At 34.8% G+C, this 72,089-nt stretch overlaps 5 protein-coding genes and 1 non-coding gene across 8 annotated transcripts; 3 read left to right on the forward strand and 3 right to left on the reverse strand.

Moving 5' to 3' along the window:
* The first annotated feature begins 12,273 nt into the window (after positions 1-12,273).
* On the forward strand, positions 12,274-15,183 carry LOC140892373 (GDSL esterase/lipase At5g55050). The gene is made up of 5 exons (XM_073301231.1): positions 12,274-12,539; positions 13,375-13,499; positions 13,980-14,216; positions 14,312-14,567; positions 14,661-15,183. Exons 1-5 carry the CDS (start codon positions 12,290-12,292, stop codon positions 14,879-14,881), a joined length of 1,089 nt encoding a protein of 362 aa, XP_073157332.1. The 5' UTR covers positions 12,274-12,289; the 3' UTR covers positions 14,882-15,183.
* On the reverse strand, positions 13,874-13,946 carry TRNAF-GAA (transfer RNA phenylalanine (anticodon GAA)). The gene has a single exon. It is a non-coding gene; the product is annotated as a tRNA-Phe (tRNA).
* A 1,283-nt stretch (positions 15,184-16,466) lies between the features above and the next one.
* Positions 16,467-22,417, forward strand: LOC140887795 (uncharacterized). Its single transcript, XM_073295283.1, has 14 exons — positions 16,467-16,739; positions 16,908-16,972; positions 17,448-17,645; positions 18,068-18,165; positions 18,478-18,671; positions 18,790-18,965; positions 19,454-19,798; positions 19,879-19,943; positions 20,431-20,479; positions 20,569-20,725; positions 21,389-21,473; positions 21,554-21,623; positions 21,717-21,857; positions 21,935-22,417. The coding sequence occupies exons 1-14, from the start codon at positions 16,631-16,633 to the stop codon at positions 22,220-22,222; spliced, it is 2,040 nt and encodes a 679-aa protein (XP_073151384.1). The 5' UTR covers positions 16,467-16,630; the 3' UTR covers positions 22,223-22,417.
* A 5,606-nt stretch (positions 22,418-28,023) lies between these two features.
* LOC140890269 (mitogen-activated protein kinase kinase kinase 18) lies at positions 28,024-29,464 on the reverse strand. The gene has a single exon (XM_073298029.1). It carries the CDS (start codon positions 29,380-29,382, stop codon positions 28,024-28,026), a length of 1,359 nt encoding a protein of 452 aa, XP_073154130.1. The 5' UTR covers positions 29,383-29,464.
* Positions 29,465-33,449: 3,985 nt separating this feature from the next.
* LOC140886685 (uncharacterized) lies at positions 33,450-56,106 on the reverse strand. 2 transcript variants are annotated; one of them, XM_073293402.1, is made up of 23 exons: positions 55,847-56,106; positions 55,209-55,430; positions 55,093-55,120; positions 54,851-54,996; positions 48,957-49,116; positions 48,291-48,387; positions 47,207-47,376; positions 46,615-46,781; positions 45,569-45,757; positions 45,379-45,468; positions 44,680-44,760; positions 43,062-43,205; positions 42,826-42,908; positions 41,886-42,027; positions 41,703-41,786; positions 40,720-40,881; positions 40,528-40,615; positions 39,778-39,855; positions 39,483-39,549; positions 39,304-39,403; positions 34,678-34,794; positions 34,523-34,579; positions 33,450-33,850 (listed from the first exon to the last, which is right to left on the reverse strand). In XM_073293402.1, exons 1-23 carry the CDS (start codon positions 55,958-55,960, stop codon positions 33,716-33,718), a joined length of 2,721 nt encoding a protein of 906 aa, XP_073149503.1. In that variant the 5' UTR covers positions 55,961-56,106; the 3' UTR covers positions 33,450-33,715. The 2 variants fall into 2 exon arrangements, 1 of the variants encoding a protein (XP_073149503.1); XR_012151629.1 differs by lacking the exons at positions 33,450-33,850; positions 34,523-34,579; positions 39,483-39,549.
* An 11,275-nt stretch (positions 56,107-67,381) lies between these two features.
* Positions 67,382-71,740, forward strand: LOC140891335 (pentatricopeptide repeat-containing protein At2g22410, mitochondrial). Of its 2 annotated transcripts, none has more exons than XM_073299782.1 (2): positions 67,382-67,569; positions 69,523-71,740. In XM_073299782.1, exon 2 carries the CDS (start codon positions 69,637-69,639, stop codon positions 71,662-71,664), a length of 2,028 nt encoding a protein of 675 aa, XP_073155883.1. In that variant the 5' UTR covers positions 67,382-67,569; positions 69,523-69,636; the 3' UTR covers positions 71,665-71,740. The 2 variants fall into 2 exon arrangements, with proteins under 2 accessions (XP_073155883.1, XP_073155882.1); XM_073299781.1 differs by lacking the exon at positions 67,382-67,569 and adding an exon at positions 68,682-68,722.
* The last annotated feature ends 349 nt before the right edge of the window (positions 71,741-72,089 follow it).

Consider the following 72,089-nt stretch of genomic DNA (forward strand, 5'->3'; position numbering starts at 1 on the left):
GGATCCATTCTACCAGACCGAACCCGAGGTAAAATTTCGACATCATCAATTGGCGCCGTCTATGAGAATTTGAAAACAAAGGGTTAAGATGATGAGTATAAGAGAAGAAACAAATTTTGGATTCTCACATGGCTTGCACATCACAAACTTACGAAAATCATTGAAATTAATTGAACCGTCGGATCGGGTTCAAATTTTGCAAACATATTTATTAATATGTTTTCAAGGATATGAACGGTAAAGATCGTGATTGGTGATTTGTACTACCAGATCTGGACCTCCAAACATACGTTGCTCGCTCGCACAACTTCTATATATTTTCGCATGACTTGCGCATTAGAAACTTGCAAAAATCATAAGAATTAATTGAACCGTCGGATCGGGTTCAAATTTTGCAGACATATTTATTAATATGTTTGCAAGGATATGAACGGTGGAGATCGTGATTGATGAATTGTACAACCAGATCTGGAACGCCAAACATACGCTGCTCGCTTGCACAGCTTCTATATATTTTCGCATGGCTTGCGCATCAAAAACTTGCAAAAATTATAAGAATTAATTGAACCGTCGGATTGGGTTCAAATTTTGCAGAACTATATTTATTAATATGCTTAAAAGGATATGAACGGTGAAGATTGTGATTGGTGGTCTGTACAATCAGATCTAGACTGCCAAACGTACGCTGCTCGCTCGCACAACTTCTGTGTGTTCTTCGTAGGTCTTGCATATCAGAATCTTGAAAAAATCATAGGAATTAATTGAACCGTCGGATTGAGTTCAAATTTGGTATTGGTATTTAAGATAATGTTATCAAGTATCTGAATGGTGAGATCTTGATCTGAATTTTGGGGCTCTGTAAAAGGTGGTTCAGACCACCGAGCTGCAGTACAATCTGCTCGCATAATTTTTGAGTAGTGTTCTTGAAAAAATCATTCCGAAAAGTCTAACCGTTGAAATTATTTGAAATTTTTATCATGAGTTCAGAACATCTTGACGCACATTCTGGACGGTTGAGATCGATTTTCGCTGGCCACATCAAGTCGGTTCTTTGATCAAAGTATAGAAGATATTATCTTGCTATATATCCAAAGTCACGTCAGCGACAACGCGTGAACGAGGTCATTGGGCATGCAATCTCGCTGGAAGACCCAATTATATCATATCGGGCATGCAATCTATCAATAAGGCCCAATTTATAGTTCAACACTTTATAAAGCCCAGACAGGTCTGGCATTCAAAGCCCACGTCAATGGTATACAAAGCTCAGTCAGGTCTGGCACTCAAAGCCCACATCAGTGGTATTCAAAGCCCAGGCAGGTCTGGCACTCAAAGCCCACTTCAGTGGCCCACATCAGTGAAACTCAAAAGCCTAGGCAGGTCTGGAACTCAAGGACCATATCAGTGGAACTCAAAAGCCCAGACAGGTCTGGCACTCAAGGACCACATCAGTGGAACTCAAAAGCCCAGGCAGGTCTGACACTCAAGGACCACATCAGTGGAACTCAAAATCCCAGGCAGGTCTGGCACTCAAAGCCCACTTCAGTGGCCCACATCAGTAGAACTCAAAAGCCCAGGCAGGTCTGGCACTCAAGGACCACATCAGTGGAACTCAAAAGCCCAGGCAGGTCTGGCACTCAAGGACCACATCAGTGGAACTCAAAAGCCCAGGCAGGTCTGGCACTCAAGGACCACATCAGTGGAACTCAAAAGCCCAGACAGGTCTGGCACTCAAGGACCACATCAGTGGAACTCAAAAGCCCAGGCAAGTCTGGCACTCAAGGACCACATCAGTGGAACTCAAAAGCCTAGGCAGGTCTGGCAGACAAGGACCACATAAGTGGAACTCAAAAGCCCAGACAGGTCTGGCACACAAAGTCCACCTCAGTGGCCCACATCAGTGGAATTCAAAGCCCAGACAGGTCGGGAACTCAAAGTCCACCTCAGTGGCCCACGTCAGTGGTATTCAAAGCCCAGGCAGGTCTGGCACTCAGTTTCATCAGATTGTCGTCTATTGCTCTTTGTTTGAGCTCGGTTCTAATCAGACCTTCATCTAGACCGTTCGTCCAAAGGAAGCACATGTAGTTTGGGGTCAGGTCTACATTATTGGTCTAAATTCATTCTTCTTTTAGACCAGTTAGGGAGGTACTATTGTTACCTCGAGAAATTTTTTTAACCCGAGCCCGTTTATAATTGGTCTACCCGATATGGCCCAACATGTCAAGGTCCAGCCCAGTTTGGACTATGTTGGTTTTTGACCAAGGCTGGTCATTATGGGCCGATCTAGGCTGTTTCTAATGGGCCGCGAGCATTCTTTTCGAGTTCAAGTAGGACTCTGATATATATGAGATAAGCCTGGATCTTTTCAATATTCACGAGATAGAGATAAGCTTACAAAGGGACCAATGGATGAAGAGTCATAGTCCAGGACATTTTATAATTCGACTAGGTAACTTACTATTTTTCCCCTATAAATACAGGTATTGTTATGGTTGTGATTATTCATTATTCATTATTCACTACTCATTATTCATCACACATTCACTCTCACTTTTACATTCACGCACTCATATCTCTCAGTTTTCGCATTAATCATACCTTCTGCCTTCAAGACACTGACCTAGGCATCAGAGGGGTCACGTCGAAAACACCTTCGGCGCCCCTTGACCTAGCTGTTGCTTGCACAGATTTCATTGATACCCGACCCGACCTGTTTCATAGAAGATTTGGAGGATCCATTCTACCAGACCGAACCCCATGGTAAAATTTCGACATCATCAGTTATTATCAGGGGAAAATCAGAAATTTTATAGTCTTTTAATTATGTTTTTGTGCTATCGATTTTTGTCATTATGTTATCAAATTTCACTTTAAAATTTGCAATATTTACTTCTTTTCTTTTTTCACTCATTTTTAGGCAATTTTTCCCTATGTTTTAGACTACATGGTGTTGGATCGTTGATGTGTAAACCGTGAAGTGCCGCAAACACTTCTATGCGAAAAAAAAAACTAAAATCGCCAAATAAATTACTAAAATTTCCCCCAAAACAATGAATGATACATGACTTTAAAATTGAATTTTGATAAAATGGATGACTAAAATTGTAAAGAGCAGAATATAAAGAACCAAAAATCTATGTTCCCAGCAGATTACATATGAATTGATATCATACACAGAAAAAGGTCATTCTCATACTTTCAAATTAAGCCATTTAATGCTGTTTTCACACAAAGCCCGGTGACATTATAATGGGAAACTACAAAAAAAAATCAACTTGGACACATTTTTTTGACATGTGAACATAAAATGGTGAGCATTATCTTCTTCTTATTCAGTATGTTATTATGGTCTAAAATTGATGAACGTGGGCTGTCTTAGCAAGCTCCATATATGAATGCCGGGGCGTAACCAAAAACTTCCAATCTGGTGGGCAACAAAACTATTTCAAAATATATATATACACATACGCATATATATACAAACATAAAAAAGATTATAAAATAAGAATAACTAAAAATATAAGAAATTGGATTGTGGTTTCTAGTTTTATTGAAGTTCTTTTCTCAAAAAAAAAAAAAATATATATATATATATATAAAATAAGAATAACTAAAAATATATCAGAATCATAAATGTAAAAGGGCTTTGAAGATATTAAAAATAAGTGTGGGGATGCTAAAAAAGCTTTGAAGATGTACATTGAAATGAAGGACACATGTTATATTTACCGTATTTTTAGGGGAAAATCCCGGTTCAGTCCTAAATGTTTGGACATATTCCCGGTTCAGTCCTTAATGTTTGAATGTTCCCGGTTTAGTCCCAAATATTTTTCAAAAATTTTCGATTTAGTCCTAAATGTTTTTATATTCCCGATTTGGTCCCAAATGTTTTAAAAAGTTGCCGGTTCAGTCCTAAATGTTTTAGGACTGAATCGGAAACTTTTAGGAAAGATTTAGGACCAAACCGGTAATGTCCAAACATTTAGGACTGAACCGAAAATGTGTCTAAACATTTAGGACGGAACCGGAATTTTGCCCGGGAATGCTAAGAAAGCTTTGAAGATGTATAGTGAAATGAAGATGCCCGGGTATTTTGCCCGTATTTTTAATAACTAAAAATAAGTGTGGGAATGCTAGGGGAAAATCCCGGTTCAATCCTAAATGTTTGAACACATTCCCGGTTCAGTCCTAAATGTTTGAACGTTACCGGTTTGGTCCCAAATGTTTTTCAAAAATTCCCGGTTCAGTCCTAAATATTTTTATGTTTCCGGTTTGGTCCCAAATGTTTTAAAAAGTTTCCACTTCAGTCCTAAATATTTTACGTTCCAGATTTCGTCCTAAATATTTTTTAAAATTTTTCGGTTTGGTCCTTCCATCTACAAACAAATCATGATAAAAAAAACTTACAAACAAAAGAAAAAGTTAAATAAAATAGAAGGTAATAATAATAATAATAATAATAATAATAATAATAATAATAATAATAATAATAATAATAATAATAATAATAATAATAATAATAATAATAATAATAATTTCTTCCAAATGAAAATATAATATAAATTATGCAAAATAAAATTATAGAATAAAAAAATAATTGAACGGTGCAATCTTATAGTTAAAAACATTATCAATCACAAACAAATAAACAAATGTTTTAGCAAATAACTAGTATTACTTATTTCACAAAATATTTGAAATTTTCAAAAATTTTCAAGAGAAGAATACTTATGGTTAACAGTTGAGAAAATACAATAAATTATTTGACCACCGTTAAAGTAGTGATATGAAATTAAGTTTTATTTAATAGTAAATTTTTCTCAAATAATAATTATTTAAATTATAAAAAATATTTTTAAAAATATATATCTTTTTCCAACCTCCAATTTTTTTCTTAAATGTGCAAGCATAATGAATGAGAATATAACAAAATTAATAGAAATGTGAAATAACATCATTAAATTTTAATTCCTCAAGTTTCGTTTATTTTATTTAAGTTTTTATTTTGTAGCATCATGAATTTAATATTTTCATTTTGAACATTGTGTAAAATTGATTTAAATTTGGATAAAAACTCTAATAAATTTGTGTTTTATTTACAACTTGTTTAATGTTAAATATATAATAAATAATATAAAACTCAATCATAAATGATATAACACTACGCGGTGTTAGTTTTAACACACGAGTAGATGGAAGGATCAAACCAGGAAATTTTGAGAAATATTTGGCACAAAATCGGTAATGTAAAAATATTTAGGACTGAACCGGAAATTTTTAGAAAACATTTAGGACCAAACTGGGAACGTATAAACATTTAAGACTGAAATGGGAACTTTTAGAAAATATTTAGGACTAAACCGGAAACGTCCAAACATTTAGGACTGAACCGAAAATGTGTCCAAACATTTAGGATTGAACCGAGATTTTGCCCTGAAATGCTAAGAAAGCTTTGAAGATGTATAGTGAAATGAAGATGGAGGGAGATATTAATCCTGATGAGATATTAAAAATACATCTTCATTTCACTATACATCCTCAAATTTAGACATCTTCTTGATACAAGGCCTTACCAATTTGCTTATGCTCCTGGGGCAACTTCTTTCACCAATTTGATTGTTAAAACTAACGGTAAATATGATGTGTCATTCATATCCTAAAATCGGTCAAAATTTGTAAATGTTTAGTACTAAATTGGGAAATCCGAAATATTTAAGACCAAATCGGGAAAGGAGCTAAAAAAATCTGACAATTTTGAAGCATTTAGGTCTAAACTGAGAGCGTCGTAACATTTGAGATGAACAAGTAAATAAATCAAATATATGAGACTAAACTAGCAAGTCTTCCCTTATTTTTTCTTTTTTGACAGGAGGTCTTCCCCTATTTTTATCGTAGTATCCTTACAATTTTTTTAAAGTGATTTTCTGGATAGATTTATAATTGATTCCTTCTTATCTTCATGCATTTTTTAATGGGTGTGTTTGGTTACAAAAATCAACAAAAGAAAAACATTTTTTTATTAAAACATGATTTTCTTAAAAAATTAGACGTTTTGTTACAAAAATAGTTTCTAAAAAATATTTATTTAAATGCATATTTAAAAGCCATAAATTTTGGCTTATGTTTGTACTTCTATTTAATTTTTTTAAAAAAACATTTTCAGCATTTATTAAAATGTTAAAACCGTTTCATTTTTTTTAAATAAAATAAAATAACTATAAAAGTTGGCTTTGTTTAAGTGGTTTTTTTAAATCCAAACTAGGAATGGCAATGGGTCGGATATGGGTAGGATATCGTGCCTCCATCCCCATACTCATTTATTAAATCCATCCCCCATCCCCATACCCATACCCATACCCATACCCATACCCATACCCATCGGATATTTAATTTCATCTTCATCCCCATACCCGTCGGATGATCGGATATTCATACCCTACCCATATACCCATTTATTGTATATACTCCATAAAAATAATTTTTTTTAAATTTTAATTATTTGATAAAACTATACTTATTTACTAGATTTTTATATCAAAATTTTTAAGATAATAAAAAAATAAAACACCGAAGAAAATTTACAACCAAAGACTTATATAAAAAATAAAACTTCTAAAAAATAGCATTAGTTTTATATTAATAATTTTCATTATTTCATCCAACTAACATAATTCAACAAAAAAAAATTAAATTAGAATTTATTTAATATAAATTAATATGTGTATGTATATATATATATATATATATATATATATATATATAAATATATATATATATATAATCGGGTATCGGGTCGGGTATGAGTAGGATACCACTACATCCTCCTCCATCCCCATTTACGAGATCCCCATACCCATTTACCCATTTATTTAATCGGGTCCAAAAAATGCCTCCATACCCTCCTCCGTTCGGGTCGGATATCGGGTTTTACATCGAGTTCGGAGGAAATTGCCATCCCTAATCCAAACTCAACCACTATCTATTAGACATTTTTATGTTTCAAAAACATATATCCGATATATGGTATGCTTAACATATTACAAAATATCTCACCATGATTTTATATATATATATTATATATATATAATCCTTATTTCGTCCCGAGAATTTGTCAAAGCATATCTGGCTATCTGCTGGCCATTCCGTTAAATATGATAAATTTTGTCCATCCAATATGTTTGAGACATTTCCAAAAAAAGGCTGGCAGATTTTTAACAGGTTCACATAGCAAATCAGTTGCGTGGTTATTTGTCAAGTTAGGCGTCGATCTCACGTCAATGTGAGGCTCACGCGTATTTTGAAGTTATAACTATCAAAACAAGTTAAGTTTACCAAGTCGACATGTTTCATCATATAAAATAGTTGGGTCGGCAAAATTCGACCAACCACACAAAATAAGATGGTTGAGTTGGTATTAATGTGACTTGTAGAGCCGTCAATTTGGGTTAGGCTCGTTGGGTTGGCCCGGCCCGCCACACAATTTTAGTGGGTTGGGTTGAAATTTTTTAAATCCAACAAAAGGTGGGCCTAGATGGGCCAACCCGCCTAGGCCCGCGACCCGTTCGGTTTAGCCCGTCGCGGGCCTGGAGAATTAATAATTTATTTTTATTTTTATTGTGATATATGTATTTTTTAATAAAAGTTATGAATTTTTTCGTATTAATTACTTTATATAAAATTTACACACATGAAATAAATAATTTAAATTCTTATTAATATGTTTCTATTAATATTTATTTATGAAATGATATTTATAATTAATTATAATATTTTTTATTTATTTTTATTTGTCGTTAGCCAACCCGCGAGCCGGCCCGCCTAACCCGCAACCCACATTGGGTTGGGTTGGGTTGGGTTGGGTTGGGTTGAGTTGAGGATTTCCATCCCGCCATGATGGTGGGTTGGCTCGTCATCGACCCGCCAAAAGATGGGTTTTTGATGGGTCAGCCCGCCCCACCATGGGTTGGCCCGTTTAACAGCTCTAGACTGACTTGCCTAATCAACTAGTTTTAATAGTCCCAGTGTATTTTGGTCACATATGGATGGAACCCCCCGTGAGCTATGGTGGACTCGAACCCTACATATTTTTATTTTTTTAAAAAAAAAATAGTAGTTATGAATTTTTTTTCCATCCCCATGGTTTTTAAAATTCCGTCTCGTGTTAGAAAATAAAAAATGCAAAAACTCTCACAAACCACACTTTAATCTCAGTCTATTGTTTGGTTACTGTACTTTTGAGGTAAAATTCGACTACTAGTACTCTTTTTTTTTTTAACAGGGACTACTAGTACTCTTGCAATTGTTTCAATTGTCATTTGATAAAAATAATCTATTGGTTGAAATATATGACAACTATTGATGTTGCAATTATTATTTGGCTTGTACTGCTATTTTTTATTTAGAATTTAGAATAAAGAAAAATTGAATAATTCTGATATTTGAATAATTCTTTGTTGAAATTTTTTCATATTATTAGATGGCAAAAAATTCTATGAGACGGTCTCAAGGATCATATTTATGAGACGGATCTTTTATGTGGGTTATCCATTAAAAAGTATTACAATTTATGTCAAAAGTATTACTTATTATTATAAATATGGATAGAATTGACCCGTCTCACGGATGAGACCGTCTCACAATTATTAGATATCTAGTTAGATAACTTAAGGAATGATTAAGTTATTTTAAACCAAAATAGCAAACATCTATTATATTATAGAGACAAGAAAGATATTGGTTTCAACGGAAATAATGGATCGAACTGAATTAATTTTAAAAAATTGGTACATGTTTATCAAAATTTGAGTTTCAGTTTTAAAAATATCGGTTAGCTCGATTCAATTTCAGTTTGTATCTTACTCCAAATTAAAATACATATATCCCTTATGTCTCCCGTTTGAGTCTATATTAAGTACCCCGGCAAGAACTCTGCAGGTCATGAGGTCAATGATATTGTTGGTGAGGCTTGTTGAATATGACTACACACTATGGTCTCAACAGTTGGACTACCAGTGTTACGAACGCATTCTTTGCTTTTTTAAAAAAAATTATAGTCTTTACATCGTCAAAAGATTGCAATGGCTGATTATAAGTTGTCAAACAAAATAATTCGACTTTATTTGATCTGCTCAAAGAATAAATCCATGCGAACCTAAACTTAGCTCGAGTTTGATAATTTTCGAGAAGTTGATATTTGAATCACCTTAACTTGACTTGTTCGCGATCAAATGATTAACCATTCACTACAAAAAAAAAAAAAAAAAGGCGTTTGCTACGGTTCTAGCGTAACAAAAACTGTGAAAAAATTGAATTTGCCACGGTTTACAAAAAAAAGCGTGGCAATTCAACCGTGGCAAAAGTTGTCACGATTTCACCAAACCGTTGAAATATTTTAATGTTTTATATTAAAAGTTTACACGGTTTATCTTAGCCGTGGAAAAATTTTAATGTTTTATATTAAAAATGTTTATCTATACATATTATTAATCAATAATAAATATTTAATATTGGTAACGGCAGCAGCGTCATGAAGGCGGGCGGCGGCGACGAACGGTGGCGGCAGGTAGGGGTGGGCATGGGTCGGGTAGTTCGGGTTTCGGGTAGTTCGGGTCGGGTACCCGATTAGTCGGGTAGTATTTTATACTACCCGAAACTGAACCGATAACATCGGGTACCCGACTCTTCGGGTAACCGATTAAGTCGGGTTCGGGTCGGGTTCGGGTTCGGGTAACCTAGTTTTTTAAAAAAAACAAAAAAATTAATTTTTAAAAAATAAAAATAATCAAAATAAATACAAACTTTCTCTCATGAAAGAATAAGGACACAGTCGCTTCCCTCATTCACCAAATCATGCATATTTTGTACTAAAATAATGGGCCTCATAATAAAAGTCCAAACCAATATCCCAATTAATTTTTATATTTTTAAATAAAGTAATAAAAATCGGATAGTCGGGTACCCGATCGGGTAATTCGGGTAGCAGTTTGCTACCCGAAACCGAACCGACTTAATAATAGTCGGGTTCGGTTACTACCCGAACCCGATTAAAAAACCGAACAACCCGATTTTCGTATCCGATCGGGTTCGGGTCGGGTCGGGACCCGAACTACCCGATCCGATTGCCCACCCCTAGCGGCAGGGTTACAAAAACACCTTACGAACACAAAAAAAACCCATTTAATTGATAAATCACCAAACGCAAATTAATACATAAACAAATTTAAAAAATAAACCGACTCACCAGAAACAACGATAGCGGCGTCCTGACGGAAGGCTGCGGCAGCGGGCGTCGGCGGCGACAGCGGGTCGACGGAGTCCACGTGAAATTGGCAACGAAAAAATGAAAAAAACTACAAGAAAATGAAGCCTACAACACGTAGATTTCAAATATCATATTATTTTGAAGGATAAATCGATGGAAAGAGGCGGGGAGTGACGGCGTCGTGTAGGGTTTTGGCAGAAATGGAGGAAGGAAGAAGAAGAGGAAGAAGAAAAGGGGGATTGGGGAAAAAGATTATAAAATTTTTTGCCACGGTTTTCCTAAAACAGTGGCAATATTGCTAAGGTTTGACAAACCGTGACAAAATATAATTTAATTTATTATATTAAATAATTTAACGAATTATTTAATTTTCTCATGGTTAACTTTAACCGTGAAAATATTGCCACGGTTGTTCTATAACCATAGCAATATTGTCACGTACGGTTTGAGTTAAACCTTGGAAAATTTATTTAATTATTTATTTTTATTATTAAATTTGATGTAATTTTATTGTAGACACAAGATATGGTATTTTACGGAACATATGTAATAGATATATCATAAAATAAATTTACATATAATTAATTTACAGCTAAAATTTAATGAATTAATTTATTTTGCCACGGTTACAATTAACCGTGGCAATATTGCGACATTTTAACTAACACCATGGTAAACATTTTGCCACGGTTTATATAACCCGTGGCAATTTGCGATTGTTCTTAAAAACCGTCGCAATTTGCCACGTTTAAGTTAAAACACGGCAATAATTTTGCCACGGTTTTGGCCCGGTTAATGAACACAATTAAACCGTGAAAAATTCCCACGGTTGGAATAAACCGTGGCAACATTTGCCACGCTTTAAAATAAACCGTGGCAAATTGCCTTTTTTTGTAATGATTTATCTATATATGCTTAAAAAAATTTATATTTTATTTATTTATAATGTTCTCAACATTTTAAGTAAATATTATCCATTAAATGGGAACACCAAGAATTGAAGCAGCAGCTTTCAAAATGGCAGAGGGCTGGCGGTCCCTATTCTCCATTGCTAAGCCAAGCCATTGTAAAGAGTTCCCATTTACATTTCCGGTTTCATTTCTCTTCTATCACTATCTGATTTTAATTATATTTCCACAAATAAATTCATGTCACCAAATCTTTTATACTTCAATTTAATTTTCAATTGGTCGATCCATCTTCACTTCTAGCTAATATGTCGAATACAACAAATATAAAAAAATTATTTAATTTATCGAAAAGCATCCGAAATATTGAGTCACATCATATATATGTTTATTTGTAATTTACAGCTCTTTTTGGACAAATACTTTAAAAATGTTTTTAATGGTTTTCAAATTTTTTATTTTTTTGATAAAAGTGTTCTCAAATTAAATATAGTTTTTAAATAAAAATTTAAAGTTGTAAATTTTTGAATTTTTTTTTGAAAAAGATATGATACCGTGTATACAAATATTTTAAATATTTTTTAAAACTATTTTTTTAAAACAAATGTTGGTATACGCAGTATCATATCGATACCGTGTATACCAACTGTTTTTTATATTTTTTTTGGTATACCGAAATAACGAAATTTCGCAAATCCGATACCGAAAATTTCGGTATGCTATCATACCGTACTGAAATTTTCGGTATACCGAAATTTTTGATACATACGGTTTTTTTTTCGGTACGGTATAGACGGTATGACGACATTTTCGGTATTTTTCCCCAACCATATAGTATTTGTCCATAAAACATGTATATCAAACAATCTGAAAATACGCGCGAAATTAAGTAGTACACACGGATCAGTCCTCAACTTCAGCTTGTTCACATATGTATGTAAATCTTTTCTCCATCTGTAATACATATAGACAAGACATCGTTTTTTCTAAACCCCACATTTCCTTGTCCCATATACATCCATCAAATTCTTTAGTCAGACCAGCAAACCCTATATATAACACAAATGGATCCCATTATTTTCATTGCAACAACTCTACAGATCATAATTAAATAGCAAAAATGGCCGAAAAGTATGTTTCTTGCATCTTTCTACATCTCGGTGTGTTGCTTTACTTGATCAGTTGTTCCACAGCTGATCAAACTGTGCCGGCTTTGTATGTGTTTGGGGATTCATTAGTAGATGTTGGCAACAACAATTACTTGCCGCTTTCTATCGTCAAAGCCGATTTTCCCCATAACGGGATAGATTATCCGGGTAAGAAAACAACCGGCAGATTCTCCAATGGCAAAAATGCTGCAGATTTCATAGGTAACCATTTTTTCCCCCTCACCATGTTATGCAAATCATGCTTCAAAATTCAAATAGTTTAAAATCAAAGTTCGAGGTAAATTATTCTCTTCAGTAGCTGGCGAACCAATATATTTAATAGAGTTTTGTGAAATTAATACCAACGATATTGCATGCACATGTTTATCGCTTCTTCCATCACACACTCGGGAAGGTTAGATCCTACCCATGGGTATTACCCTATGGGTAGATATCAATCACTGGTTGGTTCAAATCATGTGGGTCCCATTAAATTATATGGGACCTACATAATTTGAACAAATAAAATACATAGACATGTCCCATGGAATAATTTCCATGGGGTAAGTTGAAATTTTCCATACACTCGCCACGTACGTACCAATATTTAGCCACATGTAGAGTTGAGATACTCCGAGAGAACCTTTTCTGATATTTGTATACGTAGTTGATATCTATATCAGCAAACATACATATTAATGATTTGTTCATCATTACAATAATTGATTAAAAAAAACAAAATTATTAGTTTAATACATCTATACCTATATATTAAATAAGAAGACATTATGGTCTCTTGGTATGGTATGTCAATAAAGTAAAAATTAAAACAAAAAAAAAAACTATTCCCTCCACTATTTCAATTTTTTTCCCTCCATTATGATTTATTTATTTTTCTTTTTAATTTAATTAATTATTTTCTTTTCACCCCAACTTTTGTATTTATTATATAATACAATCATTTTAATTGATAATTTTAATTAAAATATAATTTTATTATAAAAACAAATTATTTAACACTCGCTAGTCCTAATTAAATTTGAATTGCCTGTTACAGCCGATAAATTAGGGATACCATCTGCGCCACCTTATCTTTCCCAGCCTAACAGCATTTTTCCCAAGGGCGTGAACTTTGCCTCAGGCGGAGCTGGTATCTTTAACGCCACCGAGGGAGGCATCGTTGTAAGTCATCATTTTTCTTTTTTCTTTTTTTTTTCCAGAATAATTTTGTCACTCTCAAATGACTATCAATTTGTTTGTTTGTTTTTTTTTTTTTAAAAAAAATACAAAGATAAACATATATAATTGAATTTTTTTTAAAAAAGTACTAATGTGACATTTCATACCTTGGATCATGTGTAATGCGACAAAAATGTCTAAATTTTTGCAATTTTGTTTATTAAAAAACTACTAAAATTGAAATTCGATATTAAAAAAACAAACAAACAAATATACGTATATAAATGCAGTTTCCCTACCCTAATCCAATAGAAAAGCCTACATTATATTTCTTACCCTAGGCCCACTGATTTAAAGTCCAGAAAACAAAATGAAAATGCGGTGAACGTGGATCGAACACGTGACCTTCAGATCTTCAGTCTGACGCTCTCCCAACTGAGCTATCCCCGCTTGTTGATTCTAACGTGCTGTTATTTGTATTAGGAGCAAACAATATCATTGGCCAAGCAAGTGGCCCATTTCTCCACCGTGTGTGGAAGATTAGTGCAAGAACTAGGCTTGACTGCTGCCGAAGAACACTTGTCAAAATCACTATTCCCAATTGTAATAGGCAGCAACGACATTATCGGCCATTTCAAATCTGCCTCCCTCGATTCCAACAAGACCCCTCCACAACAGTACATAGCTCTCATGCTTTCCACCCTCCAACAACTTTTGAAGGTACGTACCCTTTTCTCTATAATTAAGTTATAGCCATTTCATGCCTAGCTTGTCACAAACTATAGTAATGCATCACATGTCCTATTCCTATTTAGGGACTACACGGCCTAGGCGGTCGCAAGTTCTTGTTCGTCGGGCTACCGCCTTTAGGATGCGCCCCGAAGCAGAGATCACTCGGGAACAACAAGACCGACGAGTGCAACGAGCAAGTGAATTTCTGGTCCAACGAGTACAACCGGGGCTTCACACAAATGTTGCAGCGGTTGAAGCTAGAGCTCAGTGATTTCCACTACTCCTACTTCGACACGTACTCCGTTTTCCTCGACTTCATTCGCAATCCAGCTGCTTATGGTACCTAGCTAGCTATCTTATGAAGTAATATTTGATGATACAAAACGATCTGAAAAGAAACACAATCATAGAGTTAATAACATTGGTTTACAGGATTCAAGGAGATAAAATCTGCTTGCTGTGGACTTGGAAAATTGAGGGCTCAGGTTCCTTGCACGCCTATTTCCCAATATTGTTCCAACAGAGGCGAATACCTTTTCTGGGACATATACCATCCCACGGAGGCGGCTGCTCGGAGCTTCGTCGACGCAGTTTTCAGTGGTTCCGGAGGATACGTATCCCCGATCACCGTACAGCAGCTGCTCGCTATATGAATTCGGATAAAGTTTGTGTAACATGAGTTCATGATAGATAGAAAGAAAAATATATATATTACAAGTTAACGTTTGGATTTGTTAGATATTATATGTAGAAGGATTTTTAGCAATCTTCGTGTTATATATAAATGAGCTACGTACACTTATACGTGGGGATCATATATTTGCCATTGTACTAGGATTTTTTTTTTTAAGCCGGCCGGGGATTGAGTTTGGCATCTCGAATTCGAGGCTCTAGTCTCTGGTACGTTATACGTACCAGATATAGTAGAAGAAAGATGTATTTTTGTGTAACCTTATTATTATAAATCATATTAAATAGTAAATTGGAAAAGATTTGTGTGGGCGTTTGGGCAAATTCGAAACCCGTTCTAAATCACTTTGAGACTCAACCCGATGATGCGTCCCGAGAACTCCATGGGTCCAATTTGAGTTAGACTTGCAAAAAATTATAGCTTTTTTAAAAACATTTGTGAATGTTGATTTCAATTTTATATTAATAATATTTAGAAAAAAATATTATAACAAATTAAAACCTGTTCATTTATATTCAATTTAAAAAAAAAACACAATTATATACTTCCATATTAAGTCCATCATAAAATCTTAAAATATTATGAAATAACATTTTTTCTCTCCATAACATTAATTAAAAGTGACTTCGAATTTTTATAACATTTTTAGTTTATGTTTGAAAAAAAAAAAAAGATGTGTGATGAGTTGAGTAGGCTAATAAGCTCGTCGGTCTTGTCCAAACTGCTCGTTTCTACTCTATTCCTTCAGTTTATTTTGAGATTCCGATGTTTGATTGAACATTTGGATGATTTTGTCATTTTTCGCATGATTGATGAAAATTTCTTTTCGGAAAAAAATAAAAAAAAATAAAAAATCCCAATTTGATTTTAGGTAATGGGTCTGTTTCATTCACTTCTGATATATTAACTGTAATTTTCCAATGAAATTTGTGCTTTTTAAAAGCTTATATTATATTTATAAGTTTTCAAATATTTTTTTTTATAAATCAACTTTAAAAAAAGTGATTTGAACATATTTATCCAAATATAAAATTTTTACAACGTTTACTTAAAAAAAAATACATTTAGGCACCGTTTGGTTTGATGTATGGTATAAAGTAATATATAAATGAGTAATATAATGTAATAAAAAATAAATAAAAAATGATAGTTAAAATAATATTGGATTTGATTGATAGATTATAGTTTATTTGATTTGATTGATTAAATTTTATATAAAAATGTTAAATGACTATTTTGTCTTTTTAGCCATAAATAAAATAAAAATTATATTATTTATAAGGGATAATATAGTAATTTAAATTCAATAATTTGATTGATTTAATATAAATAATTAATGATTTGATTGATGTAAAATAATAGTTAATATATGGATAAATAATATGATGAGAAGAACGTGATATGAGATGTGATAAAATACGGTGAAGAGAACGGTGTCTTACAAATCAACTTTTTTTTTTTTTGGAATTTTAAAAAATTACGTTTTAAATTAAAATATTTCTGTATCCAAATTGAGCTTCATTAAATTAAATTTATAAATCCCGAATTCCTTCACCCCCGAATCCGATTGATTTTGATTCACCCTCGAACAATGGTCCAAATCAGTCAGCACCTTCACTAGATCGTTGATTTTCTCGATTGCCTCCAATCGCTGCTCCGCATTGATTCCGCGAAAATGGCGTCGATTCCTGCTTGAGCACGAACACGCGCAATGGAGGGATCATTCGTGTCCAGAGCTAGGACAGCCATTCATTCCGCGGCCGCTAAAGCGGAGAAAGTCTTCACGGATATTAAGAAATCCGATTCCATCACCCATCGGGGTACGTACGCGCGCATACTATTGTCCGATACTTGTCAGTTTATGCACGCTAACTTCATTTACTAAAATTAGGATTCATTTATTACTGTTTATTATTATTATTATTATTATTATTATTATTATTATTATTGGAATTGGAATTTGAATTTATTTATTTCTGTCGGAGAAGATTTAGATGAGCGATCGCCGAGAGAATCAACGCCGGTGTTCCTACAGGACGCTGATGAATCGAAGGTGATTACTTTTCTCTTATCTGATTCGTTTTGAATCCTGTTTCGATTGTGGAGGATGTTTGACCGGGTCATGAAATTGTGTGAAGAGGCTCTTTTGACCTGAATTAAGCCTCGTCTAGATGATTGTAACAATGATGTGATGAAACTGGATTTTGAATTTGATTTTTTTAAATTTATATATCTGAATTTGAATTTCCTCGTCGGTTTCCTTTATTTGAGCTTATAACACGTGAAATTGTTGTTTTTTTTCAGATATTTTTAAGGTTTTTCTACCGTAGCATCTGTTATGAGAATGAATGTGTATTTATGTTTTTGTACTGATGTGGAAGTTTTCATTAATGTCAATGGTGGGGGAAGACCATATATTGTGAATCTGAATTTTCATGATATCGTGGTTGCTTTAACTGCTGTTACTATCATGATGCAGAATTTGTTGGTAAATCATTTAGATAAATTTCATTCTTTTTGGACTGCAGGATTTCCATGAGACAAAAACTCAAAGAGTAAAGCCCAGGCCTATAAAAACCAAGCAAGACTGGCATGAGAGATTGAGAAATATAAGAGGCAAAAAAGGACCCGAGGATTTTGAGAAGCCTGGTAATTCAACAATGGCATACGCAATTTTTGATGAAAATTTATACTTTATGGGTGAGAGAGAATTCTCTCCTTCCAATGTAAGTCGGACTTCTTATTTTTAGTCATTTTATTACCAGAGTTTTTAAAATTATTTACCGTTATCATGTTCTATTTGTCAAAAACTTGAATTTGTCCATACTACAAATGGGATTTGCAACTTTGTGGCTTACTTTGACGTCCGATGCAGTCATATTTAGTCCAGTTGTTGAAATGTAATATTTAAACAGCCTTAGTTCCCAGTATCACATCAATAATCTTATTCCTTTGGTTGATATGAAATTTGCCACATTATAATATGTTTTATGTTTTGTTGGTTCTTCAAGTATGAACTTGCAGTATCTGACTATGTTCGGTCATCGGTGTTCTCATTCCTATTCATGGTTGAAATGATGAATTTTCTTGCAGTATGAAGTATAGAGTTTCCCTTTTCATTTATCGAGGAAAGTTTGATGCCTTACAGGGTTCAGAAGCGGGAGTTCTACCAGAAGGTTCAAATAATGCAAACACAGATATCATACCATCGTCAGCCATTGTGAAACAGTTGGCTGTGGCAATTGAGTAAGAATTTTCCTGGTTAGAGTCTGGAACTTGTTTATTTTCATTTTGTCTACCCTTACTGGTTACATTTGGAACTGAAGTTGTGGTCAATGACTATCTATGCTGCCCTTGTGTAAGAAATCAAATAGCTCTATTTGGAGATTTGAGTAGGCTCCTACTTGTTCAATTAAAGATATAGCTGAAATGGCTTTTTTTGTTTATTTCTCCTTCACCATTCTTATATAAATACATTGATGTTTTGACATGTCTGTAATGAGCCTAAATCTGTAACTATTGAAAGCTGCCATAATACTGTCTTTTGCTGCATTTCAGGACTGGTATAAGCTACAACTCCATGAAAGATCTCCTTGCCTCATCCAGAGGCTCATCACCAATCAGAGAGAGAGCGAGTTTGAGTTTTTCAGCAATGAAGTCGCTTGTGCTGCGTGAAAAGGAAGATAAATGGACCAGTGAGTTTGGTGCTGATGAGAAAGTTGTCTCTGTTGTAAATGCATTGCTTAACACAGGTACATAATTTGATTGTCTGAAAGCCTGTCTAGATGTGAATGTTAAAAATGAATAATTTCAGCTCCATAACCTATGTTGATTTTCACTTTTGGTGCAATATCTGCAAGATACTCGCAGAAGGAAGCTTTTCAGGGAGGACTTTTTCTGGTTTGGAAGCGCAGACAGCTGCATCTTTACTTAAGGATATTCACGGTGCTCCTGTAGAAAGTTTTGTAGTTAAGCTCGCTGAAGCAATTGGCTGCTTAAAAACACTGCGAAAAATGGCTTCTTTTTGGTCCAGGGTGGTTGATGAGGTAAGTGTACTTAACAAAATGAAAGTTGAATCTGCATTATCGTGTACTGGCTTTGGACCATGCCACATGTATTTGCTTTGTTGGCAAGGATGAAGAAATATTTTGCTCCTCTTAAATATCTGAAGTTTCTACAATCCTGTTGTGTTCCTCACTAAAGTTGAAGTGAATAATGGTTTTGGTTGATAAACAAGCTCCAATAAGGTTTGTTTTGGGAAAACACGTGCAAAAATATTTTGGGCAATACAATTAGTTCTCAAATTGAGATTGTTTGAGTATGAAATGAATGTAGCATTCAAATAAAACCTATGACTTTTCCTTTCTTCTAACCCAACCAAAATAGTTTGAAACATAGATTGCCTACTTTGTGATGTGCACGAATTTGCTTGTTTACATCTCCACTTATTTTATTTTTCAAATCAGATGAATTTTTTCTGGCCTTCTTTGAAATTTTTATCTCATAATGTATTTACTACATTTTACTCCTACAGCTGAGAAGACTTTGGTATCAAGGACAGTATATTCCTGGAATTCCTCCAGACAATATCCCAGACCTGAATTCATGTCTTTTATATCAGCAGTTACAGGTCATTAACCGTTGCATTTCCAGAAAAAGACGCTATACTGCTGCCGTTGAATCATTAGAAAATGTCACAGCTCAAGCTAGTTCAATGACCAAGGAAACTTCAGCTTCTGAAGGCACACTCCCCCTAAATCCTTGTATTTATGCAAGAACTAAGTCCGGAGAACTTGTGCTTCGGTTAGGAGCTGATAAAGAATGTGACAATTTGACAATTCTCGAAACTGGGGAACCTATTTATTCACCTGTGATGCAGGTTGGTCAAACATATATCATAAGATAAAGAAATAACGTTTACATCATTTCTCATTTTTTGGTTTATTCACATACTTATAGGAACCTCCTTTGCTAACAGAAGACCTTATCAAGGAAACAGAGGAGTTTGTACTTCGAACTGGGAGGTTAGTAAAATCAAACTACCTTTGACCTGATATGGTTTGTTGGTTGTTGCGCTCGAGGCATGTAATCCTAATTCATTATCATCAAACTTCTAATTACTTCTTTTTTTCGACAAACTACCAATGATAGTATGTTTAAGTTTGCACTTTTGTTATAGAGCTTGTGCATGAGGAGTTGTGTTTTGCGCATTAGTTGGAGTTTCTTTGATTTTGTTTTGAGGGCTTACTGATTATCCGTGCAAATTTATTTTTTTGCCACAATGATTCTCCTTTTTTGTATGTTAGTTGACAAGACTGATAGTAAATAATGTGCATTTCATCACATGCTTCAGTTTCTATGATACTCCACCTAGGTGCAGGCATTCCAATTTAAAGAAAAGGTGTATGATATACCAATTTTCTAATGACAATGTTGAGGGGGAAGACATTTGTCTGTCTTATATTCTTAAGTGCATTTTCTGACTTGAGTTGCCTGCTTTTATTTGGTCAGTCTTGGAGCAGGATGCTCCCAACTTCTTTCAGACATGCAGGCCTTCAAGGTATGTTTCATCATGATGCATTTGGAAAATTGGACTATGGGAAAACTGTGACATTTTTCATTCCTAATTGGCACTGCTATTTTTGTCAGGCTGCAAATCCTGGTTGCATATTAGAAGATTTTGTTAGATGGCACTCTCCTCCTGATTGGATGGAAAATGATTCCAACAGTGATTTGATTGATACCCCTGACTGTGGTGATGTGTTGTCTGTCAAAGGGCAACTTAGTCAGCGAATGCAAAAAGAAGGTAATTATGTAACTATTCATCTACATCGGCTATTATCTTTTAGTATTTGAAGACAAATAAGTTCCCTATGTCAAAACATTTCTTATTTTCAACGAATTCTTGATGTTAAATGAGGATACCCTTGAGAATGGCATTGGCACTCAAGCATGTTATGGTAGATCAGCAGTCCCATCTTTTGTTGCATCTTGTAGGACAGAAGCTTAGTGTTTGAAATTTACTTTTACTATGGATGATTGATTTTGTTAAATTCATTCTTGCCTTGGTTTTACAAGCGAGCGACTGAATTAAGAATTATTTGGCAGCAGACAAGGCTAATTGCAATTCATCACCTTTTAATGCTTTGATGAAATGCCGTAGTTGAAAATCGTTGTTTTTGAGCAATAATCATAACACCTCAGGTTTCAAGTTACATTAGAGATTTCCTGATGGAGATATTACTTGATGTGCACTTGGGAAAAGGCTGTGAAATGTAAACCTTCGACGAGGCTTTCTGAGAGATATTGCTCACATCATTGCCTTTCTAAGAAACACCGCCTCCTACTTGAGAATGCTTTATATGCAATGCCATTGTTTTACAAATACATATCAAGAACAATGTTTCTCCTCGCTCGTTTATGTCTAAAAAACGCTATCGTCTAATCAAATTTATGACTTGATTTCTAGGCAATTTGTGGCGTGAACTGTGGGAAACATCCAAACCCGTGCCAGCAGTGAGACAATCTCCTCTTTATGACGAGGATTTAGCCGTGTAAGCTCCACAAAATATCAACAATATCATAATCTGATTTTTTTATGGAGAACTTGAGCAACGTTCCAACACTTTTATAGGGAAGGTATACTGAACTATCTGGATGATGTCTTACCTTGTGAGATTTTCAAGCAGCTCTTCATTGCTGTTGTAAGTTTTTCAAGATTTTAAATTGCATGCCTCACGGGCAGAGGTGCGCACTTCAAAGGAACAACTCTTGATATCCCTTTTCTGAATTTCCAGTTGGGTTCGGGGCTTGTAATTGCTGAGGCCACTCTCTCTACAAGTTCCAGCTTGTCGAATTTGTTCAATGAGTGCAAGAACTATCTGGTTGCAACTTGTCAAGGAAAATTATGGGTCGAGAAACTCGATGACGTATGCCAGGTAGGTTTTATGCAGTCAAGACCAGTGCTACTGTCAGATGCAAATATAAAGACAAATTCTTATCACATTCATTGCAGGTTTATGAAACAATGGAGACGATGCTACTAAATCAAGACGAAGTTATTAAGATCACCAATCTGCCTGAAGAAACCACTGCGGCAGGTGACCCGAGAAACCGTTTCAAGAAGCTTAGCTTAATATTCGGTGGCAAAGGCAAGAGCTCGTCAAAAACTCCATCCAAAAATAACGAAGAGAACACTTTGCTCCAGCCATTCTCTATATTTTCTAAGAAACCTCCAAAGCCCAATGCTTCTCCCTGCGATAAACCTGCAAGCTCTATCGACAGTCACGAGACAACCGTATAAGCATTAAATTGTGTATATTTTTCAAGAACAATCAAAAAATGTGCAAATTTCTTTTGACATCTTTTTTCAGCGTACTAGAAACAGAAAAGCTTGATTCATGAGTGGAGTAGTTGAAGCCTGTTGGTTTCCTGATTCATCACTATTGAAGTTTGAACCATTGGTGATTCTCAAAGTTAGCATAGTATCTTACATTTCCATCTAGTCGCGGTTAGTCTCCAAATCTCTTGTTTCAAATCTTGTTCCAATTTTCTACCACATTGATCGAATGCACCTATATGCTCAAATGTGTCGATTATTAGGATACTTGTAACGATGGATCTAGTTTAGGCTAGTCTTAAGTTGTAGCCTATTCCAATGTTTTTTTTATGTAATTTTTTTACTTAGCTTACTAAAGTTCACTCTTTCCACACCCAAAGCTCAGTCCACCTTAATTTTAGTGAACAACTTCATTGAACAGAACAATGTAATGATTTTTTTGGTTATATTATGTGTGTGTATATAATTTATTATATTTTTTTAGTAATAACATATAATTTATTACATTAAGGTCAAATCCTCCAAACTCTAATCTCTGGATCGTCTTTCCATTTGGGAAAATTGGATAATTAATTTATGCATGTATAATATTTGAAGATACATTTGAAATTAGCAACATTTACCCTGACAATCCAATGTTCCACGGATTTCTCTCTTTTAATATTCTCGATCGAGTTACATCCAAAGTTTGTTTCTACTAGCTGTAGATAGTTCTCTGCAACACTTCAAATATGCGGCCATTATTGAGTTATCTATAGAGCTGAATTCACATGATACAACATTTCGTTGGCTTTAAAAATGCGCAAGAGCCCCATCATTTGAATCTAAGATTTACGTGTAATTGCCTCGCATTATTCGATTAGTTTCGCAACGTCAACATCATTACTTACCACAACAATATAAATGATTCGATGTATGGCAAACTGTTGTGACCTAAACTCATACGTATTTCACTTTTGTACATTTCAATTTACGAACGAAAAAGCGTCGATTCTTACGATGGAATTGACAATTGAAAGTAGCCACATTAATGGATCGCATGTCACAATTAATTATGGTATGCTTATAAAAGTAGCTAGCTGCACTTCACCGGTATTCCTTCCAACTTAAAGTTTCTGAAATAAGTAGTGATGCAATATTTCCAGATCAAAAGTCCCAGCATAACCGGAAATGGTGAGGCTTTCATTAATTGAAAAATAGCAATGCCAGCTATGTATTTACGTCTTCTGTGGCTCAAAGCAAGAGAAACTATATCGTAAAGAAAAAATTGCATTCATTGTTGCGAGAAGATGAGAAGAAAAGACAGTGGGGATTACCAAATCTTCTCAACCGTAGCGTTGAAAGTTTGTTCTTGAGTGTCTCTATATAAACGTACACTTGATTTCGAGTTTCCTAGCTAATTCATCAAAAGTACTTGCATTGGTACTTAGTTTCATTCCCAGTAATATATATCATATATGGCTCGTACTTTTTTACTTCTCGTGCTTTTGGGTGTGCTTTCTTGCCCGGGTGATGCAAGGAAGCTCCAGGGCTCGTTTGATGATGACAAGAATTTCTTTCACGCCGGCCCTGGAACTGTGCCCGCGGTACCTAAAGCATATGGTGGCATTGGGGCAGGAGGCGGTGGAGGTGGAGGTGGAGGTGGTGGAGGACTCGGTGGTGGGTCGGGCTTTGGTGGAGGGGCAGGCGCAGGAGTTGGTGGTGGACTGGGGGGTGGAGGTGGAGGTGGTGGTGGGGGAGGAATAGGTGGAGGGTCTGGTTTTGGTGGAGGGGCTGGCTTCGGTGGTGGAGTGGGGAGTGGCGGTGGCTTTGGCGGAGGTGGTGGAGGTGGAGGTGGCGGAGGTGGTTTAGGTGGCGGCGCCGGGTATGGATTTGGCGGAGGAGCAGGTGGAGGTGGCGGATTACCTTGATGAATGCATGCATGGTCAGCTGGAGCCTATAACGACATTTGATACGAATTTTATTGATGTTTAAATAAATATTAAACTATGTAAGAAGAAGTTCTATTATTCTATATTCAATTACTTTCCATATATATCTCTATAATTAATATTGAACAAATGATCTAATGGGATATTCGTATAAATTTTGTTTATCATGACATTCGTGCATGAGTCCTACCAAGTTTTGTTAATTAGATTGTTTTGACTTTATGATGCATTCATCTCATTTAAGATTTTGTTTCCTATTATTATTTGTTGCACAATTTAACATGCAATTTAAATAACTGAATATATTAAATTAAATAAAAAATAACTGAATATATCAAACCTCATTTTCATATTTCATTATGTTTAATTTCTTAGATTTAGATAAAAATTTGCACCTATTAAAAAAGTATTATTGTTTATGTAAAAAATTATTATTTTGGGCCAGTAGTTGACGCACACCTTTAGAAATTAAATCATATATATATATATATATATATTGGGATATCATTTTCTTTTTGTTTCCTCAATAGTCAATTTTCATTTTGTTTCACAACTCGAATAATAATTGTAATTAATTTAATATTTTTCATCAATTCCCAAAAAATATTTTTCATTTATTAAAATTTAATAATTAATATGATTTAATTTGACTTCATGAGTGGTCCTAATAATGTTTAAATGATATAGCTAGCTTCCATGTTAGCAGACCTTTGAATTTGAAATTTATAAATTTTGATTATAGTTTTATTTTCTATAATGCAACAATAGATCAAATTTTAAATTCACATCTTATTTATTTACACGTTAATAATATAAAAATAGAATGAATTTCAAATGACATATTTATTGGATGAACTTAAAATACATTTTAATTAACATAAAAAGATATATAAACATGTAATGAGTGGAGAAATTTATTATCTTAATTAGTTTCTTAAAAAAAATAAAAATATTTGAAATGCATGGATATTTATATTGTTATTCTTAAAAAATATTTATTAATAATCATGAAATTAAAAGATATTTGATATATATTTTTAATATGGACTTATATATATTTAAAAAAAATTAAAAAGGACATTTTTTTTTAAATAAGTAAACCAAGTTACGTATCGGTCTTGTTTAAATATTATGATTTGGACATTAAATAATTGAATTGAAATCACTTCTAAAATTTCATTATCTTGGTGTGATGAAAATATTCAATATAATAATATTGTGATTGAAAGTATGGTTTATTTAATTAATTTAAAGTCGTTGTATAGTAGTATGTTTAAAGGTACAAGGAAATAGCATATGCGATACACGTGAAAAATTTATAATTAATTAGATATATAATTATTAATATCTAATATTACAGAATAGAAAAGATATATTTAATTGACATTAAAATATTAATTAATACACAATATGATTAATTAATAGTGAGACGATAAGATAAAAAATCAAGGGTATAAAAGTAAATATACAATTCAAAATGGTATATTTATGTGAAAAAAAAGTTCGATTAAAAAAATTTAACTCAGCCTCCAATAGGAATAGGGATCATTTCAATCTACTTATACAGACATTACCCTTATGATAGATCTAAGGGTCATAATTTATCAATACATCCGGGGTACACTAAAAAAATCATGGACCCCACATTTATTGATAAATATTAAACGTTAGATGCATGTGAAGGCAGTGCCTGTATAGGTAGTATCTCACTTACCAATAAATACCCATTTTCTTGAAAATACTCGGCTCAATCCAGTAGATACCCAATCGGATCAGATATGAAGCACCCGTACCCGAATGCCCACCTCTATTTGGGCTAGTCGTGGTCAGGAAGTTACGTTATTTGGGCTACCCAATCCGAAACAATTCGGACGCCCAACAATCTAACCCGAAATTAGATTAATCCAGATTTTTTTTCAAAAAATTAAAATTAAAATCTTCTTTTCTCAACCATTTAAAGCCTACATTTTGAAAAATTAACCAAACCAATCCGGACCGTTATGCGACCCCTACTCAAGATATTTCCGACAAGTAATATAGCATTTTCTACTACACAAAGATGGTTTACATAAAGTAAAAGACTTTCCAAAAAGTGTACTAAGTGACAAGTACTTTGTATGTTGACTTTACACAAAAATAATACAGAAAATACGGATATTGAATTCAGGAGTTGACTAGTTCATTCCAAAAACACACAAAGAGGGGACGCGCATGCCACACAAGAAAAGATGAATAGGCACCAATGATGGTAGCGTCGGCGTCAACGCACATCTGAATTATCCAAAGGGAATTGATATAGTAGGTTCGTTGAAATTCATGGGCCACTACCTTTTTGAGACCACATAAGAATCTTTGAACAATCGTGTATTATTAGGGGTGTCAAAACGAGATAGTGAAATGGATCGATGCATAATTTATCACGATCCATCATTAGGCAGAGCATGACATGGAAAGTCGGTCCACTTTAAGAAGGGTTGAGAAAACACCAACTAACTAACTTATTTTATTTGGCGGGACGGAAAAATTCAACGAGCTTACGTGTAATTTTGGATTGGCACGGACCGACCGACAATCCACAACAACCCACGGTTTAGCGGGGCGGACTAGCCCACCGTTTTGGTGGATTAAGAAATTGCTAACCCAATCCCCCAACCCTAACCTATTTTGGCAACTTTATGTACTATAATATCTTCTTGTTTAACTACTCTATACTTTCATTACGTGTTTCATGGTCTAGTGACATAATTTTCTTCACATTACGAGAGATATGTCTCAGGTGTTCGTATCCTGAAGATAACAAAAAAAATCTCTCCACCAATTGTCATTAATAAGAAACTAAAATAGATGATAAATTTTATGAGGTGTTTTTGGAGATGACAACAATATGTGTTGATATGTGAAATATGATACAATGTGTACAAGTGCCTTGTTCTTGCTTTTTGCATGGAAGTATTAGCTAACATCCACCTGGCCTATCCACACTTCCAAGGGGCATAGTCCCAATGAAATGATCAAAGTAAAGTTGGCAAGGGATTGTAATTGGTTAACAAGGGATTAGTTTCAAACAATTAATATAATATTATTATCTTCCGATTTATAGTTAAAAATTAGTTGACTTTATTGGAGCAATCAGATTTAGACAAATTCTCATATTATACAATTACATTCTTGAAAAGTCTTCCGTGTTCACACCTCGATCACAAAGTCAAAAAACTTGGTGGAGAGGGCGGTGCTGATCCACTATACCAATATTAATATTTCAATAGCTTTTGACTTATGATGGATGGATGCTACACAAAATATTATAAATGGTTACACTTCAATTGGACTTTCGGAAAATTAATATTAATCGATTTTATTTTTTCTTCTTTGAAAATTCAGCTATTTTAATGCAAAAGAAATAGTATTTTTGGACTTGTATATTTGTCTCATTGTTTTTTTAATTCGTTATATTGTCAAATTTTAGTTTTAGTTCACTATAACTTCGTCATTTTCTCGACGTAACATTAAGTTTACACCAATGTAGTCAGAAATCGAAATATACATAATTAACACCGAAATTTGATAACATAGTTGACCAAAATCGTAAAACATAATAAATATAAAGGACCAAATACTATTTTTTTTTTCATTTTTAATAATTATATATTTGTTAACCAGATGTCATAACTTAATTTCCATGTGTCATGGAACTCAAATCATCTGATCAAGAATGGAGAAATGTGGAACTCGCGGGAAGCTCTAACATCATTTATTTATCTTCATCATTCACAAAATTTGGATTTGAATAAAATAGATTCGAATTTGTTAGAAGTCGAAGCTTCACCAGTTAGTTTAGTCCCTTTTGTTAATCACGCAAAGTTCACAACTTTTTGTTTTGAAAACGATAAAAGATGGAAGAAAAGGTAAAAGATTGTATAAAAAGTTGATCTTTATGAGAAATTGATTCCATTGAATTCTGGCTGATACATTTTTCTTAGTATCAACACGATCAAGAATGCTAATTACATCGTTAAGACAATCAAACAATGAATCCTCGACGACAATCGAGGTCTGAAAATCTTCGTAGTCGTAGTAGTAGTAGTGGTCGTAGTCGAAAAACGAATCAGATTCCGAAGCGATCGGGCCCTGTTCAGAATCTTGATTCACTGATTTCGGACATTCTTCCATCTCCGCGCCGCATCTCACCGTCACCCAATCGGCATCCTCTGCCGCCGCCCAATCTGGAAATTCGAAATTCGACGAAAGAGGAAGAACATCTGCAAACAGATCCTTGATCCTGTTCGCGGCAGATTCCGAAGTGGAAGCAATGTTCGTTGCATTTCTCGACGAATCCGAAACTTCCAGAGAATCCCAGAATCCCTGATCCATGACACTGGTCGGAGATTTCCTGGTGAACTCCCTGATTTCGCCGCAACTTCCCCGGAGAAAATCGTGCTGCAGAAGCTCGCCCGCCGTCCACCGCTCTTTCCGATCCCTCTCCAAGCACTTGCTCAAGAAATCCTTCCCGCTGTCCGAAAACCAGCCGGGAATCTCCGGGACGTCGTCGGAATTCGCGATCCGGTACAGGGCCGACGCCGGATCCTTCATCTCCGGCCAAGGATTAGACCCCGTGGCCATCTCGATCACTGTGCAACCCAAAGCCCATATATCAGCTGCAAAGCTTTGCTCTTCACCCCGAGCAACTTCCGGCGCCATGTACGCCGGAGTTCCGGCGAACATTTCTCTCGAGAAGTCGCCGGATTCCACCCATTTCGCACACCCGAAATCAGCTATCTTCAGCCCGCCATCTTCGCCGATCAATATGTTCTGCCCCTTGATGTCACGGTGCACGATTCCGTTCAGGTGAAGATAGCTCAATCCCAGAAGAATCTGATGCGCGTAGAATCGAATCAATTCCTCGCCCAACGAACCCCCCTGCCTCGCAATCTGCTCCGAGATCGTGCCGCCGGAAACATACTCCAAGAAAAGATTGTAAACCGGTTTACATTTCTCGAAAGTCGTACCGGAACCGAAGCATTTGACTATATAAGGAGATGAAAGCTGAGAAATCAGAGAGTGCTCCTTCTGTAACAAGATAGAAGAAGATAGATCGGTGGACTTCACCGCGAACACCTCCCCGGCGGCGGAGGTGGCAAGATACACCGCCGCGGAGGAGCCTTTGCCGATCGGAGGACCCCTTGTCCAGTCCATAGTCCACACAAGGGAGAGAGAGAGAGGGAGAGAAATGGTGAAGTGTGAAGAATTCTCTGTTTGCTTGGTTTTGAATTTGTGCTTGGGGTTGAACCATATATATATATATATACTCGTGATACAAAATTCAAAACCAAGCAAACACGTAGAATATATAAGCAATTACTTTTCAAAATTAAAAAAATTTAAAAAATATATAATAGTTTCGAAAACATGGATGATCATGAACTTATTTGGAATAAATGATATTTTTATCCAAATTGTTCATAAAATTAAAATTACTCTAACAAAATATCGATGCTTATTATGATGATGATTTATATTGATATCAATAATACATTAGAGAAATCATGCCTCATGCGACCTTTAAAGTCAAGTAATAATACTAATAAAATAAAAGGCATTTAATTTATTAATGAGAGTTTCGGTGAGAATCTTGATGGAGTATTCCTCCACAATACGAGGGGGACGGCCACACTTTTCGTTTCCTTTTCTTCTTATTATTATATTTTTATGAGTTGTAAATTCGTTATTTTTGGATGTACGTTTAATTAAAAAGTCACGCTAATGTAATAGTCTATAAACTATATTGATCAAGTAAAACATATTAGACAACTTACGAAAGAAAAAGTTGCACAAAAAAATCATTAAAATTAATCAAATTTTCACATACTCCACACGCCTCCACCAACTAAGACCTCTCATTGTTATTATTATTGTTTTTTTTTTTTGAGAGTATTATTATTATTGTTTTTATTATATGGGGGTAAGGGAGAGTGACACGTGGCGCAAGGAGAAGAAAGCGAAGAGGTTGGGCCTTGTGGCTGAGTTCGGCAACAATGAAATGTGTCCACATGGAGACACAATGCCGCTATTCTTCCACAACGCAGCGCCGTTTACTGCTCATTATAGCTGTATTGTACTTTTTTATTCTATATAATATTCCAATTTTATTTAATTTTTTAATTGAAAATTATAATAAAGTAAAATTCCCTCGCACTTTTCATGTTTTCACAGGTTTTAATTACTTGTCTGTTCCGCTAATTTAAATTTGTATGTATTTTCACACATTAAGAAAATATTTGGAAAAATTAATTTCATGTTTTGTTTTTACTTAATGAATATTTTAATACAATAAAATAATTATTGATCCATGATTCTTTCGTTTTATTTTCATTTGTTTCCAGAAATGAGTTTGGATATAATGTCAATTCAGATGAGTTTGTACAAATGGTTAATGATATTAATTTAATAAGGATAAATTGGCAAAAAAGTAGGAAATATAACATTAAATATAGAAACCGAACTATATAATTGATACGGATGAAAAAAAAAAAACAAATATAACCTAAATGAGTAAGACAAAGAAAATATTAAAAAGTCTCATCTACTTATAGAAAAATAAAAGAAATTACACGCTATTCTCAATCAAATATGAATTTCTCTTTGGAAATCAGATAAAATTGGAACTATATCAAGAAGATCACGCATGGATCAAGAAACATCGTATTTATTGTTTGCTCTATATTTATGACAAACAAAACATCTCCGATTAGTAAAAAATATAGGGATTAATATAATATTTCTTTCTAATAAATAGGCAATTAGAACGATATTTTCGAGTCCTTTACAAGACCTTATTTTCGGGGAATTTTTACATGATTTCAGAGTTGACCGAGGTAAAAATGACCAAAGACATTGTTTAGTGTGAGTCAATTTGTACGAGTGTAGCACGAAATTAATATGAAAATACTCTAAGTTTTCCCGTGAGAACAATACAAAATCTTGGACATTCCAACAAAGGACAAAAGCGCGGCGAATATGGGCCATTGGCAATCATCCACTTTTAATATAAATAATAAATAATAAATAATAAAATTAAATTCATACAAGAAATTTTAAATTTTTATTTTTAAAAAAAAATGGAAATGGTTTTTATTATGGAATTGAGGACAACTTACGTTAATTAGAACAAGAAATACCGTCTTCTAACTTTTCAAAAGGGATGGATGCTCATCCTGGATTAGAGTATAAAACATAATAAATTACCCAAAAAGATACATCATTAATTTAATTTTTATCAAATTTTGAGTGTTTAATTTTGGTATTTTTGTAGGAGGAGTGCGTATGCAAATGATTGCATGTGTCACAATTTCATAATGATACACATTAAGGAAGAAGAAATCGCCGTAATAATGAGAATCTTTCGCATTGGGGGGTTGAGATAGCAGTTGTGGTGGTAAAGTAGATGCATCGGCCAACTTTCTTACTTTGAAAAAAAAAAAAGAGATTTGGCCACATTTATTATTTAATGCCCGATTACATGCCTTGTTTATTATAGATTCTATCTCACTCCATGTGATGTGATAAAAGATACGGAATTCAAACATCAAAATAATGTTAGGAACTAAAAACAATCGGAAGCAAATAGATTAAGCAACGAATTGTCAAGAATGACAATAGCTCGTTTTTGTTATGATCCAAGACGCGACCTATTAAGATTATAAAAAGGTTCGAGATCTCGCCACGTCCAGATACGTGGACAAGTTAGAGTACGAAATATCGGTGAACGGGTTATTTTCGAAACGAGGAGGATAAGGTAATGAATTCCTAGCATGGTTGTCAAAAACATTTTAAAATGAAACATCAAAAGTTTGGCGTGAGAGTTGAAACCAAAGTGGTGGAAAGAAGAAGATAAAGCAAAGGCAAGAGGGTGCAACAACTCAACCCCTTCTTGGAAAGTAGATTCTATCGGCTTAAAAAATGCAACCGCCCCAACTTTCACACAAGGCGTTAGTTGACAGTTAAAATCGTGGTCCCCTTACTAGTGGTAGGCGGTGAACTAATGAAATGATTCACCTTTTCGATGTGTTATAATCCTCCGAATTCAGTGGCGTGCCCAACAAGGTTATGTATGCTACACAATATTTGTTGCGAGTTTATATAGTTGGACTAATTATCTATATTCAAATATAGCTTTTATTACTTTCAAATTAATGGTTGTTAGTTGTTACATAGTTTTTTTAATCAAGAGATTCTATTTATTAAATAAAAATTTTGTGTTTATTTATAAAAGTATTTGTGGTATTGATAAAGTGTTATACTAAAGACATCAAAGATAGTTTATATAAAATTCTCTGGCTTTATAGAATAATAATAGTAAGAGTTAGAGGTGGATCTATATGTGCGAGACAGATTAACTATATATATATATATATATATATATATATATATATTTACAATTAAAAATAGAGTTTTGACATAAAAGATAATTATTTTTTGTTAGTCAAATTGATTCGAAAATCAATCACATAAAATTGATCTATTGAGTTTTTCTGTAGTAGTAATAATAATAATATATTATAAATATGTATTGTGTGTTTGTACGGCAAGTGCAAAGAAGGATAAAGGTGCATTATATATATAGATAATGCATATATATGTGTATTGTGGTGTGTGTACTATAAGTGCATATAAAAGAAGGGTAAAGGTGCATTCTATAACTTCAGCCGATTAGGTTCATGACTTGAAGTAAAGGACAAGAAGTTCCGAATATTCTACTCTTCTTGCTGCCTTTTCGACCCTAATTAATCAATACCTTACCAAATATTTAAGGTCAAGTTTCAGATCAACCACCAAAGCAAGCCAGCCTAATTTATTGTTAGGTTTCTCATCCATCAAACACAGGAGCTTACAGCATATATATATTAAATTAAAATCAACATATAAGTCTTCGCAAACAAGAAACTTGGAATAAAATTTACCTTACAAATCTAATTCTTTCCCTATTTTTTTAATTAAATAGGGAAGATGGAATGCATGATTGGATCATAAGTCCGTGATTTAACTCCAAATACATCCACAGTCGAGTGTCTAAAAGTTCACATTCACTGTTCTTCTCTATCAGATTCACGTTGTGATTTTTTATTTTAAATCAGACGAGAAGAGTTGATAGATAAGCCACATGTATAATAACTTGTTAGGCATATGCCCCAGGTAGTAACTAGCAAAGGCAAGGCTTTCTGATTAATACACATTAAAAGATTTCCGAATGAAAAAATATGCTATAGTTTATAACTTTCATCACATTCTGCTTAACAGGTAAATAATTAGTTCGCATTAAAATAAGCTTTATCGTGTTTTAAAAACTGATAGCCAACCCAACTTACGAAATAAATTGGTTTTGATGGAACTGAATCTTGAACTGCGACAAAAATTTAAAAGGTGCCAAAGGAAGTATACTCTAAATATGAACAGAAAATTGTCATACAGTAAATGCACAAGTGGAAGAGACAAGTTACATACGTATGAAGCCACTTTACCCCGTTGAGCATCAACTCTTGCGTTTCAGAAATTGGCGCGACTCTAAAACCTTTAACGTAGACTGTAGATACTTATCTTCTGCACTCAAGCACGTCCTCGCAATTTTCACCAATTTGGAGCACTCTTCTACAGTTTCCTCACTTGTCTGAGGGGTGCATAAAAACATTAAAAAAATAAAAAGTAAAAACAAGCAGATCCATACTTTAACGCAAAAGGTGGAAAAGATGGAAATATGCACCATAAAATAAGATGCCTGAATAGAGCTGTAACCGATTTAATTTTTACTACATGCGCAAGTAAGCAAAACCAAACCCAATACCATCCATAATAATGTAGTAATAATAGAGCTGGAATTCAAATTTAATCCAATTTGTTTAGCTAGAGAAAATGAATTGATTTAGACTTCAACAAACTTAAACTCAACTCTCAATAAAATAAAATAAAAACATAAATATTCACGATTGCACCAAAAAATCGGGTTTCCCAAACCAAATGATTTGGGTATTCTAGTTTGCTTTGAAACATTTTTTACTTTCTCGAGCTCATCTGACATACAAATCAAATGCTATTCGACTCAAATGTTTGCCAAGCTCCAAAATCAAACATTATGGCTGCATCCTAAAGTACCAATGAAAACATCAGGAAGAACTGGAGTTCTTTTAACAGTTGCCTAAAACAGAAATCCAGCACTTGGCAAGTCCTGACAGATCAATTTTTTCGATGAATAGAAAAGAACAAATTTTCCTGATAGGACTCACATATCCCTAGGAATTGCAACTTTCTGTACCATTTCAGTGCACAAAAATTATCGACTCACCATGAAGGATAACGCTATACAGTTACAAGCCTCGAGTGCGGTTTTTCCTCGGACAACCTGAGAAACAGATTTAAGTTTATGTTGAAAAATCTGGTTCAGAAGTGAAGGGAATGAGGGAAGTAAGAAATGCAATATAAGGGAGACAGAAAAAAGACCAGCTCAGGCTCTTGCAAAACTATATGTGCAATGCCCTGCAGAAAAGAACCAGACAAAGACAGCAGTTCTAGAGGATAGGCTGGTACACCAAAAAATAATCGGTCGTTGCTCATTCCCTGTATAGATAGAGAAAGTATTTTCAATGTAAATAAAAAATGCAAACAATAAAATGAATGCACACATGTGTAAAATGTATTTAGAGTGTGCAACGAAAATTTATAAGGTCGCTGGTTTGTCTGTTTATATCAGAGATCAATTACGACTTAAAAAAAATTGAATGGACTTCTATGCACCTCTTAAGGGAAGAGTTTTTTACTGCCCCCTAAACTCCACTGTACATGCTAAGTTCCTATGGAATTTATTTCCCGTCTTTTTATTCTTCTGTTGTTTTACTTCTGTTTAGAATTGTTACAGATTGTATATATAGAAATAGGAATTATGCAATATGATTCACCTTGATTGCAGGGATTTGATTAGTCTATTTCCTAATATAGGACTGAAACTATGTATATATGTGTGTATGAGGCAGATGAATGATATACTCAAGAGATATGTATTCTTTCTCTATATCTGCTGTAATTTACAACATGGTATCAGATAGCTAATACAAATAATAGGAGGCGTACGAAAATTCGGGTCACTTATTTTTTGGACTGTTTGTTCTCATCCGTGACAGTGTGTTCTCATCGCAAGCGTAAGAGGAAGTGTCACTGGCAGATCTGCCATTTCCTAGATTCTGTCCATCGGAATCCCTGCGCGTGAATCGCACGCACTATTTCAAGTTTTCTGATCCAGTGTTGCATCACCGGTGTGTCTGCTGTCGGAAATTTCTTCGATTTTAATTATTCCACCAGCTGGTTGGGTCAGCATCAGTTCAGGTGTGGGACCTTATACGCAACAGGTTCAAAGTTTCTTTGGCATTTCAGATTTAGTTCTCAGTTTCCTTTGATTCTTGCTGCCATTCGGTGATATGGCTGAGAAACACCATCTAAAAATGGGGTTGCAGAGAGGAAAAAAGTCACCTTGAAACTGCAAGAGCTTTGTTATTTCAAATGCATGTTCCTTCACGATTTTGGGCTCATGCAGTTTCCACAGCTTGCTTTCTATTTAATCGTATGCGCCATCATCCGTTCTTCATGGTGAGTCTCCTTACCATGTTCTCTTTCCAAATAAGTCATTGTTTCCAGTGGAACCTAGAACGTTTGGTTGTACTTGCTTTGTTCGGGATATTCGTCCTCATATCACAAAATTTGATCCAAAATCTTTGAAGTGTGTTTTTCTTGGGGGACACAGGTGTTACTGTTCTTATCTTAGCAAGTACTTGGTGTCCTCTGATGTTACTTTTTTAGAAAACACACCTTTCTTTCCATTTGTAGATTGTCCTAGTCAGGGAGAGTATGATGATTTGTTAATCTATATTGTCACGTCCTCTATTTCTGAACCTACTAAATTGTCCCTATCAAGCCTCCCATACAGCAGGTTTACTCTCGCCGACGTCTCACCCTAGTCCATGTCCTGCACCAGCTTCTTCGTCGAAGGATCCAATTTCAAGTGATGATACACCAATTGCTCTTCGTAAAGGTAAAAGTCAATGTACTTATCCAGTGTCCTCTTTTGTGTCTTATAATCACTTACAATAATCCTCATGTTCCTTTATTGCATCTCTCGATTCTATTTATGTTCCTAAGACTGTTCATAAAGCTTTATCCCATTCTAGATGGGATTATGCTATGATTGAAGAGATGAATGAATGCTCAAGATGACAATGATACTTGGTCTTTAGTCAATCTACCTGCAGGGAAGAAGGCGATTGGATGCAAATGGGTGTTTGCAGTAAAAGTCAATCCTGATGGGTCTATTGCTCGACTAAGAGCCCGACTTGTAACTAAAGGCTATGCCAAAAGGTAGAGATTTCTCACATTCAATTTGCGGATGATACATTGTTTTTTAAGGAAGCTGAGTTGTGTTTTTTGGTGGAAATTCTGAAATCATTTTGCCAAATGTCAGGACTGAAGATTAATTTAGAGAAGAGTGTCTTGACGGGCTTAATTGTGAAGAAGAAGAGGTAGTTGACTTGGTGGCAGAAATCGGTTTTGGGAGAGATTCTTGGCCTATTAAATACTTGGGGATTCCGTTGGGACGTAATTCAATGAAATTATCGTTTTGGGATATCTAGGATGTCGAAGAAATTAGCAAGTTGGAAGAAGACATTTTTGTCCAGAGGGCGTATAGTGACATTAATTTCAACAGTGTTGAATGCTTTGCCGATTTATTTCATGTCTCTGATTAGAGTACCGAAAGGTGTCGCAGATGTTATGGAAAAGAATATGAGAGATTTCCTTTGGGAATGAGCTGATGGGGATTCACATGATCATTGGGTGGCTTGGGATAAGGTCTGTGCACCCAAGGAAAAAGGCGGTCTGGGTAATATTGGCTTAAGGAATATCTTCGATTCATAATTCTCCGATTTCTCGTTTTGCTCAGTTTGAAAGTCAATCCTTAAATTCGATGTCTCTTGGAATTTTCATTTTAGTAGTCTTGACGGATGTGGAAGTGGATGAGCTGAGTCTTTTGTTAGAATCCTCCTTAGAGAGAGTTAGGTTGAATGCAGGGGCTTCGGATTTTAGGAAGTGGGTAAGGGATTCTTCGGGTTTTTTCTCGGTTAAATCTTTCTATGAATCTTCTTTCCTTGATAGGGATTTCTATTCATTCCCATGGTTTCATATCATTTGGAAAATGTCTATTCCATCGAAGGTTCAAGTTTTTTTCGTGGGTTGCAGTGCAATGAAAGCTTCCAACATTGCAACCTGTAAGACATTGCAAAAGCATTGACCCTCTTGTTCTCTAAGTCCAAGTTGGTGTGTGCTTTATCGGCGGGAGGTGGAGACACAGGACAACATTTTCATTCACTGTCCTTTCACCGGTGGCCTTCGGTATAGGGCTCTGGCGGAGTTGGGTCTCTTGTGAGTAAATCCGAGATCAATAAAGGATTTATTTGCGGGTGATCTAGAGCGCGAACTTGGTAGGAGGGGGAGACTACTTTGGACAGTGGTGATTCATTGTATTTGCTGGCATGTTTGGCTGGAAAGGAACAAAATAATTTTTTAAGATGAAGCGGAATCGGGAGTAATGTGTTGGGAAGAGATCAAACTGAGGGTCTCTACGTGGATTATGAATCATAAAGAGTTTGCTATGTTCTCTATTCTAGATTTAGTCAGAGATTAGAATGTTATATTTTGTTGATATTTAGTGGGTACTAAGGTTTTCGTCTGCGGATATCTTATTCGTTTTTTGTAATTATAACGTGATTCTTCTTATATATATAATATGATATGATCTCGTTTTTTATCCCAAAAAAAAAAAAATCTTGTCCAGATATTGCATATCCAGACAGTATTGTGAGTCAGTATATGGCTTCTCCAATCGTTAATAATTGGGCAGTTGTTGAACAAATTTTGTGCTATTTGAAACAAGCTCTTGGACGAGGTATTATAGCAATCATGGTCATACTAAGGTTGAGTGTTTTTCAGATGCTGACTGAGCGGGATCCAAGGATGATCGAAAATCCACATCTGGTTATATGATCGAATATCCACATCTGGTTATTGTGTCTTTGTTGGGGGAATCTAGTTTCGTGGAAAAGCAAGAAGCAAAATGTCGTCTCACCATTGAGTACAGAATCAGAATATAGAGTTATGGCAAAGGCTGTATGTGAGATAATGTGGATATATCAGCTTCTAACTGAAGTAGGCCTTAAAATTTCAAATTTCAATGCCAACCAAATTGTGGTGTGATAATCAAGCAACTCTACATATTGTTTTCAATCCCCTTTTTCATGAGCGAACTAAGCATATTGAAATTGATTGTCATTTTGTCCATGAAAAAAGTCAACTAGGTTTGAACACTATACAAAACTGGAGAACAACTGGGAGATATCTTCACAAAAACTTTAACTGGGGTTCGGGTTGATTACCTTTGTAACAAACTGGGAATGATCAATATCTCTATGTTCCAGCTTGAGGGGGAGTGTTACAAATTGTATATATAGAAATAGGAATTATGCGATACGATTCACCTTGATTGTAGGGATTGATTGTAGAGATTTGATTAGTCTATTTCCTAATATAGGACAGAAACTCTGTATATATGTGTGTAACAGATTAATGATATACACAAGAGATTTGTATTCTTTTTCTATATCTGCGGTAATTTATAACAAGAATATTTCTATACCAATTCACATTGTAACAGAATGGATTGCTAAATTTTTCAAGCTGCTCTAGTTATGAATTCCTCTTTTCCTTATTTTACAGACTAGTAGACAACATTTACTTGAGGTAAGTGTTTGATATACACCTTTCGGAATGAGTCTAAATTATTGTATACAAGGATGCAGATTATTTTTGCGTAAGGGATACTATCAGATTCATCAACAAAACTATTTCTGGCAAGTGATATTTGAGGAGTGTGATGAACTTGAGATCAGATCAGATTATTACTTTCACAAATCAATTTCGAAGTAGGATGTTATTGTTACTTTAATAAGTCAATCGCAGATATTGAGGACATTAGAAGCGCAAATTTTGATGCATAATGGCATAGCTTTGACAACACTTCAGGATTACCTCTAGGCTGACGGCATGATACAAAAGTGGATTCTGAGATAACGCTGCAGACAAGACAACAACTGCACATAAAACTTTGGCCTTCATTCTAGGCAATATCCTACAAGAAGGGAACATGTCATCGCCAAAGAGAAATATGGGTCCTACAAGTTCAGCAAAGATTAAAAACGAAATATCACCAAGACTTGGAATCTAGGAATGACAGTGCATGCTTAGGAATGGAGACCACTCCTTGTTCAAGGCTCCCTTCAACAAGGAAACATTATCAGAAAAGTTGAGAGAGAGAGAGAGAGAACAAAATCCATAGCAGTTTCTCATTTCAGTAAGCTCAGTATCAGTTGATTGAACAGGAGTGTGGACATAAATGCAGAATCCATTTGGGACTATATTGTCATTCTACAGTGTATGTAAGTGACAATCTACTGGGAGGATATTTAGAATAAATAAAAAACTGAAGGGGGGAAGAAAGAAAACCTGGAACCATCACCAAAATGCCACACAACTTGCATATTAAAGAGACAATCCAGTCTACATCTTCGTGCACCCGCAATCCTACAGGAAGAATAAACCCGATATTTATACTTCAATTTCTAGAAATCTGTAGAGTATGTAGTAGAATATGCAAGAGATATGGCATTGAGCAATATTTTAATAATTTTATGCTGAAATCTATGGTAGCGATAAACAAAGAACAGCAGAAAGATTGAATTTTGTTTATCCTATGCCTACTATAACCAATTAGGCAAAGGGGTAAGCTGCTAACACCAACATGTTCATTTGTCTATCCTCCTAGATGCCAAAGAATAAAAGAGAGTCACAAACACACGCATACACACACCAAAAGACATGAGAACCAATAATTTCCCTTTCTGGCAGCTGCTATGAGCCTAAGCTGACATTAATTTAATCATGGTAATATAAGGTTAATTTCATGATGAACCTTGTCATACTCGAGCTGTAGTCAACATTATATTGCTAAAAGTTCTTATAAAATATTTTCTCAACCGGGTTACCTCCAAGGGTTTCATATTGTTTGAAAAAGTAACAATTAGAAGTCAGATATAATTCAGCTTTCCATAGAGCCTCGAGACAGGCAATTACAAGCAAAAATAACTGAGTAAATCTGTTAAAAGTTATGATTTTTTCATATTAGTGTTAGGTTATGCAATACTTTCAGAGCAACCATCAACTGCAGCGGAATTATGAAAGTAGTATTTGACTAACCATCAACTGAGTGTACATTTTCCAAACAATTTACTGCTGCGTCTAAAAGCTCATGTGAGTGAGAAACAAAACCACTCAATAATGCAACCTGATAAACAGAACAGATGAGATAAGCATATACTTCTAAGATGAGATAGACATGTATTTTTATAAATACAATATTTAATTGAATCCATTGTAGAAATTGTGTACCTCTGTGGTTTCAAGATATAAGCTCAACTGTCTTAGGTTAGTAAAAATAGAAGGGATTGTAACTTCATTAAATGCTAGACATGATTTGACAAAGTTGAGATCACAGTTTACATCTCTCATGGCTCTAACAGCTAAGCTATTGGTGGAGTGAACAACCATCTCCTGCAATCCGAATTTAGAAACCATAAATATTAGTGGAAATTATAATTTTATTGTAAGAAGCACGAATTCAAATAATCAACCCTGCGAAGAAAAAAACCAAGTCCACATTCTAACGGACACAAGAGTGATATCGACCAACCATAAAAGCACTCCAAAGGGACCAACATTCAGAAGAAAGCATAATATAGGAATAAGAAGGAAGTAATCTCAATCAATATTCAATATGTAAAGAAATAAAAAAAAAGTCGGTACTAAAACCACATGAAAACCACACGTTCAAAATAATCCCCAGCTTCCATGAACAGGTCCACATAAATACAAGAAATTGTACTCACCTCAACAAGCCAGTTTAGTCCAAAAGCATGTCAAATTCATGATATTCTGCTAGAAGTTTCAATTAAATTTATGAGAAAAATGAAACATTCCCAACGCACGTGTAATACACCTTTATCAATTGTCTAATGTTTTGTCAACCAAAAAATACTTAACAGTAGAAATTTTTATGATCATTAAATGTTGTTCTAAAAAAACTAACTAAAATTTAACTACCCAAAACAACTCTTAAAACCTGTACCTTAATTGAAGCATAAAATTTTGTCAGAATTTCATATTTTAAGACCATTTCATCGAAGTTGGGATTATCCGATACATGTTGCAAGAACCTAATTGTAATAAATGGTCGAAGGATGTGTTAAAATGACTGCTTTCCAATCACGAATAATTGTGTTAGGCAGTGACTAATTGACCCAACTCCACGCAGTTTTCAGGCAACTCTGATTAGCTTTAGTATTAAAATCAATCAGAACTAAATAATGAGAAACCTGGAGTTCACTAATGCTAGCAAATGCTCCACGACATCGAGCAAGGAACCTTAAATGGCTTTCAACATCCATCTCAAAGTCCACCTGACAGTAAAAGGCATGGAAATAGTGTCAAGCAAAATCGTTACCATGTCATCAGACAACTTAATGGAACTCATGGTTATTGATTGCAACTGAAGTTACCATGACCACAAAACGGGAAAGTACACGAACTTTATGCTGATAATCATCCATTCTCATATTTAAGAAGTCGACGCCATCATAAAAGGTTTGAGCGACTTCAAAGAGAACCTCAATGATGGTGGGATCTTGAATGCGACTATTCCTGAAAAGGATGGTGGGTAAGCTCAGCAAGTTTATAAATATTAAATTAAACATACTAAAAACTTTGGGATGCTTTATCTACCAAAATAGACAAAGTTGCAGCTGAAAAAATAAAAATAAAAATCTGGCCCCAAACATCTAAAAGTTAAGTTTCCAGGGAAAAATTGAAGATGAAGACGGCCTGTCACTAATGCTAAAAGATAAAAGTAATAAATATTATTTGTGCAATAACGCTTCATATTATGAACTAGTGCCTAATCAAATCATCTCAAGCCTGCAGTTCTTTTCCCCACAAAATCAGGCAGCAAACTTCCCCTTCCTCGTGGTGAAGAAACTCACAACTAATTACTCTTACCCCTTTATGACAAACTAGCAACCCCTGCCCTTCTTTTTAGAATTCACTTTTGCATCTAAACTAGATGCATCAAATCCGATAGTTATCTGATAAAAATTTTCTTTTGTTATCCATGAGGGAAGGCCTGATGAATATAAATAAGTTTCTTGACAGCTTGGTATTTCCAACACCATAATCACCAATAGAGATTCTTGTTAGCCTTACTTGATCAGTTGAACCATAGAATAATGAGAGAGAGCAAATATTACGAGTACATGTGAATTTACAATTATTTAACATCGTATTCAGCCAAATGTTTAAATAAAAAATTAATCAAAATTAACTAATAAGCCAGGTTCTGTCATGAATCTGAATATCTGCACGTCAATTACGTAGGCTTCATTAAATTGATTGATTTTAAATTAGAACATAAAACCAATGTCATGTTAAAGGGTTATGCTAAACCTTGTTGCCATACTAAGTATGTGCATATTGATGGAGTTTCTTGAGCTTCCGTACATCATATCTACAATATCAATCAAATGGGCCTAGAAAAGAAGAAACTTAAATTATTATTATTAGTAACAAATATATGAACGGAAAACCTTGACATCTATCCCAATATATATAGTGTTGAAATGTGTAGGAATGTGCGAGCAATAACAACAGAAAAGACCAATTTAACATTTTTTGAATCGCACCAGAGATAATATGTCCTCTATGTTGCCAAAATAGATGAGAAATTTCAATAAAATTGAATGAAGGGTCTCCATTGACGTTTCGCTAATTTCCTTTTCACGAGCATGTTCAAATATCTGGTCCAATATAACCTTGGGAAATGTATCCTGTATAATGAATTAAAATTAATGTTGATCGGGCTTATCTCCGTCACCAAACTACAATATATAAAGATCACCCAATTAAAAACCAAATGCAGGAATATTTTTCACGATATGCCAAGAAGAAGGATTTCCGAGATCAACCATCAGGATGATCGAGTTTGGCACTTTGAGATGCAACATATCCACAGGCACCACTCGAAACAAAGAAGTAATCCCGGGTCACTGGCTCATACAACCACGTAAATTTATATCAAATTTTCATGTGTAAACAGCAAACTTGGAGGGGTGCGAAAGCTACTAGCCGAAGTCCATTTGATACGATTGATGGAAAATACATTTCCAATCTTTCAAATCTGATATAAATGCTTAGGCCTATTAGAACTACAGAAAATATGCCATGGCCCATGTCTTGTAGCAAAAGGATATAGTCAAGAAGAAGGCATTGATTATGATGAGACTTATGCTCATGTTGCCCGACTTGAATCTATTCGCATGTTGCTTGCTTTTCATTGCTCTAGAAAGTTCAAGTTATTTCAAATGGATGTTAAGAGTGCATTCCTGATATATATCATTTTTTTAAAAATAATTTTATTGATAGATTATAACTCTTCACTGGTTTATTTATGTTATCTTGATTTGATTGCGTTTGATTAAATGATCATTAATTGAATAATTATATTTATTTGAAATCTAGTACTCGTGAGAGAAGATTTTGAATAAGATTATCACTCAAATTAAAAAGTGGATCACTTTCGAGTTTCATCTCCTTTCCTCTTTTCCCTCCAAATAAATTATGTGAATTAAGATAACACTCTATAACAGCCTTACCTGTATAATGAACAACAGGGGAAACTAAAGCTAGCTTTTGAAGGACTATTCCAAGAGACAGGAAACTGTAATGGAATATAATCCGTTCATGTGTATGCCGATATAGACTATGAACATAGAATGATTCACACATCTCATAGTTTAAGACCTAGAGAGCCTATATCAAATCAAAGCAAAAGCCCAGGACAATGCATGTGGTTTAAATCCCACTGTCACACATCTCAGACAAGATATCTGCAAGCAAGGCTTCATAAAATGTATCCCACACATTATGGAGATGTAAGCAACCACAAAATGAAAATACTGGATCTGACACTTTATGCTTTTAAACCGATGGATATTTGATACAGTCATACAAATATTCCCCAGATTGTTTTGATTGGTAAAAACACTATCTGCGACCTACATATGCCTGCAGAGAATAGAAAATGTTTGTGTGTACACGACCAATTTTCCATCAAATTACAAAAGTTTTGAGTTAGAAATTGCAGATTCAAATAAACCATCACTATCCAGTGACTCTAATCAAAGGACAAAGTTAACGACCAAATCTGTCTGATATACAAATATTTGAACAAAGATTTTCCTTCAAGAACATTTTTCAGGATCTCTTATGGCAGTATTTTGATTTTTATTAAGCTAAAATTACCTGCTGACTCTCAAAGATGATCTCCAAAAAAGCATCTGTGACCATCAAGTATGGGTCAAGGGTGTCATAAGACGAAAGCACCTGACATTGCAGATGTAGATCAAACTTTTATGAAGGAAATGTTACAAAAAGAAAGCAGAACATTAGTTCTGCTTATTGATGATGTAATGAAACCTTTACATGCTTGAAGCGTGCAATACATAGAAGGCAAGCATGACAGGCAAAGCACACTGATAGAGACAACTTGACACACTTTTTCATGTTTTTCAGTGCACTTGAGTCAATGTGCCATTGTGTGTATGAAATGGCTTGGAGTGGGGAGAGATCACATAAATGTAACTGTAATAACAACTGTAAAATCAAATAACATATGTTGCACAGTCCAATTAGTGAAGAAATATGGTACTGCTTATGATCCAAAAATAAATACAATAGAGGGGAAAAAAAAAAAGGAAGAAAATTATGTAATTGAAATGTGAGTAGTTTAGCCCATAAAATAACTGGACGAGGAAGTCTAGGGGCAGAATCATAAGCATCTCCATCTTGACAAATTTAAGAGAAACAGAAGCTAGTGGGGGCAAGTTAAATGCCCGAACTGATGCAAAGCATTATACAGAAATATTGACAGCAAATGATTAGATAAATGTATTAATCCATACTTCAATGAGAATTCTCCGAAGGAAACGATTAAAACTATACCTGGATGATTTTATCCACTACCAAATGAACCTTGTGCACTTCAGGTATACTTTCGCAAAGCCTAAATCCAAGGAATTTGAAATTTAAACACTGCATGATCAAGAATTAATCTGAAAAGATCAAAAGTTTGAAAGTGCAAAGAAGCACAACCAAGATTGATGCTGTTGCATGCTCATTTTAAGATTCGCACCTGATTAAAAGAGTTATCATGGGTACATGATATAAGATGAAGTATCTCCAAAGCATTAATACAAGTAAATCCGATCGGAAGTTCCTTCAGTACATGATGGAGGATGACTGAGATGCATGTGCAATTCTCTAACGACATTGGTGGATTTATCACCATTCCAATTGACACGAGCATATTGCCAACTTCCACCTGACACGAAATATTTCCTTTAAATCAATCGAAGCATAGCTACAACAGTACAATGAACAGAAACTATTCCATGAAGATATTTCATATGATGGCATCCATTTCAAGGAGGCATCAAGCCATCAACTGTGGAGAAAAGAGTTTTTAAGTATGTCAAATCATAAGAATGACTACACTCTAGAACAAAGATAAACGCCGAAAGCCGGTACTAGCTTCATAATGGTAAAAAGACACCAACATCATACGAACAGGGGAAATTACACTTGAACAAACGCACAGATAACTTATTGGCTGGTGTGCCATTAAGGCCATGGTATCAAGCCCAGAGTTTCGGTCACAAGTTGAGCAGTCCAAATTACAGGAAAGTAAAGCAAAAATACCAAGAAAACAAGCATATGCAGGCTATCCCACAGTTCAATGAGAGAAGATACTTCTCAGCAGTTTTCAGATATCTTCTCCAACATTGCTTTGTGCAAAATTTTGAGTCTTGCAAATCAAAATTTCGAAATAAATGGAGTTTATTTTTAGAGAAACATTGGCTGAACCAGATTTTTCTAATCTATCTAAAAGAAAAAAAATGGTATTCTGCATGTTTCAATCACATTGATCCACTGTAAATAACTGCTCTATCTATGTTAGGTAAAACCTCAAACATGTATACCAAAAATGAGCGGACTGATCAAAAACCAATACAATGTATAATTCCTTTACAAAGTCATGACTTGTGACATAATAGAACGATCCAAATTTATCACCATTCTGTACAATATCATATGCAACAAATAGTTTCTTGTGAGAAAAAAAAAAACCTTAACCAAGCAACATGTTAAAGCAAAATGAGAACAATAAATACGACTAACCTGTTTTAGGTCCTTGAATAAGCATCGAATAACGTACTCGATAGTTGGTTCAATCAGAGTAAAAGGAGATGTACTACTTCCGGAAAGATTTCCATCTATGGCTTCTCTTGCTGTCATGAGGCGCATTAATATAACTTGTAGGTCATTTATACACATGATCAAATATCCTGCCAGAAGATCCGGTATCCATTGCTTCTTAGGAATGAAGATTTAAAAGTAAAATATACTACTTAAAACCATGTTACAGATATGATGAATGATACACAAAGAGTTTGGTTGTAGCAGAGCATGTATTTTAGGAACAAAACAAATTAAGTATTTGATACGACCAGCGCTTTCTAATGAAATGATTCAGTTCATGCAGTGGCCTAAACTAACTACACCATGATGTTAAGCCCCAAAAGTTAATTTTTCCCTAAAAGCACAAGGAAATTCCCAGATTTGACTTAGTTCGGCTTGCTTCAAAAATCAAAATCACCATGAAATTGGGATATATTAAGCTACTCAGAATGGTATAGCACTACAAGACTAAAGACAAACATATAGAAACAGTAAATTCAGTACACTATGCATAGTGACCAAGAATTGGTACTTTTGTCATGTTTAGGTAGTCTTTGTGCGCATTGAACCAAGTATAAACGGCAATAAGCTGATACCAATGGATCAGCAATGCCCCTTGTCATCGTAACCAAGCGTTGAAGGATTTCCTCATAACTGTCACGAAAGAAGCGCCAGCAAGGCAATATTGCAAGCTCCAAATAACTGGTTAAAGGGTAGAACACATTTATCAGGTATGCACATAAGTGAAGAATGTAAGACACGGATACAAGGAGATATAAATCAAAATTTAAGCACAGAAACTCCCAGACTGATCTGTCAATCTTAATCTTAACTGTAGAGTGCTACAAACTGAAGAAAATACAAGGACAAGAAATCATTTAAAACAGGGTTTTAACAATTTCCTAGACTCTCAATTATAAATTACTACTCAAAGGTTCCATGAAAGATGTAGCATCCAGAGATAGATATGTAAGAACAGAGAGGGCGATGATAAAATTTTAAAAAAAAAATATCAGAAGTACTGAAAATTCCATCAAACGTAAAGATGATGGAAATTCTGATGTATATATTGAAAAGGCACAACACGAGTTCACCTTTAAAATGGGCTCAAATTTCCGCAGGAGCCAGGCCCAACATCATGAGTTGGCACCAAACATCCATCACAATGTTCAACTGGATAATAAGAAATGGAAACGATTTTACCAGTCTCCATACACTATTTCATCATGTAACTTTTTAAGCAACCCGTAGTTCCGTACACATTCTACCGTAACTTTGCAGATTAAAAAATGTTAATAATACCAGCATTCATTTATTGTTGGCAAACAGCTCTAATGTGGAACAATATAGAGTGCTGCTACAAACTCAATCCAGCCATTGTAATATAGAGTGTTGTTACAAATGCAGTCCGGCCATTGTATAATATATCCACAATACCATGAGCATTCATAAGTTCCACAACCTTGTAAAGCACTGAAGTTGCTAGAAATTTTCAAACACAGGAAAATGAATGCAACTAACAATTATAAAAACAATAACAAAGAAAGCACCGATATCTAAATCAAAATAATGGCATATTATAACAAAGAGAAACAATGAGAGAGTTAAGACTTCACATGCGAGAAACAAGCTCAGAAACGGAGCTGATTTTGAAGAACCAATTGTTGCAAGTCTCTTTGGCATCAAAGGGCACATCTGCTGCTTGAAAATTATCTGCCACATTCCAAGAAGTTGAATAAAAGAGTTTCAAGGCGAAAAACCGATTCAAATGCCCCAGATCCAAATGAATATCAACTGGAAAACATCTATGTGCTAGAAATTCAAATTATTATTTCGTGATATCCAATTAATCTACAAGCATAATTCGCAGTAACCTTGTATAAATTAAAGAAAAATCTATTTTCGCATCATTTTGGATGAAAAATTTTCAAACAACCCTTAACAGGCCATAGTATTTGTTGGTGATTTGGTCAGTACTTGGCAAACTATTATATGGTTTCCTCCTCCCTTCCAATTAAAAAAAACGTTTGGCTTTATCGCAGACTCAACGGCACAAGTTACTGTATCAAATAAATTTAAATGGCACAAAGTTGGTGAATTTTACTTTCAGACTAATAGGTCACAGCAGGATCTAAGCAGAATAGACTGTTAAAATGAATTTTAGTTAGCCTATATGGCATATAGCATGCATGAGAACTTGCTTGAAAGAAGCAAATCAGTAGGAGAAGATTAGAGTACGCCAATCCAAACAATGAAAAAATCAAATGCCTAGCGACTATAACCTGGTAAAGAACAAATAAACCATCCATCTTCATCAGACTCGGCTTTCTGCTTCAGGCGGTTCCACACCAGATCACCCAGCATATCCATAACATCAGTTACTAGAACAAAGAGACTTGGATAACATTGGACTGCATATGTGCCTGATAGAAGCCTAACAACCTGCAAAAAATATACTGTTTCTTTCAAAGAAGCATGGTTCATAAACAAAATTTACAAACTTTCATCAGGTTGCGAATCTCAAGCCTACAATTGGTTGCAAAACAGAGTTAACCAGTATACATCAGTGCCAGAGCATCGAATTGAAATCATCTAACAGCCCTATCTACTCCAGGATTTTAATAATTTACGATGCAGTCAAGTCCGAGACTCATTTCCAGTTTGATTCGACTTGAACTAAGACTGCCTGTTTTGAAGCAATACAACTAAATATTTAAAGTAAAATCATTTAGAGGGGGATAAATTCTGAAGTGCATCTGTACATAAATATAAACGCATGCTCACGCAAATAGACCAAATGTTTCATAATTTATTCCATTAGTTAAACATAAGCGAGTCAAGATTATGCTCCATCTATTGTCATCAAGCATTTGAATAAATATATCGATTTAAAAAAACAAAGCTGAAAAAATCAGGAAATAGAAATACAAGGGACAAAATGATGTCACTAATGGAATGAAGAGGATCAAGCCTCAAAGTTGAATGAGAATTTAGAAATAATCCAGAAATTGATTTTGTGGGATGCACCAGATAATAAATTTGAGCAACATTTTTTACAGTCCTCAAAAGGCTTGCAAACTTCTGCTATTGTCAAAACTACAAAAAAAACCTCTAGATGCTTACCGTCCAGATCTGCTTCGATTATCAATAGTAGATAAGCATGATCTTTATCTATTGTGCTGATAAATCAAATGATAAATTGTTGAATATTCTATTTCCTTAATTCCTAATATTCTCTATCTTTGTAATATAGGTAAATTATATTTTAAAGTAGGAATAGATTATTTCCTTAATTTTTTTTTTGATAAGAAACGTAAGATATTATATAAATAATATAAGATTGATTACAAAGGTGAATGAGTGGTCCACAACTAGTACTAATCTATTACGAGAAAACAAACTACTTCAATACGAAACTCCAATTTCTATACAAATCTGAAATCACAAACGATCGGAATTCTAATAAATTATGTACCCAAGCTGCTACTGTTAACTTAATCCTGTCCCAAACTTCTCCAACCGAAACTTCTTTATCCTCGAAGATCCTGCTATTCCTTTCCAACCAAACTGACCAACAAGCGCAATGAGTTATAGCTGCCCACAGAATTCTGCCCTTGCTACCCAGGGAGTCTCCCAAATCTGCCTTGAACAGATCCCTGGTGGACTTTGGTGTCACCCACGACAATCCTAACTCCTTAAGCACCAGCCACCAGAGAGAGCTTGAGAAAGGGCAGTGGACCAACATATGGTCCTGACTCTCTCCTCCTTTCTTGCACAGCACACACCAATTAGGATTGAGAGAACATTTTGGAAACCTCCTTTGGATCAAGTCGCAAGTGGGCAGTTTACCCAACACCGCAATCCATGAGAAAACCTTTACTTTGTAAGGTATCGGAACTTTCCAAATAGCATTAAAAAGATCAAAATTATGGAACGAAGCTTCTGGAAAAAAAGAATCAAAAAAGGATTTCACTGAAAACACTCCTGAAGCGTCCCGAACCCAAACCCTCACATCGTCTACTCCCTCCTCTAAACTAAACCTGTCCAAAATCTCCATTAAACTGATGAACTCACTCACCTCCTCATCTCTAAGATCGCGACGAAAAATTAAATTTCAGGAGAAAGAATCTAAAGAAGAAAGTGAAATTCTGGAACGGAAATGACAAATGGGCTTATTATGACCTCTAGAGATCTGGAAAAGCAGAGGGAAAAGCCTATCAAAAGAGGACAGCCCCACCCAACAGTCCTCCCAAAATCTAACTCTATCTCCCCCTTTAACCACTAACCTCACTGATTGAATAAAAGCCGGATAAATTCTAGATATGAACTTCCACGGGCTTCGAAAGGTGTTATGCCTGGCCAACCCTGCGTCCCAACCGTTGATTTGCATCCCGTACTTACTTACTACAATCCTCTTCCACAATGTATTCCCTTCCTTAGAAAAACGCCACCACCATTTACCCAACAAAGCTTTATTCCTCAATCCAATATTGCCAATTCCCAAGCCTCCCTTGTTCTTTGGAATGTTAACCTTATCCCAAGCCACCAAATGACAGTGTTTATCCCCCTCCGACCCATCCCACAAAAAATCTCTCATTAATTTCTCCAAAGCCTCAGCCACCCCCTTTGGAATCCGGAATAACGACAGGTAATACACCGGAATTGCGTTCATTACTGCCGAAATCAGAGTAAGCCTACCTCCTCTAGATAGGAAAGCCTTCTTCCAACTAGCTAGCTTTTTTGACATTTTAAACACAATCGGTTCCCAAAAAGAGGCCTGGATAGGATTACCTCCCAACGGAACCCCCAAATAATGGGTAGGCCAAGAGTCCACCTCGCATCCAAACTCCCTGGCCATCTCCACCTCCTCTGCAGCCTCATAGTTAATGCTCAACAGGGAACTCTTTTCCATATTGATCTTTAATCCAGACATGTCGCAGAAAGAAGTCAGAATGTCCTTCAAAAATCTCAAATGTCCTTCGTTCTTTACAAAAAATAAAGAGTCGTCAGCAAACTGGATATGAGAAACCTCGACCCTGTCTCTACCTATTTCCCACCCTCGCAAATAGTTCATTGCTTTTGCTTTATCCATCAATCTAGCCAAAACATCAGCCACCAAATTAAAGAGGAAAGGAGATAATGAATCGCCTTGCCTTAAGCCTTTTTCTCCTTTAATCTTGCCGCAAGGCTTACCATTAATAAAGATCGAGTAGTGCACATTGCCGAGGCAGCCCTTAATCCACCTTCTCCATCTATCACCGAACCCCTTCTTCCTAAGAACAAAATCCAAAAATTGGAAGTCCACATTATCGTATGCTTTCTCGAAATCTGCCTTAAAAACCCAACCCTTCTTCTTCTTCAATCTGAACTCTTCAACCATCTCATTGGCTATAAGGCAACAGTCTAGGATCTGTCGCCCCTCAATGAATGCTCTTTGTGAATCCGCAATCGTAGTATTCATTACCTTCTTCAGCCTTGAAGCCAATACTTTTGTCATTATCTTATACAAACTGGTAACCAAACTAATAGGCCTAAAGTCCTTAATGCGTCGAGAATCTTTCTTTTTTGGAATCAAACATATGTAGGTTTCGTTTGTCACTCCATTAACTATTCCTTTCTCATAAAACTCCTCAAAAACCTTCACTAAATCCTTCTTAATCACCTGCCAGCAATCCTGAAAGACTTTGATTGTAAATCCATCAGCACCCGGAGCTTTCGATCCGTCGCACTCAAACACCGCTTTTTTGATTTCTTGTTCCGAGAACGGAAGCTCAAGTTGTAGCCTTTCATCTTGACCAATTGGACTCCATTCTATGCCTTCAATGCCGTAACTCCGATGTCCAGAAATGCTGAATAACTTTCTATAAAATTCAATCACCTCTTCCCTGATAAGTTCACTGTCCGTGCAGAGATTCCCATCTTCCAATTCCAATTTCTCAATCCTTGATCTACTCCTCCTCTGGCTAAGCAACGAGTGAAAGAATTTCGTATTGCAATCCCCTTCCTTCAGCCATTTGACCTTAGCTTTCTGATGGTCCCTTTGAGCAATTCTACAAACAAGCTCCTCTAGTTCGCTCCTAATGGCTCTTCTCTCTAACACCAAACTATCAACCCACTGTCCCTCAGCCTCCTGAAAATCCAACTCCTTAATCTGATTTTCCAGGTTCATTTTTCTTGCCTCTGCAATTCCAAACTTTTCAGAGTTCCACCTTTTAATATCCGATTTAATGTCCTTCAATTTCCTCATGAATTTATACCCCTCCCACCCGTGAAGCGATTTGCTAGTCCACCACTTGGAGAACTCGTCTCTGAAATTCTTATGACTTAGCCATATATTTTCAAACCTAAATGGAAAAGGACCCCACTCCCCCTGAAATGTGTCCAGAATCAATGGATTATGATCTGATGTTGTTCTCGGCAATATCAGTTGTCTACAAAACTTGTACATTTCTTTCCAACCACCTGAGAAGAGAAACCTATCCAGCCTGCAACAAATCGGTGAAGCGCGCATGTTGGACCAAGTAAATTTACCATTCAAAAGTGGTGGGTCGTACAACTCAAGCTCTGTGATTAAGGAGTCAAAACTTTTCATACTGCTGGTCGTGGAATTGCTGTTCATCTTCTCACTCTATCTTACCACATTAAAATCCCCTCCTAAACACCAATTAGGGCTACAAAGAACCTTCAAACCTGCTAACTCGTCCCAGAAATTTTGTCAATCCTTTGGGTTGCATGGGCCATACACTGCCGAAAACCACCAATGCGAATTACCTCCGTTATCTAACTTAATCGAGACTGTGAATTCTCCAATTAAATTGTCCACCACTGATACCGATTTTGTGTCCCAAGCTAATAAAATTCCCCCTGATCTGCCCAAGGCTGGCAGCACTATCCAATCTACGAATCTAGACTTCCACAAGCTAGCGATGCATCTCCTGTCCATGCTGGCTTGCTTAGTTTCTTGAAAAACTACTATATCTGGTTTTTCTCTACGAAGAATCGTTCGAATTAAACTCCTCCTGCTGCTGGACCCTCCTCCTCTAATATTCCAAGAGAAAATCTTCATAAAACCACTACACAACCCAATCCTCTAGTTCGCTCCTAATGGCTCTTCTCTCATTGTATCATTCATTCATCTTTCAATGAGAATAATATTCTTTCTCTACAATACATTGTTCTATATTTTCTACATGGTATCAGAAGATCCGGGCAATCTCTCGCCATGATCTCGTTCGGCAGTATGGCATCTTCCGAAGAAGATTCACAGTCCAAACTGCCGCCCACCAACCCTCCCGTGCACCATCTTCCCGACGCATCTCCTTTTTTTTCTTCTATCACATGCCATAAATTAACCGGCCACAACTACCTCCAATGGTCTCAGTCCGTCAAGATGATGTTCATCTGCGGCAAGGGAAAGGAGGATCATCTCTCCGGTGCCTCGAAGTGTCCGGCTGTCGGTGATGAAAAACTCAAGCTGTGGACTGCCGAAAACAATATGGTCATGTTGTGGCTCATAAATTCTATGACCCAAGATATAGGTGAGAATTTCCTCCTGTACCAAACTGCTGCCGAAATCTGGGATGCGGTTCGGACCACGTATTCATCTCAAGAGAATACGTCGGAGTTATTTCGCATTGAAGGCCTGCTCTATGGTCTACGCCAAGGGGATGACAGCGTTACCACCTATTTTAACGCTCTCACTAGCTTGTGGCAACAACTGGATTTGTTCGTAATCAATCTCCAATATGTTCCGAGTCACTTGCAAATTGCAAATATCCTGACAAAAGCTCTAGCTCGACCTACCTTTGATGAGTTGAAGTCCAAGCTGGGCATGATAAACATTTACTATCCAGCTTGAGGGGGAGTGTTGAATATTCTATTTCCTTAATTCCTAATATTCTCTATCTTTGTAATATGGGTAAATTATATTTTAAAGTAGGAATAGATTATTTCCTTAATTTAACTTATTTAGATTTATAAATTAGGTTGTATCATTCATTCATCTTTCAATGAGAATAATATTCTTTTTCTACAATACATTGTTCTATATTTTCTACATAAATCAGTGGCATTGTCTATAAAAGTTGACTCTCATAATTTGAGGAAAAAATGATACTTAAGTCAATATTTCAAAGCAAAAGTCTTGAGAAGATTGAGACTAAAATCAACAAGTCACCTTAATTGACAATCTTAAAGCTTTTATTCGATCGTCTGCAAACCAAGCCTGTTTGATTTCATTTTTTAGTGCATGCAATCGAGAGACATATTCCTGCTGACTGACACCATTTGAATCTTCAACAATCCTTTGGTGATTGTCAAATTCTGCAGAATGCAAATCTTTTTATGTCATCTCGTTCACAATCTGTATCTCATAATAATGCAACAACAAATATAAAGAGGAAAGGAAATGAGTAGAACCTTGGTTACTCTTCCGCAAACTCGACACCTGTTGGGATAAACATTAAATGGATTAATGATAGCAACTCCGAAATATTCCTCAGAGTTGGCATGACAGGTTTAAGAGAGATACCAACCATGGATATTGGAATTGTTTTTGAAAGAGGAAATCTCTGCATCAAACTTTTTTTAAAAGAATTCCATTCCTTTATTCTCAACCGAGCAGAGATGTCGCCGGCAAGTGGTTCCTCGGGATGAGTATATTCACGATGCACATCACCGGCAGAAACTTCCATTTTTTCATCTGGAGCCCTGAGTGGATCAATGAAATCATCCTTTCCACCGTTTGATTCTGCCTCCTGTAAACTCCACCAACGTACAACACTCAACTAATACAAAAGGGCATGATTGACATGGAAAAATCCATCATAACAATACAACATTAAACATATACTCATTAGTTGATAGCAATTAGAAAAAAGTTGTGAATCACATTTCCAAATATCATTCTACCAAATCCAGACCTACTCCTGACTCCACTCATACAATAATCGATAAACCAATAAGAACAAATTCGATTATCTTCGCTCACTCGTTCCCACCGTTCCAATAATCTTGCGATCCATTTCATCAATCGCTAGAAACTTCTAACACAGCGACACAAACTCTCCTCTAGTATCAACGGCATTCTGGACAGTATTAATCAAATACGTTGAAATAAATAGTGAAAAAAAAAAACGAGATTCGTCAAAAACAAAAATGAACAACTACGAACCCGAAACTGCGAAGTGGAAGATGCGGATAGGGGATGAGACTCAACGCGCGTTCGAGGGAGCGAGTAGGCCTGCGCTTCAGCCCTATAGTCTCGATGTCGAAATTCAAGTCCCATCGGCTTGTGATTTGTAGGAGTTGAATATCTTCCACTTCATATAGCTTTTGCCGGGAACGAGTGAATTATCTCCGGCGTGCTAACGGATTCTTATTTGGCAAACCCCGATTGCCTACCGTCAGCATTTATTATGGGCATTCTTTTTATACTAGTATCTTTGCACACAATGTGCGGCGAAAATTTGTTTTTCTTTCATTATACTTAATTAATTTACATAAAAAAATCTAATATATTTATAGTAGAAAAAATAACTTTTTTTGAATTAAGAATGGTGTTACATGAGAAGTACTTAAAGAATCATTGTTCTTATTAGGTTTTTCTCGCTCCATTAGTTTTTAAAATAATTTGGAATTTGAAAATAGATAAATAAATAAAAAAAAGACCAAAAACAGTTTTTATTAATTTTGTGTGGTCATACCAAGAGACCAAACAGTTTGATTTCAAAAAAAAAAAAAAAAAAAGACCAAAAGCAGTTTTTGTAACATCTTCTTACTTAAAATATAAGTATAGATATATAGAAGGAAATAAAGTGAAATCCTTAAAAATTGGTAGGATTTCATGGGATTTTGGTTTATAAAAACAATACAATTATTTCTAATAATAAATTTATAAACTTTAGTTATAAATTTAAGTTTTCCTAACTTTTTTTTTTTTACAAAATATCACTTTTCTAAAATTTATGCTAGTAAATTTCAATATATATTTTAACTTTTTTTCCAAATATTATATATATATATATATATATCTTTTACTATGTTCTTTTACTATATTATTAAAGATGAGACTCTACTTATAATTTTTCGTACGTTGGTATGGCCCAAAACTACCACGTCTCAAACGATCGTGCCCATCATGGAGAAACCAACCATTAGTAACAATCGGTTTTCTACATTTCTGCTCTTCTCTTCGGCTTCTACTGCAGAAAACACTGATTCCTCATTCACAAAACTGATTCCTCATTCACATAAAAATAAACAAAATAATTGGAGTTCGAAGACCTCTGAATCCAGTGATTCATCTTTAGCGATAATTGCGGATATCGGGTTAGTTACATTTCTCCTCTTCTCTTCGGCTTCTACTGCTTTCAGATACAAAAATGTGCTTTATCTCATGCTCATTCCCTGGTACCAAGAAATCAACTTGTAATTGTTCGATAAAATGCGACACTGCTGTGTCTAAATGTTCATTACTAAGATTGTGGAATGCTTTCTGATATTTTAATTGAAAACGACAATGCACCCGTAAAGATATGTGAGGTTAGAGGTTTTAGTGGGAATTGAGATATCAAAATAACAAAAAAAAAATTTTGACTCCCCAACAGAGTCAAAGCCCTGCGTACAAAGCAAGGTACACTTTTCGTTTTTCATATCTGCTTTTATGATCACATATTTTTGACATTTTGAGGAGTTACATAGGTGCCTTAAAGATCTTTCGGAATATAATCTCCATTTGCCACCAAAGAATTTTCGATCAACTGGTTTGGATGTACTTTACCAGTACTTGAAGGTCGTCATTGCTACACTGTATCTTCATGTCCTATTTTTCTGTCCAAGTTCAGCATTTTATTGTATTTTTTGTTTGTTTTATCTTCACAGTATGCTTGACACGTACCGTGACATATGAGATTCAGAATGTTAAAAGATTGATTTAAGGAGGTAAGTTGGCTGTCATTTTATTCCTTTTGGGAAAGCCCTGATATGTTAGATTTTATTTGATTCCCGTTGTAATATCACCTCAATCAGCGCATGTAATAGGTTTCACTTTCATCATCCTGTTATTTTAATCTGATAAAGTGATTATCTCTCAAGAGTTTATTTACCTTGATAATTGATTTAAGGAGGAAAGTTCATGTTCTCTGAGATTTAATGACGAATATTAATTAATAGCTTTGCCTGACAATTGATTTTCCAAACCAAGTTCTTTGTTTAGTTGGTTTGCCTTCTGATTATTACGTATTGGGCTATTTTCAGCTATATTGTTTGTTGTTGCACTTATAGTTATTAAAATTTTATAATCTACAAATTCAATATTTGCTGACATGCTCCGTGTATCTTTTAGAAAGAAAGATATTTGATTTTTTGAATGCATGCTTTGTGATGAATATATGGTCTAGAGACGTGCTAATCCTACAGATTGGTGATCTTAAGATCGTCTGTTAATAAAGTCATAGAAATCCAATATTTTTCCAGTTACTTTAGTCTCATCTACTTTTCAACACTATGATCTCCTTTTACCCACTGCAAAAACATCCTAGAAACTTTGTTGAAGGATTTAGTCAGACTCATGTCAGCAAACTGAGATTTTACACTTACTAATATGAGTTGTTGTTTTCATTGTTTTAATTTCCTATATGGTTTCGTGGATGGTTTAGTTTGGTTCAACGGTTTGCTGTAGAAAGGAGGCCTATAGAGTGATCTATAATTTTTAATTTCTTTCAGCTCTTTACGATATTTGTTCGAATGATTTTCACTTGAGGAGTATAGGGATTAGCTGTAGATTGGTTTGTAATTAAGCATACAGGGATAGATTTCTGATTAATTTTCATTATTCATTCTATGTTGGACTGGGTTCAACAGTCATCACGTTTACGAGAAAGATTCGTAGGGATCACATGTTTCAAATCTTTTTATAAGCTGGTTTAGGAATTTCCGTCAAATTTCTACAGGCTTTTCGTGTTAATAGTTTTTAATAAAAATTTTGATCCAATTAATGTTCTTATTTTGCTTTCCGAATTTGTTCACGTTATTTAATGTACTTTTTAGAAAAATTTAACGTTAATTACTAACTACATTAACCATTGTTCTATGCAGCAAAAGATAATGCATCACTTTACTTCTCACTACAATCAAAACAATGTTGAAAAACGTTAATGTCGTACGATGCATGAATGTGAAGTAAGACACTTAATGACACAAAAAAAAAAGCAGAGACAAAATTACCTAAATCAACGTCGATCAACTTATCAAAGACAAATGACTGATAAAGATATACAAACAAATAAAAATTCAACAGATGAGAACTTCTCTACTGATGTTTCAAACCACGAAGGAACTGATATTAATTAAATCATCCATATTTTTTTTGAACAATAGTTATTCTAAAATGTTAATTAAATCATCCATATATTTTTTTGAACAATAGTTATTCTAAAATGTTCTATGTTCTAGAATAACACAGGTAAACAATACGTTTTAGGATAATTTTTTAAGTTTAAAATTTTACATATACACCATAAACATAGTATTAAAGCATTACGTAAATATAGATGTATGAAAATTAAAAACCTTAAGAGATTATTCTTCGAAATTTAATTAAGATAACTCATAGAGTACAATTATTTAAGAAAATATAGGTTCGGTATGAGTTGTCAATTCAGTATCATTTATGGGTGGCGTGGCGGATTTTGATTGGTTAAAATCAGTGGACCCCACATGGAACCCACTGATTTTAACCAATCATGTGGTTACACGTCGCTCACAGGGTAATACCCTGTGGGCGGCATGAACAAAACCCATTTATAGGTTGTGGAAATTAAACCCCTCATATGACTTATACTTCACTTCAGATTTATAAAAATCATAGGTGCCTAAAAATTAATTTATATATATTTTTTCGTTACACACGCAACGCGTGTGCCACGGTTGCTAGTTTTTTATTAAGTCTTCGAATCTAGCTAGTAATAATATGATGCGGTTCGATCGAGAAGCCAATTTCATTTTGAAGTTTGATACTCAAACACTTGGAAGTGATTAAAAGCCATAATTCGATCGAGCAGGGTTGAGTTGAGCATGCTAATAGATGCTAATTGCAAGTTCGAACTTTATTACAAAAGCTTTATTTTCTTAGGTCTAATTTAATATAGATCACCTAATTAAGCATACACGGTTTTAAATGGTATTGATATTGATATTGATTAAGGGAAACTTATTATTTTTTAGATCGAATAATTAGTGGATGATTTCGTGTTAAAATGATTTCCTAATAGAAATAACTCCTTTTTATAGATTTTGATATTTCTCGAAAGTTATTAATTTGTCGTCCTTAAGCTGATGCTTACACTCCTTACTCCAACATTATTTTGCAAAAGCACCATATAACAAATTTGAGTGTGTATGTGATTTTATGTGTTGCATGCGGGAATGATAGATGCTTGTTCTAATATTAATTGAGAATATAGGAAATATGAATTCTTTAAGGGAAGAAGATTGTCATTAAATAATTAATTAGATATTATAATAAATGATATTTTTTCACTTTAAAAGGTGTTTGACTTAGCTTTTAAACTTAACAGTTTTATGTAAGTCGTTTTAGAGCTTATAAGCTACTAAAATTTGTTTTGGTAAAAAAATTTCCAGACAACTTATATAAACTGTTTGAGATATTTTAAACTATTAAAATTTGTCTGGAAATTTTTTTTTTCAAATAGCTTATAAATTGTGCCTTATTATTATTATTTTTAAAAAAATCTTATTTTAAAATTTAATCTATCCAAAATACTTTTGCATATTTTTATAATTCTCCATCATATAATCCATCATTAAATATTATTTTTAAAATTTTCCAAATTACATAATTTTTTCTAAATCAAAATATAAAATAGTTTTATTTTTTCATATATGTTGTTCTGAAAGTATTTTTGTATTTGTATAACTTCATAGCATTATACCTATTTTGTAATTTTGACAACAGAACGATCTTATAATATCAATATCTAACATATTTAAGTTTTTTAAAATAATTTTATCCAAAAACTTTTACAACTTATTTTAAAAATAAATTCTAACAGTATATATATAAGCTCCTAAAAAAACTTTTAAGAAGCTTATAACTTACTTTTAATGAGTTTAGTCAAACACCTTTTAGAGTTAAAAATCGAGTTTGGAAAATTCAGAGATTTAACAAAATTATTTATGGGTTGTAAATCAAATTAAATTAGTTTTCGACGGGTGTGCTTTTACATACAAATCTTTTTAGATATTGTTTTTTTTTATCTTTATAATATATTTACTAAGTTATGAGTTATATGCAATATTCAAAATTTAGTAAAGACAAAACATAATATTCTTAATTTCGAGAATATGAACATTTTTACAAAAATGCCAAGAAAAACCCTATCAAGTTATAAAAGTTCATTTTTTTCCATAAAAATTTCATAAAAACATGTTTTCATAGTAATTATTAGCTTCTCATATGATTATTTGCATTCATAATCCACTTTCCTAAATTTTTAAAACTACTCAACTATATATTTATCTTTATTTAGAGTTTTAATTTTTAAACATATATCATATCACACTTAAAGGAAAATTTTATTCTAAAACCATAAAATAAAAAATACACAAAAAATTTATATAAATACACGCAAAACTTATTAAGATTGAAGAGGTTGTAGTATACTATTACATTGTTAGATATGTCGATTCAGTTTGATGTCACCAAATCGTACCAACAAAAGGATCGTAAAAATTAATATTAGTACCGAATTGCATGCGTTGCGTGCTTATACAATGTATTTTTCCTTAATATAATAGAAGATATATATATATATATATATATATATATATAGGTGGATCTTGAGATAAAATTACGACTATATCCTAAATTAATTTTCAACATAATCAAAATCATTAGACAAATTAATCATTTTATATGATCACCTCTTTTTTTAGTCATTAGATTTTATCTTATTTACCAAATGAAATCACTATTTTTGTTTTAAAATTTTTAGATTAGATAATTATATGTTTCTTAAAACTTTTGAATATCTAATTCATCATGAGATTTCTAAAAATAACATGAAAACTAATTAACTTAAAAAGACATGTATATATACGCATTACGTGCAAGAGACACTAGTATATATATATATATATATTGTTTTTCTTTTGGTTGTTTTTTTAGTTCAGATTGAGATATTTGTTATAATTAGTTTATGAATTTGATAATTGTTCTAAAATTTGAGACAAATCTTGTCACTATTGTGCCAGAATTTTGAAACAAAATAAATTTCCTTTAATTTTCATCGGTACCCCTCACTATTATTAAGGGGAGAAATAATATATACTACCACGTGAAATATCAAAATAAATCGAGATTTTAAAATAATATTTTTGATATAAAAATAATTATTTTTTAACGAGAAGAGAGAGAAATTGATCCATAACTTATGAGTGATAATGTCACAATTTCCTGATTTAACAAAAAAAATTGGTCGTGTCCCACATCGATCGTTAAAAATCTTGCGTAAAGTTTCTGCAAAACGCTCGGGTCAATTAAATATATAAGTTTCGTCTTATTTTTAATTCAATAAAAAGGACTTTTAAATTTTTAATTCAATCAAATGGTCTCATAATTTGATCTTTTCGTAATTGATATTTTTTTTTGAAAAAACAATAGCAATTATCTCCCAACAACTCGCATCCTCTCTCTCCTCCCACTATACCACCAATGCCTTTATTTATTATTATTATTATTATTAACAAATATATATATATATATATATATATATACAAAAATAATACTCTGCACACTCTTACCCTGCACACCTGTGGGCACCTGTCAACGTGGCGCGCCCACAACCACACAAATTTTTTTATTTTTTTATTTTTACAAAAAACGGCTGACCAATCATGGACCGCCACGTAGGCGGTGCCCATGTTACCCTGCACCCTAGAGGTGCATGGTATCAAAATTATATATATATATATATACACACACACACAATTATAAGGCAATCGAGACCGGTCGAGAAGCAGTGAAAAACGTTGGCACCAATCGAAATTTTTTCAAAATCAGTCAAAATCAACATAATCGGTCGAGATCAGTCGACAAGGCAGTCAACAATTATAAGGCAATCGAGACCGGTCGAGAATCAGTGAATCAATCAAAATCAACATAATCGGTCGAGATCAGTCGACAAGGCAGTCAAAACGAGTCGAGAAAGCGGTACACCATTCGGGATTTCTTCAAACTCCGTCAAACTCAACATAATCGGTCGACATCGGTCGATATAAATTGAAAATCCGATCCAAAATCAGTCTATGTGAATGAAATTTTTTTTGAAAATCAGTTCATATGGAATTATTATATGAACTGAAAATCAAGGATGATCTGTATCTTCACCATTTCGTTTAAATATTCAACAAAAAAACTGAAAAAAAAAACGAGTAGAATAATGATAAGAAAAAATACAGGAAATTGAGGAAGATGAAAGATGAAAGAAAACCAATAACCTGTCTATATCCCCATTTTGTCCAAAACGCCCCGTTCCTTCCCCGGCCAAACGAGAAGCTTTTGTGGGAAAGGGGGAGAGATATTCAAGAGAAAGCTCAGTGCTCGAATGCGATTCCTCCATTTCCAGATTTCTATTTCAATCTAGCAAATTTGCCTATCGAGAACACCGAAGAGGAGCGATTTCTCACTACATCTTTTCAATTTCCTCGATGTAGAATCGGAAAGGAATCGAGCACCGAGCAGAGGTTAATTACTAGGTGAAACGCAGGTTAGTGTGCATATTTGATTTGATTCCTTCTTATTTTATACTGAAACGAACCAACATTTTTCAATTTTATTTCCCTGATTGAGGTCCGCAGTTTCCGCTGAGTCTCGGAAAATTTAGTGAATCAATTGCAACTGTTTAAAATTATGTAGAACATTACTAGTGCTCAAGGGGTTTAAATATTGACGGAATCGAGGTAGATGATCGAACTTTAGGGGGTGGTAAGCATCGATTCTCATTCGTGCTACCGCTTTATGGATTCGAATACTGCTGCCATGGTTTGGTTTTAGTACTTAATGGTGTATTTTGCCGCATAGGCTTAGACTTTACTCGTTAAGTTTTTGGACCACTTTTGTCTAGAGCAGTTCCAAAATTGGCACACGGATTTATTCCACTGTCGACGAAAGGAGTTTAACCCCAGCCCCCACTTCTTTTTGGTTTTAGCTGGTAGCCTGCGATAAGCGATTAAAGAACTAGGACGATAGGAAATTTTAACAGTGGCTATCATCATTTTGGTTGAAGCAACGCACAAATAGCCTAGGTGCAGGGCAAGTGAAACTAAGGTATGAAATAAAGCTTCAATATACATTTAATTATGATGATTCTGGAACTTTGAGATAGCGTTGAAGTCTAAAGAGGTATTGATTGGGTTTTGGGTTTGTACATTAGTGAAGATTGCAGGTCATTGGTAGTCTTAGTTGGTGTTTCCACTTTCCAACCTCTAGAAATTAGTGACTATGGATTTTTTTCTTATCAAATCAAATTCATGAATATGTAAATGAGGTTCAAATATTTGTAAGTAGGTATTGGTTCCAGATAATTTTAGCTTTTATAACTTGTGAACTTGATTAGTGTAATATGATAAGACACTCTTTGGTGTGAGTGATGGAACTTCACATCTTTTTTCGTTTAATTTGGTTCGAACTCTACAGGTATTGGAGTTAAAATTTATTGTTTCAACTTTCCCAATTTATCGGATTATGCCTGTATACTTTGCTCTTCCCGATTTTATTCCTCTTGTTTCGCATGTGCCATTTAAGTTCCTCAACTTTTACCTCTTGTCCGATAACCATCCTTGATGCTATCTTAGTCATTAACGTCCAACTAACTTTCGTGATTCCAGTTCCTAAAAGAAAGAAAAACCCTAGCATAATTCAGTCACGCACAACTTTTGAATCTTAATATTTCCTTATCGATCTCGTATCGTCAATCGTGAAACCAATAAAGTGCCACAGGAATCTCCATGGACAATTTTAGGTGCACTCTCTCTCTTTTTGTACTTAATTTGTTGTTCTGATGTGTAATCGATGCGGGTTCCCGTTGTGCTTTCCTCGGCGTTGAGGTGCGAGATCGATAAAGAAATCGTTGACTTGGGATATATTGGGACATAATTATGCAGTAACATTTGAAATGTGTCTTCGAATAGTGAAGACTTCTGTTTCAAGACAGTAGTTTGCACTTCCTATTGAATGTGCTTTACCAAAAATTTAATCATTGGCTTTGTTACCATGCCTCTGCCATTGTTCACTATCCAAATTCTGAGTTTAATTTGGAGAACTCAACATAAACTGGACTTTTATAGCTAATTGCATCCGCTGTTGTGAGAAGTCTAAAAGGCATTTTTTTTTTATAAGAAACTATAATATTATTAATAATGTGAAATGATTTGAATACAAACAGTGAACCAGTGGTCCACAAAAGCGTGCTAGTGCCCAACACCAACAAAGTAAGCTATCATTCTAAAAGGCATATAACCTCATAAAAATATTAATAGGTTAATTTATCCGTCATTTTAAAAAAGTAAGCAATTTAACCCATGTTTAATAAAAGCTCAAGTACACTTTCTCATTTTTAACTTTTAAGGTTTTGCGTCTGATTTTTAAAAATAGAGGGTTTTAGCACTATTAATTTTACATAGGGTTTTCTTCGGGTTTTTGAATTTTTATGGGGGTGCTGTTGCAATTTGTCCCAGTTTTTTGGGAGCTGGTGTTGTTCAAAATGTCAAAAAAGCTGGCGAGTTGGAAACAATCTTTTCTATCGAGAGGAGGTAGACTAACTTTGATTGAGGCGGTGATGAATGCCATTCCGTTGTATCAGTTATCGCTATTCAGAATCCCTAGGGGGGGTGGCGGGGACCATGGAAAAGTTAATGAGGAATTTTTTGTGGGATGAGCCGAACGGGGACAAACATTGTCATCTGGTATCTTGGGAAAAGGTTAGCTTGCCAAAGAGTAGGGGAGGGCTGGGGATTGGCAATATCCGTTCTAGGAATAGAGCTTTGTTGGGTAAATGATGGTGGCGTTTCTCGGAGGAGGGTAATTCGTTGTGGAAGAGGATTGTGGCAAGCAAATACGGCATGCATGAGAATGGATGGGATGCGGGACTGGCAAAACATAACACTTTTCGGAGTCCCTGGAAGTTCATCTCTAGGATTTATCCGGATTTTATTCAATCAGTGAGGTTAGAGGTCAAAGGGGGAAATATAATTAAGTTCTGGGAGGATTGTTGGGTAGGGCAATTCTCTTTTCAGTTTCTGTTTCCTTCACTTTTTCAGATCTCTAGCGCTCATAATAAATCCATTTCTCATTTTCTTTCTAGCGAATCCATCTCTTCGTTAAATTCTCCTTCGTGGGATTTGCATGTTCGTCGTAATATTAGGGATAAGGAGCTGGGTGAGTTGTCTAGTTTGTTGGAAGTTTTGGGTAGGGTTAGCTTAGTGGAGGGAGGGGAGGATGTTCGGAGGTGGAAGTGGGTTGACTCAGGAGTGTTTTCAGTTAAATCCTTCTTTGATTCCTTCTTCTTGGATGATTTGTATCCAAAATTTGATCTTTCTCACATTATCTGGAAGGCTAAGATTCCCTCTAAGGTAAAAGTATTCGCATGGACAGCGGTGTTGGGAAGATTGCCGACTTGTGATGTGGTTCAAATGAGGTTTCCGAATTGCTTCTTGAGCCCTAATTGGTGTGTATTGTGCAAACAAGGGGCAGAGAGTCAAGATCATTTGTTGGTTCATTGTACATACACAAGTTCCTTATGGTGGTTGCTGCGGCAGGAAGTGGGCTTGTCATGGGTGGCACCAGGTTCCACGAGAGAGCTATTCGGAGCAGATTTGGGTTGGTCACTGGGAACTAGGGGCAAATTTTGTGGGGTGTTTTAGTGCATTGCGTTTGTTGGATTGTTTGGCTAGAAAGAAACAGAAGGATCTTTGAAGATGAAGAAGATTCGATTGAAGTTACTTGGGATAAGATAAAGTTGAGCGGATCAACTTGGTTACACAACATAAAAGAATTTCAACCTTTTGCTATTTCAGATTTGTATAGGTATTGGAGCTTAGCTTTGAGCTAGATTTACTTGAACCACTTTTGAGGATTAGTGGATCACTGGTCCACAAATTGTACTTTAATTATTTTAATTATTAATAATATTTATGTTTCTGATCAAAAAAAAAATTTGTCCCAGTTTTTTGGGATCTATGTAGTTGAGTAGGTTTTTGGTATATTAAGGATTGATTTATTTTTTATTGCTATGAATCTATTTTTTTTTCAGCTGTGAGTTTCAATGAATTTACTTTAGAGTTCTTGGATTAGAAAATAGGAAAAGATAATCATATTCGATATTATCAAGATATTAAGTTAGAAACAGAAAAAGCGGCGTATCATATCAAATTATATTATTTAGATTATGGTAAATCTTTCATGTTATTTAATTTGATTCTTGTTTAATTGATTTATTATACATATCCCTAATATTTTTTGCCATACATAAAGGATAGCGATTATTTTATTCAACACAGAAAAGAGAGTTTTAGTCATTCACACTTTTGTGCTTCACTCTCTCGTCACGAACAAGTGGGATGAAAGGCAATTTGAGTTCCCAATGAGTGTCTTCGGAATCTTGTTCAATATAATGAATTGGAAAGTGGTAGTCTTTAGGCATTGAGATATCTATTTGAAAGAGTCCGCTAGTTTTGAATTTCGTGTTTGCAATTTTCCTAGAAACAAGCTCTCCGTCCTTTCAAATATGGTGATGTGTTCATAGTTATTAGATGCCCAAAAGGTATGTGTCTATGCTCAAGGCTTGTCGAGGCTCCACCTTTGCGTCTTGACACAAGGTAAGGTGCAATCTTCAAATGAAGCCAACACTTTAACCATAGAACATGAGACTTGGTGCTTGTTAAAAGCTCAAGGCTGGATGTTAAGCTTTACCTTCAATATAGATCTAGTAAGTCCACAAGGAAATGCAAGATAACCAACAATCCTTTTTCATGCTTTGTGCATATTCCTGCACAGTTAATAGAGAAATTTCCAAGGCAATCACTTCTATGCTCCACCATATTACTCGTGAATACTCCTGCACGAAAAGTTGTCACTCGCTCACATTTATTGCTCTTGAATAATTTACTTAGTATGTGCATGTTGCATCATCTTACCATTTAATTTTACATAAGTACGCTCAAATCCTCATTCTCTTTTAACTTCGTCTAAAACTTATCTTTGATAATATCTCATCACTTATTTATTGTTTATCATATTTTATCTACTTTTTTTAGAATTTTTAAATTTAAATTTAAATTACTAGTATTTTTTTTTATCTCACTCTTAACTTTTTAATATTATTTCATCATGTTAGTCCTGAAAATTAAAATTTGTGTATTCAAAAACATTTTACGTATATGCACTAGTATTATTGAAAATCTCATCATATATTTAGATCATAGCATTAATTCCTGGTGCTTTACTAAAATAATGTGTGTTCCTCGTGTTGTGACTTGCGCCCAAGCTCTACGATAGTTATGAGCCTTAGTGCACCTTGCACTTCTAGTAACTATGGTCGCTGTTTGTTGAACCTATTGGTCTATTGAGAAGTAATTATTGGACCAATTCTCCGAAACTCAAATCTATCGAGAAGTAATTATTGGCCAATTGGGAATTTGAGGCGTATATTCAGAATTAAGTGGTTTAATTTCAGTTATGTGTCATTTGGAACTAAAATGGAATTTATGCGATGTTTTAAACTTACGTTGCTATTTTTGGGATTTCAGTTGTAAGTCGTGGTTTTTGGACATGTTACAAGTTCAAGTTCTTTTTGGATTGTAGTCTTAACGATTAATTATTGGTGAATTATTTTAAACCAAGTTAGTTATTCGAATTAATAGGGGGATACATAAGAGCTTATTGCTGAGGTAAATTGCCTCCTCAGGTTTGAGCAGTCATGGAGCATTTGGGACTTTTGGGATTTTCTAGTATTGTAGTGATAGATTTGAGGTACGTATAGACCGGTTTCAATCGAAATCTAACACCCTCTGAAGATCAACGTTCTTAATCCTTTTGATCTTTAGAACAGCTTCAATGCACATTTCATGTTCAGTTTTTGTAAATTTTTTTGCTCAGTATGTCTAGTTTACTGCTGTTTTATGACCAGAAAATAAAGAGGTCATATTTTACCTTTGCTTATTAGAGCAACCATGAAAATGTAGAATGTCATGTTAGATAACGTTTTCTTCTCCTGAAGAACACTAGTGGCTATATTTCAAAAGAGTTACTTCCACATCTGTTGCTTAGATAGCGTTTTTTTTTTATTAGTCCGTGGATATCTACTCATCTATCTTGTTGTGTGAAGAGCTTATTAGAGATGTTGATCTTGATGATAAAAGAGCTACTGCAGTTTGAAAAGCTCTTAGGAAGTGTTACCATAGGAATCTGGAAAGATGTATTGTTTTTTGATATAACAGTTATTTCCATGGTACATTTAGTTAAAGAATTCATTGGGTTATAAGAAATTGAATGTTCTTCTCCTATATGATAGGAATTGTTCAAGAATACAACAACTGGTGGATTTTATTGTTTAGTTGTTGAAGCTATATATTACCATAAGATGTGGTCATATTCTACCCAATGTATGACTTTCTAGCCAAAAGACTTGTATGGCTTTCATTCATTTTCCATTATGTCTATATTTGTGATGGATTCTTTGCATCCTTAAATATCTAATGTGTGTGTCAATAGCCTCATAAAACTTTTCTTCCTTTACCATGTAATTTGAATTTCTCTTGGTGCAACTGCAGGAATTTAAGCAAAGCCTACTGTGACATATCAGCGCCAACACCGAACTGTCATTCAGAAGGTATCTAACCTGCTCGCACGAACATAATTTTGGCCCATCGCTTGTCGGAATTTTGATGCTCGGTCACTTCCGAAAATCACCTCAACGTTATACTCTTAAGTCCTTACCTCAGCACCCAAAACTGTGTTCAAATCTTCACAATCACTTTCTCTTGCCTCGAAGAAATAAACCTAAGAAACAACTTTCCAAATCCACCACCACTAACTGGAATACAACTCATTTATTTGTCCTTTCAAACCCCACACTCTCTCTTCTTGAAGCAAAATGCAATTCCATGATCCACCTCAAGCAAATTCAATCCCAAATGATCATCAGTGGACTTATTTTAGATGGATTAGCTTACAGCCGCTTGGTAGCCTTTTGTGCTCTCTCCCCAAGGGGTGATCTTAACTATGCTAAAATATTATTGCTAGAAATGCAAAGCCCTAATGCATTTTCCTGGAATATAACCATCAGAGCTTTTGTTGAAAGTGCAAATGCACATGAAGCTTTGCTTTTGTACAAACAATTGTTTCTTTGTTTAAGACCTGATAATTATACGTTTCCTTTGCTGTTTAAAGTTTGTTCGAAACTTTTGTTGTACCATATGGGGCATGAGCTTCTTGGGCATGTGTTGCAAATGAATTTTGTTGGAGATATATTTGTGCACAATGCTTTTCTTCATTTCTTGGTGTCGTGTGGAGAGTTGGATGCAGCCAATAAAGTGTTTGGGGAAAGTCCTGTGAGGGATTTAGTTTCTTGGAATTCTCTGATTAATGGCTATGTTAAGTGTGGGAATGCTAAGGATGCTGTGAAGTTGTATAGCGCAATGAAGATGGAAGGAGATATTCATCCTGATGAGATTACTATGATCGGAGTAATCACGGCATGTGCACAGTTGGGTGATCTGAAGCTTGGAAGTGAGTTCCACCAATACACAAGGGAAAATGGGTTAAATTTGAGTGTCCCACTTGCTAATGCCCTCATGGATATGTATGTGAAATGTGGAGTTCTTGAGGAAGCCAAGGCACTGTTCGAGAGGATGGAGGATAAGACTATGGTGAGTTGGACTACTATGATAATGGGATATGCAAAGTCTGGCCGTCTGGATGTTGCTAGGAGATTATTCAATGAGATGCCGGAGAAGGATGTCGTCCCATGGAATGCAATGATTGGTGCGTATGTCCAAGCACAAAGAGGCAAGGAAGCACTGTCCTTGTTCCATGAAATGCAATCCATGAATGTTACTCCGGATGAAGTGACTATGGTTAGCTGTTTATCTGCTTGTGCACAACTTGGAGCACTTGATGTTGGAGTCTGGATTCATCATTACATTGAAAAACATAACCTATCTCTGAATGTTGTTCTTGGAACAGCACTAGTTGACATGTATGCGAAGTGTGGTAATCTTGCAAAAGCATTCCAGGTTTTCCTTGAGATTCCTGGCAGAAATGCATTAACTTACACGGCTATGATATGTGGCATAGCACTTCATGGTGATGCTCAAGATGCTTTATCTTGTTTCCACAAGATGATCGATGTTGGCCTAATGCCTGATGAAGTAACTTTTCTGGGGATTTTGTCGGCATGCTGTCATGGAGGTCTGGTGGAAGAGGGCCGTAAGATTTTTTCTCAAATGAGCCACAAATATAAAGTTCCCCCAAAAATTAAACACTATTCTTGCATGGTGGATCTTCTCGGTAGGGCTGGTCTTTTGGAAGAGGCTATGGAACTTCTTGAAAGCATGCCCGCGAAAGCAGATGCTGTTGCTTGGGCAGCCATGTTTTTTGCTTGTCGAATCCACAAAAACATCGAGTTAGGAGAGAGAGCCGCCATGAAACTTCTCGAGCTGGATCCTTCTGATAGTGGAACATATGTCTTAAGTTCCAATATGTATGTGGAGGCGAATATGTGGCACGAGGCTCGGGAGGTGAGGAAGATGATGCGGGAGAGAGGAGTAGACAAGATCCCTGGTTGCAGCTCTATTGAGATCACTGGAAATGTGCATGAATTTTTTGTTAAAGACAAGTCGCATTCTCAATCAAATGAAATTTATGAATGTTTATTTCAGTTGACTAAACAAATGGAGCTTGTAGATTCTTAGATGGGATGTATTGACGTGGAAAACATTGTAACATCTACTAATTATCCGAGTTCACCGTCGTTATTATTTAATTTAACCAAGGATGATATGATTTATGATCATTCGCAATTTGCTGTTTTAATCATATATTGTTGACCTATTTGTATGCAAGTTTGAGCCAAATATGCATTGAGCCATTGATACATGGGCGGACTTACGGCACAAAAATGGGCATTTGCCTCTGTTTCAAGAATCTTAATTCAAGCTCCAAGCATGCTTATTGAGTATGTATCTCTTTTCATACTCTTACTCATGATTTTTTTTTTATGTTAAATATATTATTTTTTATTATAAATATGAGCGTAATTGATTAATTTCACGAAAGATCCTTTATTTTTTTTGAAACTTCAGAAATAATGTTTTAATTTTATTTTAATTTCGAAAAG

The sequence above is a fragment of the Henckelia pumila genome, chromosome 3 (assembly GCF_033568475.1).
Source record: "Henckelia pumila isolate YLH828 chromosome 3, ASM3356847v2, whole genome shotgun sequence".
In the NCBI taxonomy this organism is placed as follows: domain Eukaryota; kingdom Viridiplantae; phylum Streptophyta; class Magnoliopsida; order Lamiales; family Gesneriaceae; genus Henckelia; species Henckelia pumila.

Coding starts and splice junctions, on each gene's coding strand:
- LOC140892373 (XM_073301231.1), top strand. CDS start 12,290: ATGGCCGAAAAGTATGTTTCTTGCATCTTTCTACATCTCGGTGTGTTG. Junction 14,217..14,311: donor CCCTCCAACAACTTTTGAAG/GTACGTACCCTT, acceptor ATTCCTATTTAG/GGACTACACGGCCTAGGCGG. Junction 14,568..14,660: donor TCGCAATCCAGCTGCTTATG/GTACCTAGCTAG, acceptor ATTGGTTTACAG/GATTCAAGGAGATAAAATCT.
- LOC140887795 (XM_073295283.1), top strand. CDS start 16,631: ATGGAGGGATCATTCGTGTCCAGAGCTAGGACAGCCATTCATTCCGCG. Junction 20,480..20,568: donor CAGACATGCAGGCCTTCAAG/GTATGTTTCATC, acceptor TATTTTTGTCAG/GCTGCAAATCCTGGTTGCAT. Junction 20,726..21,388: donor TCAGCGAATGCAAAAAGAAG/GTAATTATGTAA, acceptor CTTGATTTCTAG/GCAATTTGTGGCGTGAACTG.
- LOC140890269 (XM_073298029.1), bottom strand. CDS start 29,382: ATGGACTGGACAAGGGGTCCTCCGATCGGCAAAGGCTCCTCCGCGGCG.
- LOC140886685 (XM_073293402.1), bottom strand. CDS start 55,960: ATGGGACTTGAATTTCGACATCGAGACTATAGGGCTGAAGCGCAGGCC. Junction 54,997..55,092: donor TTTGCGGAAGAGTAACCAAG/GTTCTACTCATT, acceptor TGCATTCTGCAG/AATTTGACAATCACCAAAGG. Junction 43,206..44,679: donor TCATCTTTGAGAGTCAGCAG/GTAATTTTAGCT, acceptor TTCATTATACAG/GATACATTTCCCAAGGTTAT.
- LOC140891335 (XM_073299782.1), top strand. CDS start 69,637: ATGCTCGGTCACTTCCGAAAATCACCTCAACGTTATACTCTTAAGTCC.